This window comes from Hyaena hyaena, unplaced genomic scaffold, assembly GCF_003009895.1.
Source record: "Hyaena hyaena isolate Hyena2069 unplaced genomic scaffold, ASM300989v1 scaffold_632, whole genome shotgun sequence".
In the NCBI taxonomy this organism is placed as follows: domain Eukaryota; kingdom Metazoa; phylum Chordata; class Mammalia; order Carnivora; family Hyaenidae; genus Hyaena; species Hyaena hyaena.
The window spans coordinates 541,530-612,141 of NW_024081263.1; the positions used below are offsets into that span (position 1 = coordinate 541,530).

The following is a 70,612-nucleotide window of genomic DNA, read 5'->3' on the forward strand; positions in this document are numbered from 1 at the left end:
CAAAGTCAAGGGTAAAAAAACCAACAACTCAATCAAAACATGGAGAAAAGAGGGGCACTTGGCTGGCTCAGTCGGTGGAGCACGCGACTCTTGATTTCGGGGTTGTAGCTTTGGGCGCTACACTGGCTGTAAGGATTACTTAGAAAACAACAACAACATCAAAGGCGAGAACAGTCACCACACTAGAGAATACATGGATGGTAAACCAGCATATAAAAAAACTGCTCACCATCTTCAGCCATTAGTGAAATGCCAGTTAAAACCACATGGAGACCCCTCCCCACTCCCACACCGGTGAGGGTGGCTGAAATAAAAAACACTAGGGGCACCTGGGTGGCTCGGTCGGTTGAGCATCAGACTTCGGCTCAGGTCACGATCGCATAGTTTGTGAGTTCGAGCCCCGTATCGGGCTCTGTGCTGACAGCTCAGAGCCTGGAGCCTGCTTCGGATTCTGTGTCTCCCTCTCTCTCTGCCCCTTCCCTGATCCCACTCTCTGTGTCTCTCTCTCTCTCAAAAATAAATAAACATTAAAAAAATAAAAAACAAAAACACTGACAATAACAATTGCGAGGATGCAGGACCACTAGAAGTCTCCCACCTTGCTGATGGGAATGCAAAATGGCACAGCCACTTTGAAACAATTCTGGAAAACTGCTGGGCAGTTTCTTATAAGGTCAAAAATGCATTTATCATATGATCCAGAAATTGCACTACCAGGTACCTACCCTAGAAAAGTTAAAGCTCATTTCATCAAAGATTTGTACGCAATGGTTTTTAGTAGCTCTACTCTTGATTGCCAAAACTCAGAAACCACCCAAATCTTCTTCGATGGGTCAGCAGATAAACGAATTGTGGTCCAACTGAACACTACGGAATAACAGAGAAACGGTCCCTGATGCAAACAGCTACTTAGATTGATCTCAGAACGATGATGCACAGTGAAAGGAACCAGATCCAATAGGTCAGATACTGTAGGATTCCATTTATATGGCATTTTTGGAAAGGGAAAACGTAGGAGTGGAAAGCAGATCCTTGGGTTGCTGGGGTTACGGGAAGGGGTGGAGGTGGTATGATTACAAAGCAGTGACAAGAGAGTGTTTTGGAGCGATGGGGTCTTTACGCGTCCTGATTGGGGCAGTCGTGAGTACACAAACCTACATACATGTTAAAACTCAGAGTTTTACCCATTCCCAAAAGTCAATCTTATTAATAAAAATAAAAATAATAATGGGACGCCTGGTGGCTCAGTTGGTTGAGCATCTGACTCTTGATTTCAGGTGAGGTCACGATCTCACGGTCTGTGAGTTCGAATTCCGCATGGGGCTCTGTGCTGACAGTGTGGAGCGTGCTTGGGATTCTCTCTCCCCCTCTCTCTCTGCCCTTCCCCGGCTCTCTCTCTTTCTCTCTCTAAATAAATAAATAAACATTAAAAAAAAAGAAGAAGAAAAAGTAAGGAAAACCACTAGAAGTATAAATGCAGTTATAACTTCCAAACCGCTATAACAGACACAAGGTGAGGAGGCTGATAAAGATTTCATCAGTCCAATAGCAAGCAAGCAAGCTGAAAATACAAGGGAAAATGGCACCAGAAGTGGAAGACGCAAAATCGGATGGTATAAAGAGACATACCAGGAACACCGCAGATATACCAAGGCCACAGCAGTGGCCCCGTGGCCCCGTGACCGAGTCCTTGCGGATGAGATGTGAGTGCACACAGGGTGTGCCGATCCCAGGCCGGGGCTTCTGAAAGCCCCTGTGAAAGGCACACAGTTTATCGAAGGGAGGAAAGCGGATCCGCGTGGAGGGGTGCCGGGAGGGGGCTGGCCCTTCTCTTCCCTGGCGGTGGGGGGGTCGCCCTGGCTCCCTCCTCAGTAATGAACACAGTAGAGCTGGACGCTGCCACTGACCCGGAGCTCCCGCAGCCGCTCCAGGACCCGATGGTGCACACTGGTGGCCCCCAGGCCCTGCCCATTGAGCGCTAGCTTCAGCCCTCCCTCCTCGCATAGGAGCAGCACCTGGAAAAGGACGGGAAGGCTCTGCAGGCTCCCAGACAGACAGACGGACCGTGCACGGCCTGCCCGATGCCCCACCCAGCAAGCCCTCCCTTCAGAGGTCACAAAGACGGGAACCAGAGGGCACCTGGGGGTGGGAAAGAACAGGACTGGGTGTCGCGCTTGGCACCAGATCATTGTGACCTTCCCCAAGGATCATCTCTGCCCTGGTCCTTGGTTTCACCATCTGTGCCGGTGGCGTTCCCCTGAGCAGTGGGCTCAACCCCAGCTGCACTTCAGAGTCATTAGAGGGTTTGTTTGTTTGTTTGTTTGTTTGTTTTTTAAATAACACCAATGCCAGGGGCAGCCCTGATTAACTGCATCTGTGTTTGGGGAGTGGAGGGTTGAGTGCCTCGGCACAGACGTTTTCTCTGCCAGGCTCTGGTCCCAGCCGCGCACCCTCCACCCGTGACCCCAGGACGCACCCCTGTCTCCCCCCACCCCTTCTGGGAAGGCAGCTTTCTGCCCCCCAGGAGGGACGAGGCCACTTGGCTCTGACTGACCTCGAAGAATCGCCGGGGGTAGAACACGAAGGGGGCTGAGATCAGCTTCTTGCACCCCCAGGGCGAGATCCAGGCCAGAGTTCTGTCTGCGAAGGAAGCCCTGAGCGTCACGGGAACGTGAGCCGCCTCGTCCCGCAGGCTCAGCGTGAAGCTGCAAGAAGGGGTGAGAGAAGGGGCCGCCTCTGAGCTGTGGCTGCCAGACCCTGAGGGGAGGGATGGAGGTGGGCGAGCAGCTGGAAGGTTCGGCAGCCCGGAGGGGGTGGGAACACTAGAGCGAGTCTCAAGCACAACACCACGCATTGGCCAAGGTCCACGGGGGAGCACGTGACCTTGTCTGAGCCTCATTTCCCCTTCCTCAAAATGGGGATAATTATATTCGTAGTCGCTAATGTTCACGAAGTGTTATAGGGCAGGTATTGTCTTGCAGGGGTTAGAGCCAGGCTACCTGGCTGCCACCCTGCTCTGTTACTTTCTAGTCCTGCGAGCTTGGGCAGGTCACTTATTGTCTCTGTGCCTCAGTCTCCTCATCTGTAAAGTGGGGAGAAGAGTATTATACGTGCCTCATGAGTTGTGAGAACTGAGTTAACATATGTCAAGTGTGAGAACAGCACTTAGTAAGCACACAAATCATACCTATTGTTTAAAAAATATTACTATGTAGGGGCGCCTGGGTGGCTCAGTCGGTTAAGCGTCCGACTTTCGCTTAGGTCACGATCTCGCGGTTCGTGGGTTCGAGCCCCGCGTCGGGCTCTGTGCTGACTGCCAGCTCAGAGCCTGGAGCCTGTTTCAGAGTCTGTATCTCCCTCTCTCTCTGACCCTCCCCTGCTCACACTGTCTCTCTCTCTCTCTTCTAGAAATAAATAAGAAAAAAAGAAAAAAAATATTACTATGTAATACAATAGATAGGAACAAAGGAGAGAATGGACGTGAAATCCGGCAAGGCACACTGGAGGTGTTTTACTGGCTACTGTTTGCTTTTCTGGAGTCCTCACAGAAATCCTGTGCCTTGTGGATCATCAGCCCGTATAACTGATGGGGACAAGAAGTTCCGGGACCGGCTCTGGGACTAGTAAGAGTTGTAGGGCTTTGGGCTGGGATGCGAACACCGCAGGACTCCAGATCTGAGGGTCTTCCTGCTCTCTGGCGTCCACCTCTCACAGGGCAGCCGGATTCTGTCTCAGGTCCTGGGAGCTTCCAAAATCACTTTTGAAGCAAAACCCCTGAAGCTACTGATGACTGACTCCTGGGCAGGAAGCGGTTGATAGTTGGGAGGCCAGGATGCACGTGGTGGGACAAAGAGTGGAAAAGGGATCCCATTGGATCTGGGCCAGGAAGCCACCCCATACATTTCCAGCTTTGGGCGGGAGCCAGCAAGGGCTCATCCCTGGGAAGAAGCTTGGAAGGCAGGGACCCCGCCTCCAGCCCCAAACCCTTTCCCCCTGTGCTTCCCCAGAAAAGTCTTTGTCTTCCCATTGGCCTAAGAATTCTTAGAGGCCTCAGTGTCCCCACCCTGGCTCCGCTCCATCCAGCACAGCCCCCGGCTGGGTAACAGACTCCCTGTGGACACCTAGTGAAGTTCTGTGGAAGCTCTTAGCAGCTGCAGCATCCCCACACCCTCAGGGCTTGGGGGGAGGGCTGGAGAGGAAAGGACAGATGTTTGACGCAGACGAATTCCGAGCCCTCTAACTCTTACTCCCTCTGTCCAACTCAAGCCACAGTTGCCTCCAGAAAACAACAGTAACAGCCGCATTTATCTCAGACTGGCTAGATGCCAGGTACTGTGCTACATCTTAATGTCAGTGACCCACGGCTGAAGTGGCCTGGAGAAACGTCCAGGCTGGTCCCTCGTGTTCTTTAACTTCAAAGTACTACGGTGGTCAGAAATTGAGCAACTTTGTATGAAAGATGGCTTCCAGCTTCTCTTTTAAAATAATCAGAAGATCCAGCATGAGTGGGTCTATGGAAATATTCTTTCCACTTTGCCTTCCCAGCCTGGCACTTCCCAGCCCGGGACTTCGCTATTCCTGTGACCTGTCAGGCCTTTGAGGGCATGTGAATTCTATGTCCTTGAGAAAAGCAGCCAAACTACTTGTTGTGTCACTAATAATAACCATTAGACTTTTCATTGGTTGCATTCCTGTACACCCATTATGAAGCAGCAGAAAGAGAAATCGAGGAATCGATCCCATTCACAATTACACTAAAAAACATAAGATACCTGGGAATACACCTAACCAAAGAGGTGGAAAATCTACACACTGAAAACTACAGAAAGCTTATGAAGGAAAGTGAAGATGACACAAAGAAATGGAAAAACATTCCACGCTCACGGACTGGAAGAACAAATATTGTTAAAATGTTGATACTCCCCAAAGCAATCTACATATTCAATGCAATCCCTATCAAAATAGCACGAGCAGTCATCACAGAGCTAGCACAAACAATCCTAAAATTTGTACGGAACCAGAAAAGACTCCCGAATCGCCAAAGCAATCCTAAAAATGAAAACCAAAGCTGGAGGCATCACAATTCCGGACTTCAAGCTGTGTTACAAAGCTGTAATAATCAAGACAGTATGGTACTGGCATAAAAACAGACACTTAGATCCATGGAACGGAATAGAGAACCCACAAACCCATGACCAATTAATCTTTGACAAAGCAGGAAAGAATATCTAATGGAATAAAGACAGTCTCTTCAGCAAATGGTGTTGGGAAAACTTGACAGCAACATACAGAAGAATGAACCTGGACCACTTTCTTACACCATACACAAAAATAAACTCAAAATAGATGAAAGACCTAAACATAAGACAGGAAGACATCAAAATCCTAGAGGACAAAACAGGCAATAACCTCTTTGACCTTGGCTGCAAAAACTTCTTACTTGATATGCCTCCAGAGGCAAGGGAAACAAAAGCAAAAATGAACTATTGGGACCTCATGAAAATAAAAAGCTTCTGCACAGTGAAGGAAACAATCAGCAAAACTAAAAGGTAACTGTCAGAATGGGAGAAGATATTTGCAAACGACATATCAGATAAAGGGTTAGTCTCCAAAATCCTTAAAGAACTTGTCAAACTCAACACCCAAATAAAACAAATAATCCAGTGAAGAAATGAGCAAAAAACATGACTAGACACTTTTCCAAAGAAGTCATTCAGATGGCTAACAGACACATGAAAAAAATGCTCAGCATCATTTATCACCAAGGAAATACAAATCAAAACTACTATGAGATACTACCTCACACCTGTCAGAATAGCTAACATTAACAACTCAGGCAACAACAGAGGTTGGCGAGGATGTGGAGAAAAGGGAACACTTTTGCACTGGTGGTGGGAATGCAAACTGGTGCGGCCACTCTGGAAAACAGTATGCAGGTTCCTCAAAAATTTAAAAATAGAACTACCCTATGACCCAGCAATTGCACTACAAGGTATTTATCCAGGGGATACAGGGGTGCTGTTTCAAAGGGGCACATGCACTCCAATATTTATAGCAGCGCTATCGACAATAGTGAAAATATGGAAAGAGCTCAAATGTCCATCAACTGATGAATGGGTGAAGAAGATGTGGTGTGTATATTCAACGGAATATTACTTGGCAATGAAAAAGAATGAAATCTTGCCATTTGCAACAACGTGGATGGAACTAGAGGTATTATGCTAAGTGAAAGAAGTCATCAGAGAAAGAGAAATATCATGATCTCACTTATATGTGGAATTTAAGATACAAAACGGATGACCATAAGGGAAGGGAAGCAAAAATAAGATAAAAACAGAGAGGGAGGCAAACCATAAAAGACTCCTAAATACAGAGAAGAAACTGAGGGTTGCTGGCAGGGAGTTGGGTGGGGGGAAGCCCTAAAGGGGTGAGGGGCTTGGGACACTGGTTGGGATGAGCCCTGCGTGTTATATGTAAATGATATGTAAGTGATGAATCACTAAATTCTACTCCTGAACAAATATATAGTTGGATTAAAAAAATAAAATAGATCATTAAATCTAAAAAAAATGTATAATAACCATTAGACTTTGAGCTAGGACCTAAAGCTGATGTCATGTCTCCATGTTGTGTTGGGGCGGGTGTTCCTTCTATCACTGAGGACTTTTTCATTTTTCCTTTGCAACTGAGATGATCTTTCTCCTTTACTTCTGATGGGAGAAACTCAGGACTCCAGCCACAGAGAGGTGTGGTGCCTTCCCCAAGACCACATAGTTTATGGGAGGCAAAACCAGGATTCCAACCCAACTGTGCCTGGCTTTGGAGGTTGGTGCCGTCCAGGGCTGGGCTGCAAGTCTGCCCCAGAGCTCACAGGTCTGATCAAGAGCATGCAGGGGCAACAGTGTAATGAGGTCAGTGTTTTCAATTTTTTAAAAATGTTTTATTTATTTCTGAGGGAGAGAGAGAGAGAGAGAGAGCATGAGCAGGGGAGGGTCAGAGAGAGAGGGAGACACAGAGGCTCCAGGCTCTGAGCTGTCAGCACAGAGCCCAACGCGGGGCTCCAACCCACGAACGGTGAGATCATGACCTGAGCCGAAGTCGGACGCTTAACCGACTGAGCCCACCCGGGAGCCCTGAGGTCAGTGTTTTCAAAATCAAAACCAAAACCGAAACAGAAAGGGAGAATACAGGGCACCCTTCTTCCTCTCCTGCCCCCTCCGTGGAGATAATTCTGCTACTGTCACATTTGTGGAGCCCTTACTACGTGCCTGGCACAATTCTAAGCATGTACCCACCCCTGAGGCTGGCAGTATCATTACCTCTTTTTACGGACAAGGATATTGAAGCCCAGAAAGGAAAAGAAGCTGCCTTGAAGGTGCACAGGGAGGAAGTGTCCTCAGCAGAAGTCAAACCCAGGCGACCTGGCCCGGAAAAGTCATGAAATCCAGTGCGATTCCAGCAAGAAGGAAAGGAGACCGGGCAGAAGGCAAGGAGGGGAGAGAGGAAGAAAGAGACTCTAGTCTGGCTCAGAGCCACTAGGGTTTGAGAGATGGAGCAGGAGCGCCCCCTGTAGGAGAGGTCAGGCAGCATCCGCTTAGTTCGTGTGTGGCTCCAAGCTCCCAATGCCTCCTCTCTGGGGCGGCTCAAACCACCGCACTGCCCCCCCCCCCCCCCCCCCCCCCCCCCGCGGTGTCACCCTGGCAGGTGGAGTTCGCTCTTTGGGTCTCAGCTTGAGCCTTGAAAGGATCTTTCCCGGAGCCCCAGTTGGGACCTGCGACGAGAGGCTGGTTGGCCTGACTAGATGTACAGGCAGGGAAGATACTCCCAGAACTGGGGCTGTCCGGGGCCCTGGAGGCAGCCTGAGCACTGGTGGCCCCAACCACAGAGCGACGCTGTTGGAGATGAAAGAAGTGATGCATGTAAAGCGCATGCATGGCTCAGGGATGCTTCTCCCTCCCTCCCACCTGGAGACTTACTCCTTTGGCTCTGGCAAGACCAGCCCCCGCAGAACGATGACCTGTCCCGGCCAGAGACCCTTGGGAAGGGCCCGCGAGCAGGGCACCTCCTGTAGGGGGACGGAGATAAGTGAGGAGGGACACACGGAGGGGCTTGGGGAGGGCTGCCGCCCCCCAGGGGCCATGGAGCGCTCGAGCAGGGAAGTCTGGCTTCAGGCCTGCAGCCGGGAGAAGACTCGGCTTTGCTCATTTATTAGACACCTGTTGCAGGCCTGGTCTCCTATGCACGACTCTCCCTGGCCTTTCAGGCCCCCCCCCCCCATCCCAGTCCTGAGCGCCAAGTATATTCCGGATCGCTGTACCCTGAATTGTAATGGCCGGTTCACTGGTCTGTCTCCCCACCAGCCTGCTGAGACTGGCTAGTCCCTCTGTCCTAGAGCCTGGCACCGGGCCAGGCACAGAAGAGTATCAAGTAATTGTCTTCAGAATAAATGGAGAAAAGGCAAGAAGCGGGAGCTTTAGCCCAAAGCTGCCAGACCCACCGGCAGCCCGCAAGCTTCTTCTATAAAGGAAGGGGAAACCTTGGTGCTGAGGGCATTTCCCACTGGGGGTGGGGGTGGGGGCAGGGTGCCCACCCAGGACGACCCAGGAGGGAGGTCACTCACCAGGCTGGGGCTCTTCAGCAGGAAGGGCTGTCAAGGGAAGAAAAGGGACATGGAGGCCATGTGGTATTAGCTCGGTGGAAGAGAGCTTCTTAATATTATTACCAAGGATTGGGGGTGTTTGGGGTTTCTCTCTCTCAAAGACAATGCAGGTGCATGATTGGAGCTCAGGACACCAGCTCTGGGATAATGGGGAAGTGCCGGAGAGAGGGCCTGTCATTCACTTATTGGCATGGCCTTGGGCCTCCCCTCCCCTCTGCCCTGCAGGCCAAGCCCAGCTTCCTCGGGGGGTTTCTGGGAACAGAAATCACCCCCTGAGAGGGATCTCCTGATGGCCATACTGGGGCTCCGCCCATTCTGGGCAGCCAGCCTACCCCACCCATCTTCCCAAGCCCAAGGGGCTCAGGCTGGGAGAGGAAAATCCCGGCTGGCCAGGGACGGAAGTGGGGCCAGCGGTATCCGTGGCAACTGTGCAGGAGGGAAGGGGCAGCTGGCTCTTGTCAACCAGGTCAGGCTGGGGGAGGAAGGAGCTCAGTGGCTCAGCTCACGGGGCTGGACAAGGGCCGACCGTGCTCCCCAGAGACTCACATATCCAACTGGATACTCGCTACTGCCCTCTGGAAATGGCTGTCGGGAAAGAAAAAGCAACACGCGGGATTCAGGACCACTGCAGGCTCTGAGGACCATCTGGGGGGCTCCCGCCTGCCCTGCCTGCGCCCGGGAGGGGGCCAGAGGCTGGCTTTGGTAGGTCCTCATTCTCCCCCTTGGCCTCATTAGCAGTTCTCAAACCTGGCATTTGAACATGTTGATTCCTAGGCCCCACCTCAGGCTTACTGAGTCAGAATGTCTGGTGGTGGGGCTTAGGAATCTGCATTTTTATTTTTATTATTATTTTTAATGTTTATTTTTGAGAGAGAAACAGAGCGTGGGCAGGGGAGGGGGCAGAGAGACAGAGACAGAATGTGAAGCAGGCTCTAGGCTCCGAGCTGTCTGCACAGAGCCCGACATGGGGCTCGAACTCACAAACCGTGAGATCATGACCTGAGCCGAAGTGGGACACTTAACCTACGGAACCACCTAGGTGCCCCTAGGAATCTGCATTTTCTTTCTTTTCCTTTTTTTAAAATTTTTAATGTTTTATTTATTTCTGAGAGAGAGAGGCAGTGTGAGCAGGGAAGGGTCAGAGAGAGAGGGAGACATAGAATCCAAAGACAGTCTCCAGGCTCCAAGCTAGCTCTCAGCACAGAACCCAACGCAGGGCTCGAACCCATGAATGGTGAGATCATGACCTGAGCCGAAGTCGGACGTTTAACCGACTGAGCCACTCAAGCACCCCGGAATATGCATTTTTAATAAGCACCTCGGGTGGAAATGGCATAGCGAGTTACTGTTTGGGCCCCTGGCTCCAAGCGTCCAAGCGATTCACTTCCTGGCCATGGCTCTTGGGTCCCCTTCTGTGGTCCCCTTCTCATTCCACACCTTGATGGCCCCCTTCCACCTTGGTTGTCACTGGTATGACAAGGCCTGTCTGGGGCGGCAGGAGGTCCTGAGCCTGTCTAGGCATCAGGGGAAGTGGCCACTCAGAACGTACGATGGCCCCAAGGGAACTCACGTTGATGTTCAGGAATCCAACGGCCTCCACCAAGATGTCACCGAATATCCCCAGGGTGTCCACACGGGACAGTGGGAGCCGGTAGCGGTAGTGGAGAAAGTGCTGCCCATTCACGCTCACCTGGAGGGACGGACAGATACGTATGTGCCAGGCAACGGTGGGCACTCTCATCTGGAACGTCCCTCATTGAACTTGACACCAACTTGATGGGCACGATTTACAGACGAGGTGCCCAAGGGTTTGGGGAGCTTATGTGACTTTCCCAAGGTTGCCCAGCTGGCAGACGGCAGGGCTGGCCTTGGGACCAAAGCACCTCTCACTGTCCCTCTGTGTCCCTCTGCCTGGCACACAGCACTTTCCCCACGCTGTCCCTCATTTGTCTCTCAGCAGATCTAGTGGCCTCAGAGCCCCATCTACACACAGATGAGGAAGTGGAGGTCCAGGAGGCCATGTGACCCCTACACCATAGGGCCCTCCCTCCACTCCCCTTTCCCCTGGAGAGGTCAAGGTCCTGGCGTCTTTCTGGCGGGAGCCCACATCTGCGGTGAAAGCCTTGAGGTGGAGTTCTCTCTCCCTGCCCCCTGCCCACTCCGCTCCCTCCCTGGTGGGGAGGATGTGACGACCCACCTCATCCACAGTGTGGTGAGGATTCGGGGTGGCCCTGCACATCGCAGGCGCTCTCGAGGTCCTCGCCATGACCGTGGCAGTAGGGCCCTCCCCAGGGCCACGCATGACAGGGCTTTCTTGCCGCCACGCGAGCCCAGTGCAGCTTGGAACTGAGCTTGGCGGCTGCTTGGCCCTCCCGGCAATGCCCCTCAACACAGTGACATGGGGCATCCAGGCAAAGGAAGGAGGAGTGTCTAGCAGGCTCTAGACACCGAGGCCCGTCCCTTCCACCCACCTTCATTTCCTCATTTCCGAAGAGAAAGAGGAGGAAGAAGCTGGCTCCTCTCTGCAGGTCCACGTGGGGCCACCGGGCCTCGGTCTGCCAGCGTTCGAGGTACAGGGTGTTACAGATGACATGGGGCTTGGCGGTGTGCAAGCGGGGGTTGAAGTGGATGGCGATGTCTGGCCGGGGGTACAGGCTGCAGCCGCACTGGAAGTCTACCTGGAACCTGGTGGGCATCCCTGGTCAGAGACCCCCCCAAGACACCCCAAAGGCAGAGAGGGGCCCCCAGCTCCCCACTGGAGCACCCCCTTACCTGCGTGCATTGAGAGGGACCACTCCCTGGAGCATGACCATCTTGCCTGCCCGCAGGCCACCGAAAATTGTCGTGACATACGGAACAATCTGAACGAGGGGAGAAACCTCTCCATACGGGGCTGGAGAAAGGGCTTTACGAGGACCAGGTGGGTGGGAAGAGAAGGAGAACACGAGAACTTGACTCCCCTGCCCCCAACAGAAACTGCCCTTATGGGGAAAAGGAATCTTCTCTGAAATGTCTGTTCTCTTCCACCTTCTCCCCTTTCCTGGACCTTCACATGTCAAAGCCGTGTTGCCCTGGAGAGGCCAAGTTCAGTTCCATCGCCCCCTTGGAGCGCCAGCCTTGACCTCTCTTCAGCTCCTTGGGCACAATAGTATCCTCAGTGAGACCTGTTGTCCACTGGATGCCACCTCGGCCTCTAGGACCCTGGTATGAAGGTTTTCCGAGGACTGTTTATTGGCCCAGAGCCCAGAAAATGGGGGCGGTAGGGGGGTAGTTGGGTGGCCAGAAGGATGGACAAGTTGGAATCTTGATATAGACGCCTGGAGAGATACCCAATGGTGGCCCAGCCTACGGCCCCAGGCTTCGCTTTCCCCAATGAGAAGCTGTGCGCAATTCCTAAAACACGCACGGGGCTGCTTCCTCTGCTCTCCCTCCAGGCTGGGAAATCCAACTTGACCTTCAAGGTTCTCTGACACCTTCTCCAAGCACTGTCCACTATGGCGCCTGAGTTTTCCCTTCCCTCCCCTGTTGTTCCCAGAATGCTTCACTCGCATGGCTGCTTGGCAGTTGGCTGGCTTAAAAGGGAGACCAGGGGCCTGGCTGGTTCTGCTGGGTGGCCCAGGCCACTCAGAGCTGAAGCCCTATCTTTCCCTTCTGTGCTCAGCGCCCAGCCTGGCACAGCGTGGGCTCTGAACGGCTGTTTGCAGAATGAATGTGAACATGTAGCAGGTACGGGCTGGCATACATGTGTTCTCCAGCTCCCAGTGGCCTTTAGAAGCCAGAACCATCTAGAAGGAGCTGAGCCCCAACAGTGCTGCCCTCCAGGCAGGAGCTGGCAGCTTGCAAAGTGAGGAGTGGTAGTGATCTGGGCAGCTGTTGCACCCCATTACTCAGGCACCTGGGGAGACGCTGGAGCCCCACAGGCTCCAGAGGGCCCACAGCTGAGCTGGCCTCAGCACCCCAGTCCCCGCTCCCCCCTCCCCACTTCCCAGGCTCCAGGCCTGGCCTATAATTAGGTAGCTGGTGTAGCTCTCCTGGGGGGAGAGGGCCAAGTAAAGAGAAAGTGATCATTAGTGCTCATTGATGGGAGGGCGGAGAGTGCTGGGTGTTCAGCCTTCCGTAAAGCAAGGCTAGACTTCAGAAAATCTGCATGGGGGCCCCTGGGTGGCTCAGCTGGTTAAGGGCCCGACTCTTGGTTTCCACTTGGGTCACTTGGGTAGTTGGTTACTACCCCGTAGCCCAGAGCCTCCTAGCCACCCCTCACGCAGCAGGAGTACAGCACTGACTCCGGACAGGCTCTACTGCTTTTAAAATGTAGGGACCCTGTGAGCCCAACCATCGTTCCCACCTGAGTGGGAATGAGCTGGTCAGGAGGGCCTTTGCTAAGCTCAGGAGAGCCTTCCAGAGTCCCTGGGCAGGTGCAGGGCGAGCAGGGCCCAAGACTGAAGGCCTGTCCATTCACTGCCAGGAGTCTGGGCCCCGCTGGGGTAGGGGGAGCCCTAACACCTGGAGATTCCAGACCCCAGCGGCAGCTCACCGGGTGGAAGACAGGCGGCTGTAGGATGAAGGTGTCAGGAAGTGGGTCCAGTTTTTCTCCTGGTGACATGGGGGTGGAGCGCCTCCAGCTCGACCTGCTGATCCAGATCCCAGGAGCCCTGCCCCCACTCACTTGCCTTCCCCAGCCGGGATCGCAGGTGCCAGGATCGCTCTCCCAGCTGTTAGTGTCACCTGCGCCCAGCAGGGCCCCAGTGCCTCCTGCAGCAGGCCTGGGGGGCAGGTCTGGGCAGCGGTCCACCCCCGGTCCACACCCCAGTTCCCGTCCCGCCGGCTGGATTGGGGCCGGCGCAGAGATCCGAGTCCAGGAGCAGGAAGCTTAAACTCACTAAGCAGCCAGCTAAGCAGCCCCTGCCCCCACCACGTACACCGGGGTCTGAAGCACTGAGCTGTTGCAGAGGGAGGGCAGAAGCAGGCTCTTCTAGGGCCTCGGAGGGTTTGTGGTTTCTGGGGCTCTCATCTGAGCTCTCCCCAGTCAAAGGCAGGGGTGATGGTGCACGTGGGCGGGTCCCAGGAGAAGCCCCGCCCCAGCTTCTTGGCCTCCCTCCGGTGGCTTCCCATTCCCTACTCCGTTCCTGCTATGAGGTTTTTATCTCTTCCCTTCGTTCCCCTGTCCCTTCCTCCACTTTTCTCCCTTTTGCAAGATTTACAGTCCCTTGAGGCTCCTCCATTGCAGCTTCAGCTAAAAATGCCAAGGCGCAGCTGCGTTCACGGGAAAGGAGGGGGGGGATGGGGAGAAAGGGGCAGGAAGACAGGAGCGCCCCCTGAAGCTCAGAAAAGGCAGCTGCTTAACCGACTGAGCCACCCAGGCGCCCCTCTCAGGACCAGTTTTGAACCATCCCTGAACAGAAGCGGGGGATAATGAGCAGAAATCCTGGAGGAAGAATCCATAGAACCCGACAGCTGGCTAGAGAAGGAAGATGAGGAAAAGGAGCCAGAAAACAAAACAAAAGACTCCAGCATCTTGAACCAAAGGATTGGGGAGAGCCTGATGCACTGATGGAAAAAGAGGGAAGCTGTGGATACCACCTGGATGGGTGTGAGCCGGCAAACTCTGGGGGAGACCATTTTGGAGGATGTGGGGGTGCAAGGATTGGCCTGGATAGAGCCTGGGCAGGGGATGTTCAATCAGCATTTGTTGAAGGCACGAAGGTGCTATTGTCTGGACGCATGTTAATATACTCTGGAGAAAACCGTTGCAATTTATTCTGATGCTCTTTTGCCCTGTGAGTGAGTTTTCGTGGTTGCAGCCATTTCACATGACTAAGTGCCGTGGCCATCAAAGGGAGAGGCAATCACTCTTGCTCTCAGGGGGCTTCCAGTCTAATTGGAGAGATGACATACCCTTGGAGGGGAAGGAAAGTCAATAGGACAGAGCCAACTGCTTTTTATCTATCATTTTCCCCCAGAGAGACCGAACCATCTGGACAGAAATACTGTAAAACGGGGGAAAGAGCAAGCCTCACCGTCACCTCCATAGGCTAATACGACACTTCTCATTGCTTTGATGTATATCCTATGACCCTTCTTCCCTCCCCCATGGAACAGAAGTTTATTGCAGAATCTCAACCAAAAACTTGACATAGCTTGATTTTTATTCCCAACCACGGCTCTTGACCATGTATGTTGACTCTTTCTTTCCTGCGGAGTTGCAGACCCCATAATATCCCAGACAGTTCCTGTCACCTTCCAATTACTTTTGGCTACTGAAACTCAACACAGTTTAGCCCTGGTCATCCATGGTTGGTGACATCCCAGAAAGATACAGAAGCAGACATAGGTACTTCCCGATGGAAGAACGCATTGACGCTAATGGAATCCTCTCGAAGAAAAAGTCACCTAATTTGAATTTGATGGAGTCTCTATATTTAGTTACCAGTATCTAGGAATAGAGGGCACAAATGATTGTATTGAGCAACAGCAGCAAAAATTCAGACTGTCGGAGCCTTTACAAGACAACTCTGGTTCTCTCTTTTCTTCCTTCTAAATATGGAACGCTTCCTGAATGTGCGTGTCATCCTCGGGCAAAGGCCGTGCAAGGCCTCATCTCAGTATTGTTCCAACTTTAGCAGGTACACCGCCCACACCAGCGACCCTGTTTCTTCAATGAAAAAGTTTTGAGGAAGAAAAGAGGTGGAGAAGAAGCCTGTAAGATTGGAGGTTGGCAAATGTTTTCTGTAAAGAGCCAGTGAGTAAAAATATTTAAGCTTTGAAGGCCATAAAGTCTCAGATGCCACGGCAACTTCACATCCCTGACCTTGTAGTGCTGAAGTTGCCAAACACAATCTGAAAATAAGGGGCTTTAAAAGGTTGAATAAAGGGGGTTTAAAGGTTATGTTTCAATCAAACATAGATGCTGAAAGTTGGATTGCATATAGTTTTCACATGACACAAATACTCTTATTTTCTAAATGATTTAATAGGGGTGCCTGGGTGGCCCAGTCGGTTAAGTGTCTGACTCTTGATTTCAGCTCAGGTCATGATCTCGTGGTTCATGGGATTGAGCCCCACATCGGGCTCTGTGCTGACAGTGCAGAGCCTGCTTGGGATTCTCTCTCCTCCTGCCCCTCTTTCAAGATAAATAAATAAACTTAAAAATTTCTATAAATGATTCTTTTGTGTTTTTAAATTTTTTTAATGTTTATTAATTTTCGAGAGACAGAGTACAAGTTGACAAGGGACAGAGAGAGAGAGAGAGAGGGAGACATAGAATCCAAAGGAGGCTCCAGGCTCCGAGCTGTCAGCACAGAGCCTGATTTGGGGGTTGAACCCATGAACCATGAGATCATGACCTGAGCGAAAGTCGAACGTAAAACTACCAGAGCCACCCAGACATTCCTATAAATGATTTAACAGTGTATAACGCCAGTCATAGCTCTCAGGCCATACAAAAACAGCCAATGGGTGAGTGGTAGCTAGTGGGTAGTTGATGATTCCTACTTTAACAAAAAGAAATTAAGAAGCACATCAACTGATTATAATTATGGGTTCATTTGGATTTTGTTTCACACAAAAACCACTTCAAAACCATATAAGCAACATCAGGACGATGTAGACTTTGATTGGCTCTTTGATGATATTACGGAACTGCTAAAATGCATTTAAATGTGCTAACGGTATTGTGGTGATCTTCATTTTTAAAAGATTCCTTATCTTTTAGAGATATGTACAGAAATATTTACAGATGAAATGATAGGGCATCTGGCATTTGCTCCAAAATAATCTGGTTGTTGAGAGGAAATGGGTGGAAGGTATTGATGAAGCAAGACTTGCCATGCACTGCACACTAGAGCAGCTGGGTGAAAGGTAAATGGGAATCCATTATTCTGTTTCCTCTACTTTTATTTTTGTGTGAACATTTCCATAATGTTTGAGCACGCATGTTAAAATTTCAAGGGCAATAATAAAAGAGTAGAGGGTAAACTTCCAAATAAGGAGAGGGAAACATGTAATAAACCTAAGATCAAATCTTTATGAAGAATAATATAAAGTTTATTTATTTATTTTGAGGGAGATAGAGAGGAAGACTCCCAAGTAGGCTCCACGCTCCACGCTGACTGCGCAGAGCTTGATGCGAGGCTCAAACTTATGAACCGTGAGATCATGACCTGAGCAGGAATCAAGAGTTGCATGCTTACCCGACAGCCATCCAGGTGTCCCCGCCCCTACAAAAACAATATAAAACTTCACTGAAAGAGGTTAAAGGAGACTTAACAAATAGATGATATGTAATCGATTGGAAGACTCCATTTTGTAAAGATGTCAAAAATTGCCAAGCTGGTTTTATTGACACAGTGTAATTTCAATCAAGTTGTCAAGAGTATTTTGAGCAATTTAACAAGCTAATATTTATGGAAGGAGAAAAGCCCAAGAATGGTCAAAAAGCTCCTGTGGAAAATAAGAAGGGGGTCTGAAACCTCAAGATTTAAAGATATAATGATTAAAATCCCTTGATAGTAGCACAAAGACAGGCACATTTACCAGTGGTGTAGAAAAGAACCAGTAATATTCTTGCTCATTCACCAAAGCCTGAGGCATGATAGACGTGGTCTTGCTCATTACTGGGGGAAGAAGAAACTATCAATAAGTTAGGCTGAGATAAATCATATGGGAATTAACCATAGGGTGGAAATCAGTTCTGGTTAGAGTAAATGAAAAAGGCAAATTTTTGAAACTTTCACAAGAAAATATAGAATAGTTTTCAGACTTAGGGGCAAGGAAGGACTTCCTGGAAAGACATGGAACACCAGGGGCGCCTGGGTGGCTCAGTCGGTTAAGCGTCTGACTTTGGCTCAGGTCACGATCCCACGGTTCGTGGGTTCAAGCCCTGCATGACGTAGGGCTCTGTGCTGACAGCCAGCTCAGAGCCTGGAGCCTGTTTCAGATTCTGTATCTCCCTCTCTCTCTGACCCTCCCCTGCTCATGCTCTCTCTCTCTCTCTCTCTCTCTCTCAGAAATAAATTTTTAAAAAATTAATTTAAAAATTAAAAAAAAAAAGACATTGAACGCTAACCCCAAAGAAAGGACTGATAAGGTCTGCTTCATTAAAGTTAATAATTTCTCCTTATCAGGAGACTTCTGGAAAGAAAGTGGAAAGATAAGCCATCAACTGGAAGAAAATATGAAAAAAAAACCCAAATACAACTGACAAAGATGACTGTCAAGAACATATAAACAGCTTCTATATATTAATAAGCAGACAACTTCAAAGAAAACTGGGCAAAAGACACAAACAGGCACTTTGTAAAAGAGGCAATCTAAATGGCTATGCATATATGTAAAGGTTTCAATCTTAGTGATCAGTGAAATGTAAATTAAGACTTCCAGTAAAAAAAAAAAAAGTTTTTTATAGGACTAGAATCAAGCATCTCTTTAAGTTAATTTTTAAATATATATATATATATTTTTTTTTTTTTTTGAGAGAGAGAGAAAGAGAGCAAGCAGAGGAGAGGCAGAGAGAGGGGAACAGAGGATCTGAAGCAGGCTCTGTGCTGACAGCAGAGATCCTGACACGGGGCTCAAACTCACGAGCCATGAGATCATGACCTGAGCTGAAGTCAGATGCTTAACCGACTGAGCCACTCAGGCACCCCCCGCCAAAACACATCTTCTACTAAAACTCCTTAGTAAAAGACTATTTGACATCCACTCACCTGGAAAAGGTAACTAACTAAGAATTGGTGAAGATGTAAACCCACAAGAATTCTTACACACGCTCGTAGAAGTGAAATTGGTGCCTTCAGTGGGGAACACGTTTTAGTATTCTGTTGTAAGGTTAACTATGTGCATACCTTCCTGGGTGCTAAATTCTGTAGACTGTCTCACATGCGCACACCAGGACACGATTTGGGCTATTTTTAATAGTTTCGAATTCCAAATTAGGAAAAAAACACCAAGTGGCTTTGTCACAGGATTGATAAAGGGTGGTGTATTCACAGAACGGAATATTTTTTTTGAAGCGAATATGAATTAGAGATCTGCACGGTAGTATGTATGTATTGCAGAAACAGCTTTGAAAGAAGCCAGTTGTAGAAGATAACGCACAGCTTACCATTTTAAAAAAATATTTTTTATTTATTTCTGAGAGAGAGAGAGAGAGACAGCGTGAGCAGGGGAGGATCAGAGAGAGAGGGAGATACAGAATCTGAAGCAGGTTCTAGGCTCTGAGCTAGCTGTCAGCACAAAGCCGGACACGGGGCTTGAACCAACGAACTGTGAGATCATGACCTCAGCCGAAGTTGGACGCTTAACCAACTGAGCCACCCGGGCACCCCCAGCTTACCATTTTTTAAATGTTTATTTGTTTTTAAGGTAGAGGGACAGAACATGAGCAGGGAAGAGGCAGAGAGAGAGGGAGACACAGAATCCAAAGCAAGCTCCAGGCTTGGAGCTGTCAGCACAGAACCTGAAGCAGGGCTTGAACTCACCAGGCCGTGAGATCATGACCCCAGCCGAAGTCGGACACCCAACCCACCGAGCCACTGAGGCGCCCCCAGCTTACCATTTTTATAAAGCTGCAAGTATATGCCAAATCAAGCAGTGTATTAGGGATACAAAGAAGGGATTTTAAAAAGCTATTTTTAAAGGTTTGTTTTGTTTATTTTTAAAAGTTTATTTATTGAGGGGTGGATAGGGAGGGTCAGAGAGAGGGAGAGAGAGAATTCCAAGCAGGTTAGGCATAATCAGTCCCCAAGTAGGGCTCAATCTCACCAACCCAGAGATCATGACCTGAGCCAAAATCAAGAGTCCGGGGCTTAATCAACTGAGCCACCTAGGTGCCCCTAAACAGCTATATTTAAAAGCAAGGGTATAGAGGCACCTGGGTGGCTCAGTCGGATAGGCGTGCGACTTGGGCTCAGGTCATGATCTCATGGGTCCTGAGTTCGAGCCCCGCATTGGGCTCTGTGCTGACAGCTCAGAGCCTGGAGCCTGCTTTGGATTCTGTGTCTCCCTCTCTCTGCCCCTCCCCTGCTCGAGCTCTGTCTCTCTCTCAAAAATAAATAAACATTAAAAAAACTTTTAAACAAAGGGCATGATAGACACAAGTCAGCAGAGTTTACCTCTGGCGGAGGGAGGCGTGGAGCTGGGATAAGGGAGGAACACACAGGAAGCAGCCTCTGTGCGTTAGGTATATTCCCTTCTTAAGCAGACTTGTGTTTCCACGGGGAGTCATTTTATTGTCATGTTTCACAATTACATGCACTCCATACGTTTTGTACATATTACATGTAATTAATTACAAGGTATATAATTTAAGTTATGTAATTTAAATAAAAACTTTGGATCCCTCAATTTTAACCCCTGAGTGTGCCTCCCCCAGGCCCTCCTCAATGCATGTGTCGCTCCTTAATCTCTGGCTTCTCCAGCGACGTCGGATGGCACCACCGGCCTCCGCGCCTACTGTCCTGCGTGGCCTTCCACCCCATGAAGGACCTCCGCCGCCGCCCTTCTCAGGCCTCCAAGCGCCCCCGCTGGCGCCCTCTCTGTTCCCCTGGCGGTGCGCACGGCGCCCCGCGCGCCCCCGCCGTTTGCTGCGCGCCCCGCGTTCCGGGCTCGGCGCCCCTGCGTCCCCGCTGCGCCAGCGCCCTCCACGCCGCGGCTCTGCGGAGCAGGGGCAGAGCCGACTGGGCCGGGCGGGCGTGGAGCCGCCGCAGCGGGATGGGCCTGAGCCCGGGCGCCCCCGGGAAGAGCAGGCTCCGCCTCCCTCGCTTCCCCCCGCGCGGCCCCAAACCCGCGTCTGCAGCCGCCGGTACGGGGTCGGAGGACCGGCCCCCCGCTCCTGGCGGCCCAGCGATGCGCCCATCAGCCTGGCGGCCGCCGCAGAAACCGGGCCCCTCCCCGCCGAGCCGCCGCGCCCCGGCCTGGACGCCCCCTTGGGGGGTTCTCAGGTCCCAGCGCGCCGTCGGACCCCCAGAAAAGTCACCAGAGTGGCCTTCGAGGCTCCTTCTCGCAGCTACGTGTTGATTGCGCGAAATGCCGGTTAACCGGAATGAGCGCAGAGTCGGGGAGGAGCATTTGTTAATTTTAATCAGAGCGAGCCCTGCGACTATGCTCGCGGCGGGAGTGTGCCAGCAGGGGTGGCAGCCCCGGGCAGGCGGAGTTGAGGTCGCCTCTAGGCTCCTAGCTTCCTTAGGAGCTTCTGCCGCCGGGTTTAGTCCCAGGATTTCTGGGATCTCCCTCCACCTTCTTCCAGATTCTACCCCTGAGAATTCCAAAGCCTTTCCTAACCTGAGGAGCTGAGACCTCTCCAGCACCTAGTCCCGCAGTCGCCTTCATTTATGCAAAAAAATTGACGGCTAACCAGGCCAGGCTCAGTTGGAGCCTGGAGCTCCGAGCCACCTTCACAGATTTCACTCCCTGTAGGAGGCAACTGTGGTTTAAATAGTATTCTCCCCTCCCCCACCTTTAGAAATATCATCTCAAGTGTTGGCCCAGCTCTCTCCCAAGCACCTGCGGCAGGGAACCTCGGAACTGGACAGAAGCGTCCAGGAGGGGTAAGAGACTCCGTATGGAAGGACTGGGTTTTAGGGTGTGGGGGGGGGGAGCCTTTTGAAGAACCGACCTTGATGGCAGTTCTGTAAATCCAGAAGTGATTTCCGTAGGAACCAGCATACCATTAACCAGTAAACGGAAGGCTGGTGTGCTCCTGATAATAACAGATTATGACCAGTTTGCTTCTTTTTAAGATTTCGAGGGTCTGAAAGTTCCCAAGAGAGCTATGCTGAAAATGAGGGGTTCCCTCCACCCCGCATACACTATTCTTTGGTGAAGAAGTGAAGCATGGGGAAAGGTCAAGAAAATGGCATTTGGGGGGTTGGTAATGTTCCAGATGTGTATATATGGTCTCTCATTTAGCCGTCTTGAGAATTATGTGAGACAAATACTCTCACCTCCGTTTTATAGATAATCAAACTGATGTTCAGATTCATTTACTAGTTCAAGGTTAGACAGCAAGTGTCAGAGCCAGGATTCAAACCCAGGTCTTTTTTATTTAGTTTTTTAAAGATTTTATTTTTGGGGGGCACCTGGGTGGCTTAGTTGGTTGTGTCCAACTTTGGCCTCAGGTTATGATCTCATGGTTTGTGAGTTCCAGCCCCCTACCAGGCTTTGTGCTGGCAGCTCAGAGCCTGGAACCTGCTTGGGGTTCTGTCTCCCTCTCTTTCTGCCTCTCCCCTGCTCATACTGTCTCTCTTAAAAATAAACATTAAAACAATTTTTTAAAGATTTTATTTTATTTTTATTTAAAAAATTTAAGTATTGGGGCGCCTGGATGGCTCAGTCGGTTAAGTGTCCGACTTCAGCTCAGGTCATGATCTCATGGTTCATGGGTTCGAGCCCCGCATCAGGCTCTGTGCTGACAGCTAGCTCGGAGCCTGGAGCTTGTTTCGGATTCTGTGTCTCCCTCTCTCTCTGACCCTCCCCTGCGCATGCTGCTGGTCTCTCTCTCAGAAATAAATAAATACTTAAAAAAATTTTTTTTAAATAAAAAAATAAAAAGTTTAAGTATTTATTTATTTTGAGAGAGACAGAGACAACATGAGTCGGGGGGGAGCAGAGAGAGGAGAGAGAGAATCCCAAGCAGTCGCCTTCCGGTCAGTACAGAGCCCGATGCGAGGCTTGAACTCATGAAATCGTGAGATCATGACTTGAGCCGAAACCGAGAGTTAGATGTATAACCGAATGAGCTACCCAGGCTCCCCAAAGATTTTATTTTTTTAAAGTAATCTCCCCACCCGAAGTGGGGATTGAACTCACAACCCTGAAATTAGGAGTTGGATGCTCTAAGGCTCTACCGACTGAGCCAGCCAAGTGTCTTTTGCCCCCAATATATTTCACTACACTATCCCAAAGCATGTTCCCGTCTTTGGTTTCAGCCCTCTCCTGCAACATTTTGTTCAAAGGACAAAATATACTAATTTCTTTCATGATACTTGCAGTCACACTATTGTGGCCTGATGAAATGTCTCAGAAATATGGAGCTAGTGGTTGGAAGAAATAGCTCAAGAGTTCAAGGTGCTTGCCCCTCACAGTTGGACCAGAAGAGAGAAGGGAGCGACAGAGTTCTACTGCATTTCATTAGAAGCCATTATGTACTATTACCATCTTTTTAAGCTATGCGTGTCACTTTGATAAACATGTAAGAAAGATGATCAGCAATTTTAAAAAGTCCTGAAAGCTACTCATTGCTATCGTTAGCATTTTATTTTATAATTTTTTAAAATGTTTTATTTATTTCTGAGAGAGAGAGAGAAAATGTGAGCAGGGGAGGGTCAGAGAGAGAGGGAGACACAGAATCTGAAGCAGGCTCCAGGCTCTGAGCTGTCAGCACAGAGCCCAATGCGGGGCTCAAACCCACGAACCGTGAGATCATGACCTGAGCCGAAGTTGGTTGCTTAACCAACTGAGCCACCCAGGTGCCCCTCATTAGCATTTTAAACAATTCTCTGAAAAGCAGTAAAGGGCAGTGATTTTGTATGACAGCTAAATGCGTGATCACAGAAGCAAGCTTCCGGGAAAATGTTTCCTAGAATCTGAAAATTGAAAGATATCTTAAAATCACACAGCTGAAGTGATGCAGAATGTCCAAGAATTGTGAAATAGTGTGATTCGTTAACTGCATGATCCCAACATTGGTTTAGGGAGAAGCCCGTAGTTAACTTGGAGACCACACCCAACCAGAAAAGATCAGAGGCGCATTCAACCCCAAAGCCTGAGAGTGCAGACAAATTAACAAAGCAAGCTGCCGAGGTGGGTATCAGGAGAATTCTTAGCGCATATCTGTAACGTGCCTGCCACTTCTCTGCAGACTGGGCTTTACTTTCTTTAGACTGTGTTGCAGGTTCAACTGCCTAGTGATTTGGGATGTTGGATATGCCTTCAAAAATGTTTTAAACACAGCTTTGTTGAACTCTTTATTGAGCTTTATTGAGGTATAACTGACATACAATAAACTGCCCATATTTAGAACATACAGTTGGATATGTTATGACATATGGGCACGCCCACGAAACCATCACCGCAATCAAGGTAATGAACATCTCCGTGACTTACAAAACTTGGTTTCCCTTTATAAATCCCCCCTTTTCTTGTACCAAGGAAGCACCTGATCTGCTTTTGTCCCTGTACATGAATCTGCATTTTCTAGAAATTTATGTAAATGAAATCAGATCCTATGTGCCCTTTTTGTCCATCTCCTTTCACCTAATTTCATGTAGTTATTTAAAGTTGTATCCAGGGGCGCCTGGGTGGCTCAGCTAGTTAAGCATCCGACTTCAGCTCACATCGTGATCTCGAGGCTAGTAAGTTCAAGCCCCGCGTTGGGCTCTGTGCTGACAACTCTTTGATTCTGTCTTTGTCTCTCTTTTCCCCTTCCCCCGCTCACTCACTGTCTCTCTCTCAAATATAAATAGACATAAAAAAAAAATAAAGTTGGGGAGCCTGGGTGGCTCAGTCAGTGGAGCGTCCGACTTCAGCTCAGGTCACCATCTCACAGCTTGTGGGTTCGAGCCCCACATCGGACTCTGCTGACAGCTCCAAGCCTGGAGCCTGCTTCGGATTCTGTCTCCCTCTCTCTCTGCCCCTCCCCTGCTCAAGCTGTCTCTCTCTCTCTCAAGAATAAATATTGAAATTTTTTAAAAAATTTTAAAAATTCAAGTTGTATCCATACTATTGGATGTCATTAATACTGGATTCCTTTTTATTACTGAGTAGTATTCCATTGTATGGATACACCGTTGTTTATCCATTTACCTGTTGATGGGCCTTTGAGCTGTTCCCAGATTTTGGCTATTAGAAATAAAGCTGGTATGGACATTTGCGCCCAAGTCATTGTACAGATATATGCTGTCTTTTCTCTTGGGTAAACACGTAGGGATGAAATGGCTAGATCATATGGTAGATGTGTGTGCTTAACCTACTATTTTCCAAACTGGTGGGACATTCCCACCAGAAGTGTGTGAAAATCCTAGTTACTCCATGTCCTCATTAGTATTTAGTAGAGTAAGTCTCTAATTTTAGCTATCCTAAAAGGTATGTAGGGATTTCATTGTGGTTTTAATTTGCATTTCCCTAATGACTAGTAATGTTGCACATCTTTTCATGTGCCCATTTGTCATCCATATATATCCTATTGGGTGAAATGTCCAAATCTTTTGCCCATTTTTTTCCTTGGTTTGTATGTTTGGGAGTTCTTCAGAGAGCCTGTGTGCAAGCCCTTCATCAGATACATGCTTTGCAGTCTTCTCTCTCAGTCTGTGGCTTGTATTTTCATTCTCTTAACAATACCTTCTGAAGAACTTTTTTTTTTTCAATTCGATGAAGTCCAATTTATAACTTTTTTCTTTGATGAATTGTGCCTTTGATGTAGTATCTAAGAAATCTTTGCCTAACCCAAGATCACAAAGGTTTTCTCCTGTTTTCTTTTAGATATTTTCATTTTTTAAAATTTATTTTAGAGAGAGTGAGAGAGAGAGCAGGAGAGTGGAGCAGAGGAAGAAAGGGAGAATATCAACACAGGGCTCGATCCCACCACTCCAGAATCACCGTCTGAGCTGAAATCAAGAGTTGGACACTCAGCCAACTGAGCTACCCAGCCACCCTTAGATATTTTAAAGTTTTAGTGTTTTGTTTTTTACATTTACACTTAGATCTTTGATACATATCGAGTTAAGTTTTGTATATGGCGTGAGGTACAGATTGAAGTTTTGTTTTGTTTTCCTTGTGGATGTCTGTCGTAGACTCTGGGTCTGGAGTTCTCTCTTGTCCAGCAAGAGAGCAGGACGCAGGATTAAAACTCGAGAGAGGCTAATGTCCAGAAGGAGATAAGAGCCCCAAGTAAGGGTCCTTGGTCTGTATTTATTAAGATCAGAAGGCTTACAAGCGTGATGGACGTGCACAAAGAGATAATGAAACCGTGAACATTAACTCATGAGGGAAAGGGGGTTTTGAAGATATGCGGTGTTAGGGGTTTGGGTCAATACCAAACAAAATCCTGGCGCTGGGCGGAAGGTTGTTTACAGCAGACATGAGGCGCCACCTCTGTTTACCTAAACCGGTCTAGAGGACAAGAAAGACAGAGCTTGCTACCTCAGGGTCAACAAGGCCCCCCTCTTTTGCTAATTAACTCCACTCTGGGCAACTTCACCTGCTGTGGTCTAAAGTCCTGTTTACCTGTTTACCTATATTGGTCCTTCCTTCCTGTGAAAGCAGCTTTCTGCTACGGTACTAAGTTGCGGGGCGTTTCCACCCTCAACACCTAATCTTGTTTACCTCATTTTTGATGCTTTCATCCTAAGACGTTTCTATTCCTATATCTTTGTCCTACACCGGGGTCCTTTGCCCCATTTACTTCATCCCGTTTACCCAGACTTGTGTGTGTTCATCCTGGAGCTTTCTAACTCTTTATGCCTTGTACACCCATCCGTGTAGGCTCAGGGAATTCCTAAGTTTATTCCCCACAGATATGCATTTGTCTTGGCACCATTTGTTGAAAAGACCGTTCTTTCTCCATTGAGTTGTCTTTGTACCTTCATAAAAACCAGTTATCTATGTACCGTAAGTCTCTTTCTGAGCTCTCTGTTTTGTTCTCTTGACCCTACTTGTCTATGGTGAGGCCAGGACCATACTATTTTGATTACTAGAGCTTTATAATAATCAAGTAATGCTAACCCTCCAACTTTGGCCTTCTTTTTCAAAGTTGTTTTGGCCATCCAAGGCTCTACAAAAAGCCTTCTGGGACTTTGATGGGAATCACATCAAATCTTTAAGACAACTGATATCTTAACAATATGGAGTCTCATAGCCCATGAGCAAGATGTGCTACTTATTTCTGTCATTTCTCTCAGCAATGTTTTATAAATTTCAGCATGCAGATCTTGCACATCTTTTGAAAGATTTTCAGATCTTTGGTCAGTATTTCATCTTTTTTGATACCACTGAAATAAAAATTTTTTTCAGATTTCAATTTTGAAAAATTTAAATGAAAAAAATTTAATTTCTGAACGTTTGCTGCTAGTAATTGGAACTACAGTGGACTTTTTTTAAAAAGTTTATCTATTTCGAGACTACACATATGTGAGAAAGAATGTGAGCTGGGGAGGGCAGAGACAGAGGGAGAGAGAGAATTCCAAGCAGGCTCCATGCTGACAGTGTGAGGCTCAATGGAGCCCAGCATGGGGCTCAATCCTATGAACCAGAGATCATGACCTGAGCGGAAATCAAGAGTCAGACACCTACCCAACTGAGCCACCCCCTATAGTTGACTTTTGTAGATTTACCTTCAACCTTGTTAGACTGACTTATTTGCTTTAGTATCTTTTGGGGGGTAGATTCTAGCAGACTTTTTACATAGATGATCATGTCATCTGCAAATGAAGACAGTTTTGCCTTTTCCTTTCTAATCTGGGTGCCTTTATTTATTTTTGTCTTAAATTGCACTAGCTGGGAACTTCAGTACAACTTGAACTCCCACTTGATAGCAGTGATGGGAGCAGATACGCTCGTCTCATTCTTTAACTTAAAGGGAAAACATCCAGTCTTTACCATTTAACATGATGTAAGCTGTAGGTTTTTCATAGATGCCATTTTATCAGAGCCTTTTATCCCTTTTTAAATGTGTTGAGAGCTCTTTTTTTAAAAAAAATCAGGAATAGACATTGAACTTTAACAAATGCTTTTTCTGTACCCATTGAGATCATAGCTTTTCTTTTTTAGTTTTAATTACACTGAGGGGTGTTCAAATGTTATAACAACCCTGAAATCCTGGGGTGGGGGACCCACACATGGCCATAATGTATTCTCTTTATACATTGTTTGATTCGATTTATAGAATTTTGCTTAGGATTTTTGTATTTATATTCATAAAGGGTATTGATCTGTAATTTTATTTTCTTGTAATTGTCTGGCTCTGTATTAAGGTAATGCTGGTCTTACGGGTTGAGTTTAGAAGTACTCCTACTTCGCGATATTCTTGTGTAGAATTCATATAATTTCTTCCTTTCATGTTTGGTAGAATTTACCAGCGAAGTCATTTGGACTTAGAGTTTTCTTTGTGGGAAGAATTTTAGTTGTAACTATAAATCCTTAATAGATATGGGATAGTCACATGATCTGTTTCTTCATGAATGAACTTTATTTTTTTAAAATATTTTATTGTCAAGTTGGTTTCCATATAACACCCAGTTCTCATCCTCACAAATGCCTTCTTCTATGCCCATCACCCCCTTCCCCTCCCCCCCACCCCCATCAGCCCTCAGTTTGTTCTCGGCGTTCAAGAGTCTCTCATGGTTTGCCTCCCTCCCACTCCCCCCCATTTCTCCCCTTCTTCTCCCCCACAGTCCTCCATTACGTTCCTCCTAATCCTCCTATATGCGCAAACATATGGTATCTGTCCTTCCCTGCCTGACTTATTTCGCTCAGCATAACACCCTCAAGGTCCATCCGTGTTACTACTCATGGCCAGATTTCATTGTTTCTCATTACCATGGAGTATTCCATGGTATAGATAAACCACTTCTTCTTGATCCATTCATCCGTTGATGGACACTTAGGCTCTTTCCATGTTTTAGCTATTGTAGAGAGTGCTGCTATGAACATTGGGGTACATGTGCCCCTATGCATCAGCACTCCTGTATCCCTTGGGTAAATTCCTAGCAGTGCTATTGCTGGGTCCTAGGGGAGTTCTCTTGTTAATTTTTTGAGGAACCTCCACACTGTTTTCCAGAGGCGCTGCACCCATTTACATTCCCACCAACAGTGTAGGAGGGTGCCCGTTTCTCCACATCCTCACCAGCATCTAGAGTCTTCTGATTTGCTCATTTTAGCCACTCTGACTGGCGTGAGGTGGTATCTCAGTGTGGTTTTGATTTGTATTTCCCTGATGAGGAGGGATGCTGATCATCGTTTCATGTGTCTGTTGGCTATCTGGACGTCCTCTTTGGAGAAGTGTCTGTTCATATCTTCTGCCTATTTCTTCACTGGATTGTTTGTTTATCGGGTGTGGAGTTTGGTGACTTCCTTATAGATTTTGGATACTAGCCCTTTATCTGGTATGTCATTTGCAACTTCTTCGTAAGTGAACTTTAATGGCTTGTATCTTCAAGGAATTTCCCCAGTTCCTATAATTTGTCAAATTTATTGGCATAAAGTTATTTTTAATATTCCCTTACTATCTGCAGAATGTGTAATAATGTCATCTCTCTCAGCCCTGATATTGGTAACTTTTGTCTTCTCCTTATTTTTCTAATCCATTTGGTTAGCATTTTATCAATTTTATTGGTTTTCTCAAAGAACTAGCTTATGATTTCATTGATTTTCCTGTATTGTTTTTCTATTTTCTTTATCTCCGCTTCTGCCCCAGTTGTTATTATTTTCCTTCCTTCTCCTTACTTTGGTATTATTTCACATTTCTTATTTATTTATTTGTTTGTTTTTAGTTCTTGAGAAAGAGAGAGACTTTGTGTGGGTAGGGGAGTGGTAGAGGGAGAGAGAGAGAATCTTAAGCAGGTTCCACGCCCAGTGCAGAGCCTGACATGGGGTTCAAACTCTTGGCCATGTGGTCATGACCTGGGCTGAAATCAGGAGTCGGTGGCTTAATTGACTGAGCCATCCAGGTGCCCCCCCACGTTTCTTTGTTAATGTCTTAAGGTGGAAGTGGAGGTCATTGATTTCAGACCTTTCTTCCTTTCTATTATGACTTTCAGTTGTGACTGTAAACTTCCCCGTTTAACACACTTCATATGATTTGAACCCATTTGAAATTTATTGAGACTTGTTTCATGGCCCCAAATGTGGTCCGTCTTGGTAAATGTTCTATTAGCTCTTGAGAAGAATGTGTATTCTGCTATTATTGGATGGAGTATTCTATAAATACCAGTTAGGTCAAGTTGGTTCATAGTGTTATTCAGGTCTTATGCTGGTATTTTTCTGTTAATTACATTGAGGAGCATAAAATTTCTGAATATAACTGTGGATTTGTTTCTTTCTCCTTGTAGTTTTATCAGTTCATTCTTAATGAATCACAGGGCTTGTTGGTAGACATGAAAACATTTAGGATGATTATTCTCGGTAAACAGATTCCCTTATTATTATGAAATCACTTTATCTTTAGTAATATTCTTTGCTTTGAAATACCCACTTTGTCAGATAGTATAGCCACTCTAACTTTTTTCAATTAGTTGCTAGCATGGGGTAAAATTTTTTGGCTTTTGTTTGTAACCTATTTATGCATTTGTATTAAAAATATGTTTCTTGTAAACAGCATGGAGTTGGGTTTTGCTTTTTAATCCAATGGTCTCTACCTTTTAAAAAAAATGTTTATTTATTTTTGAGAGAGAGAGAGCATGAGCAGGGGAGGGTTGAGGGGGGAGACAGAGGATCTGAAGTGGACTCTGCACTGACAGCAAAGAGCCCAACGTGAGGCTAGAACTCACAATCCATGAGATCGTGACCTGAGCCAAAGTTGGATGCTTAACTGACTGAGCCACCCAGGCACCCCGTATGTTTTCAATTCTCTTGGATGTAAGTTACCTTATTTTAATTAAAAAAAAATTTTAATGTTTATTTATTTTTGAAGGAGAGAGAAAGAGTGACAGAGTGCAAGTGGGAGAGGGACATAGAGAGAGGGAGACACAGAATCCAAAACAGGCTGTCATAACAGAGCCTGATGTGGGGCTCGAACCCACAAACCTCAAGATCATGACCTGAGCCAAAGTTGGACGCTCAACCGACTGAGCCACCCAGGCACCCCCAGTCAGTTACTATTTAAAAGAATTTAAGTAGTAAGAAGAAAAATGAAGAGATTGCACCTAGTGTTTTTGAAGGTATCTTCTTTTTTTTTTTTTTTAATTTTTAATGTTTATATTTATTTTTGACAGAGAGAGAGAGAGAGGGAGGGAGAGAGAGAGACAGCGTGAGCAGGGGAGGGTCAGAGAGAGAGAGGGAGACAGAATCTGAAACAAGCTCCAGGCTCTGAGTTGGCTGTCAGCACAGAGCCTGATGCGGGGCTCAAACCCACGAACCATGAAATCATGACCTGAGCCGAAGTCGGACGCTCAACTGACTGAGCCACACAGGCGCCCCTGAAGGTGTCTTCTAGCAGTGGTTTTAGCATGATATGATTCTACATGCTGAGTTTACTGCAGAAGTTGACGATCACAATTACTGTGGGTTCCCTTGGACCCTCTGCCTTGTACTCGCTCAAATGAGGGGAGACTTTTGATCTCTTTCATAAAATAATAATCCTGACAGTCAAAGGTTTTTATTTCTCATTATGTGATAGAAGATAGAGCCAACTGATTCTATGAGAGAAGAGGAAAGTGCCCATCGAGTTAGTCTTAGTTATATTGTTCAGAAATGTAGAATTGTCAACGATTAGAACATTATTACTAGGCCAATGAATGATCAAGTCCAACTACCAATGAGAATTTCAGTTTTTCCTTGAAGGATATTTTCACGGGACACTACGCCAGCTTCCAGATGGTTCAAGACCATTTGTTTCAAATGATACTCTATGGACTGACTTATCCTAGCAGAGAACAGAGCACGTTGGTAGCAGTTATAAACGTTCATGAAGCCCCCGTATGGCCCAATATAACAAGGTTGATAGTTTTGTAAATGTTTCCAATTTAGTACGTAAGCAAGTCAGATTCTTTAGCAAGCTTTATGATGCCGAAAGCTGCTGTTGCCCTTCTAGCTGCGGGGTGGGCATCACCTTCAACATTTTAGAAGATTCTTTAAAAAGAATTTTTTTAATCTTTATTTATTTTTGAGAGAGAGAGACACAGAGCGCTAGCAGGGGAGGAACAGAGAGAGAGGAAGACACAGAATCCGAAGCAGCCTTCAGGCTCTGAGTTGTCAGCACAGAGCCCAACGTGGGGCTTGAACCCACAAACCGTGAGATCACGACCTGAGCTGAAGTCAGACACTCAACCAACTGAGCCACCCATGCACACCACCCACGCGCCCCAGAAGATTCTTTTTAAACAGAAATTTATACAGACTTGCATTTTTAAGGCTAGGCTCTAGAATCTCAATTGATAACACTGTAAGCAAAAAGCAGGTCTGTAGGACTCAATATTACTGGGAAAAATGTAATAAAAGGTGAAGAAGATTTTACTTGATAGCAGTGAAATAAAGGCTATCGAGCTTTCCTTTGGTATATTTTTTTTATTTAGCAGTGATCTGGAAGGATATTCTTATCCTTGCCCTCAAGGTTCTCACAGACTTGTGGGGAATCAGGAAGAAGATAAGACTTACATTACAATGTGATAAGCAATATTATCACTGGGTCCCTGCAGGGAACTTTTATACCATTGATAATGGTTTCCATTCACTTGCCCTGTTTTAGAGAGTCAGGCTCTGGATTTTATTTCTGAGATGTTGTCTGGGTTAGGGTCAGAGCCATATGTGGAGCTCCTAGTATTTGTGTCTTGATGATTTTCTTCTACTGCTGGCTTTCCCCATCTACTCCAATACCTGGTCAGGAGGTTGACCCCAGAGTCCGTGTGTTCTAGAAACAGTCTCGAGGCTTCATCTTTTTACTCCCAGGAGTTCCAATTAATGTTCTTACATTGTGATTTTGCTCTTGCTTCCCTACCACAGGCCATAGGCAGGAATAAACCCGCGGCCCACTTCCCTACATCATGTCTGTCAGATTGATAAGACTTTCAGAACCATTATCCAGGGGCTTACAAAATCCAGGTTTTCTAAGCAGGTGACTATTTTTGGGAGGAAGGTCAGAGCTGGGTTGCCAGTCTCTGCAAAGGGAATAAAAGGCAGACGGATGGAAGGTTTTGAAGTAGCATCTTACTCCAAAGAGAGAAAATGGGCACGGAGACGCTAATCTGGAATTAGAGATTGGAACGTCACTTGGGAGCAGAGGCTGTCCTGGAGGATATAGATAGTTCTAGGAGGTCCATGAAATGCTGGGGAGGGTAAAGTGTAGGGAAAAGGAAGGAGAAGACCTTGGAAAAGCCTCCAGGGCTATAACCCTGGCTGCTACTAGAGTCACTTGGAGAGTGCTTAAAACTCTAGTCCCCAGGCCGCACTCTGGAGCATCTTAGTTTTTTAAAGTTCCCCAGGTCATTTTCATGTGCAACCAAGGTGGAGGCCCAAAGCTCAATAAATGAATTCATAGTGAAAGAAAACCTAGCAAGGGAGTGGTCATTCTTGGTGACTATTAAGTCCGGTGTGAATCCCATTCAGGTTTTTACCTTACTGCCTCCATCCAGTGGGAATACTGAAGGTGTTTCGAGAGAAAATTCCTGAAAACTCTAAAATTCCCTTCTCTTCCCCAAAGGAAAGAACTACTGACTAATATCTCTTGGGAATGTAGATGTAAAATTCCTCCACAAAATACTAGCAAACTGAATTCGGCAACATACCAAGAAGATAGACACCATAACTGAGATTATGCAAGTTTGGTAGAACACCCTCAAATAAATTAAGGTAATATTCTGTATTAATAAAGGACAGAAATAATGTGATCTTATCCTTGTACCCAGAAAAGGCAGTTAGCAAAATCTAACAGCTGCCGATGATAAAAAGTCTCTTAAAAAAACTGGCAACCAAGGGCGCCTGGGTGGCTCAGTCGGTTGAGCGTCCAACTTCGGCTTAGGTCACGATCTCACGGTTCGTGAGTTCGAGCCCCACGTCGGGCTCTGTGCTGACAGCCAGCTCAGAGCCTGGAGACTGCTTAGGATTCTGTGTCTCCCTCTCTCCCTGCCCCTCCCCTGCTTATGCTCTGTTTCCCTCTGTCTCAATAATAAATAAAACATAAAAAAATAATTAACAACCAAAGAGAACTTCTTCACCCTGAAAAAGTGCACCTGCAAACACCCTACAACTGACAGCATGTTTGATGAAGAAATACTAGATAAGGAGCAAGGCACGGATGTCCACTCTCATCACATCTATACGTATATGCAGAAAAATCAAAGGAATCCACAAACACACACTTTCAAAAACTATCAAAATAGGGACACCTGGGTGGTTCAGTCGGCTAAGCGTCCAACTTCAGCTCAGGTCATTGATCTCATGGTTCATGGGTTTGAGCCCTTTGTTGGGCTCTGTGCTGACAGCTCAGAGCCTGGGGCCTGCTTCCCATTCTGTGCGTCCCTCTCTCTCTGCCCCTCTCCCACACACGCTCTGTCTCTCTCTCTCTCTCTTTCTCTCTCTCTCTTTCAGAAATAAAACATTAAAAAATTTTTTTAAGTGAAAAAACTATCAGAATTAGTAAATACATCCAGCAAGGTTGCAGGATACAAGTCAAATGTACAAAAAAAAAATCAACTGTATTTTTATATGTTAGAAATAAGCTATTGGGAAATGAAAACCAAGAAAGCAATTCCATTCCTAATAGCATAAAAATACTTGAAACTAAAATTAATGAAAAAGGAAGACTACAAAACATTGCAAAAGTATATTCAAGGTTAAGCAAATGAGAGGCGCCTGGGTGGCTCAGTCAGTTAAGTGGTTAAGTGCGGGACTTCGCTTCAGGTCATGATCTCTTGGCTTGCCTGTGAATTTGAGCCCCCCTCAATCTCTGTGCTGACAGCTTGGAGCCTGGAGCCTGTTTCAAATTCCTTGTCTCTCTCTCTTTCTCTGCCCTTCTCCCACTCACACTCTGTTCCTCTCTGCCTCTCGAAAATTAATAACATTAAAAAATTGTTAAATATGCATGCAAATGAAAAGACATTCTCTGTCTTTGGAATGGAAAATTCTAGTATTAAGGTGACAGTCTTTGCCAAATTGATCTATACATTAAACAAAATCCTTCTTGAAATGCTAGGAGGCATTTTGTATACATTGATAAGGTGATCCTAAAATGTATATGGAATAGCAAAAGATCCAGAATAGCCAAAATAGCATTGAAAACGATCAGAACTGGTTAAACAGAATGCTGTGTGCCCATTTAATGGAGCACTGATCCATGCTACGTCCTGGATGAATCTCAAAAACATTATGCTAACTGAAAGAAGCCAGACATAGAGACCACATGTTATGATTCCATTAATATGAAATGTCCAGAAAAGACAAATCTATAGAGAGAGAAAGTAGCCTAGTGGTAACTTGGGACTGGGGGTGGTGGGAGAGGTGGGGGTGTGAGTGGGGGAAAGGTAGAAGAAAAAAGCTGAATGACAGCTAAGGGGGACAGGGTGGCCTGGGGTTAGGAGATGGAAAAGGCTGCACAGATGTGAGGACCCTCTTTGGATGTTTAGACCAATCCATGTTCTCACTTGATGGCGGTGATGGTTAAACACACTTTGTGAATCTGTATATCAGAAAAGAAACCGGTGAAAAATCCCCTTTTACTTCTGTTGAGTTTTTTGCCCAAGCAAATGTCTATCCTCTACCAGGGAAGCGGAGCTAGGACCTGGGAATGAGATACAGCCTCGAGGAAGTTAGACTTCGTGGGCAAATTGTCACAAAGTTCGCATCCGTGACAAAGCCACTGTGAGGTTGATGGGTCAGTGGGGTGGTTTGATCGTCTAAAGTGGCTCTGACCTTCCTTTCTCAGGGAGGAATCAGGGAGCAGAACTTCTTGCCAGGACCCCTCTCGGACAAACAGGGATAGATCTACCCTCTTAATAAATTTTTAAGTGCACAATACCGAACTGGGTACACACAGGCACACACACACGGTCTCCTCCCCAGGCCTCTTTGAAGAGAAAGAATATCAATCAGCATTCTGGGTCCAATCAAGAGATGGAAACACACAGTAGGTTAAATGGGGACATTTACTATAGAATTATTAAACTATGTAAGAGTAACTACAATATATGAAGAAACTCCGGGCGCCTGGGTGACTCAGTCAGTTAAGTGTCTGACTTGATCTCATGGTTCATGGGTTTGAGCCCTCCATCAAGCTCTCTGTTGTCAGCACGAAGCCTGCCTCGGATCCTCTGTCCCTCTCATCCTCTGCCTCTCTCGCTCTCTTTCCCTCTTCTCTCTCTAAAAACTAAATAAACATTAAAAAAAAAAAACGATATGAAGAGGGGCACAGAACTTATCTAGACGGTGCATTTGGAGCCAAGTGACAATACATTGATTGCTGGCGCAGTTAGCCCCTATGGCGTTAATAATGAGGGTGGCAATTAGCCTCCGTGGCTTTATTTTTTTTTTAATGTCTTATTTATTTTTGAGAGAGAGAGAGAGAGAGACAGCATGAGCAAGGGAGGGTCAGAGAGAGAGGGAGACACAGAATCCGAAGCAGGCTCCAGGCTCTGAGCTAGCTGTCAGCACAGAGCCCGACACGGGGCTCGAACCCATGAACCATGAGATCATGACCTGAGCCGAAGTCGGACGCTTAACCGACTGAGCCACCCAGGCGCCCCAACCTCTGTGGCTTTAATAACGAGGGTGACAGCAGGAGGGGGGGCAAGTCCTTTGGTCTCGTGAGTGGAGAGGGCTTCTTGTGGCCCCGATTTCTGTAAAGTGATGAAATCCAGTGTCTTTAGGCTGAGCCGCAGCCCATCTCCAAACAGGCCCCTTGGACACATGCAGTTTCTTTATTTGATCTTATTTCTTCCGTCATAGAGCAAACCAAGACCCAGGCCTGGAGACCTGATTGAGATTTTTCGCATCGGCTATGAGCACTGGGCCATCTATGTGGAAGACGACTGTGTGGTCCACCTGGCCCCCCCGAGTAAGAGCGGGTACTCTCTTGGAATATTGATTTTGATATTGAAGTTAGCGGAGTGAAAAGTGCAGTTAGTTATTATGTTCCTTAGCTGCCGCCTTTCATGAGCGGTAGAACTCTTTTTTTTTTTTAATGTTTTATTTATTTCTAGGAGAGACAGAGAGACAGCAGGGGAGGGTCAGAGAGAGAGGGAGTCACAGACTGAAACAGGCTCCAGGCTCTGAGCTGGCAGTCAGCACAGAGCCCGACGCGGGGCTCGAACCCACCAACCGCGAGATCATGACCTAAGCGAAAGTCGGACGCTTAACCGACTAAGCCACCCAGGCGCCCCATGAGCGATAGAACTCTTAAAGCTTTTCGGGGCCTTAACTGAACTGGGTGATGGCGCCTGATCTCTGTCTACCAAAACCCACTGAGTGTTCAGCCCAAAGGGAGACGGAAGGTCAGAAAGTGTTCCTGTTCCCTGAACCTCAGTGGCCTTCCTCATATTTCTGAGGGCTCCCCGGGAGGGGTGCAGAGGCTTACACGTTCCGACCGTCCCTCGTTGCCTGCTGTCCCCAGAGGCTGCTTCCGGCTCCCCCATCACTGGGGCACCTCCGCCCGCCCTTGTCTCCTGCTCTTTCCCCCTGTCCTGGGCCGCTCGGCCACATTGTGGACTTAGCCCTTCTTTCTTTACTCAACATCGCCTGACACAAAGGCTGGGATTAAATTGGCAGCTAAATTAAAAGTTAGTGGAGATCTGATGGGAGGAAGTGGTGATAGAAGATTACCGCAGAGAACAGGAAATTGACTCGGTTAACCGGGGGCGCCTCGGGCGAAGGGACCTGGGGGAGCCGGGAGAATGGGCGTATTCTTTGATGCCTTTGGAGTTTTGGATCTTGTGCAAGGTCTGCCCGTTCAGGATGAAATTACAGAAGGGCACTGGGATCTTGCTCACGGCTCTCACTGCCCGGGGCTCCAGCCTCCTCCTTGGGTCCAGCCTCTCATCTGCCCGGAACTTTCTGCCCGGACATTCCAGCAGGGCAGAGACCCTCTCCCCTGCCCTGCCTACACCCTGACAAGGTAAAAAGTGCTCCACATCACATTTACCCCCTCCACCTCTCCTTTCCACACTGAGTCCGAGAGCCTCCCTGTTGTATCAGCAGAGAGATCGCTAACCATTATGTCCCTCCCCTCCCCATCGGATCATCTTCTAAAAATGACTTCTGTTCCTCAGAGCTGAACTCCCTGCTGCCAGCTCTTGTAACATCAACAGATACTCTTCGAATACGTAAGAACAGAACAGGGACACTTCTCGTTCTCAGACAGCTTTCAGACGGGGAGGGTACCCACCTTGGCTTATCCATATGGGCGTGGTAGAAAAAACAGTCTTAGGGTGTTTAGCACACGTTTGCGAAGATGCTCAAGTCTAGTTAGGAAAGCAAGACTCAAACTCTAGGACTCGGTCAGGTCAATACAACACCGAATGGAGTCCGGGGCCGTGACATAAGGTTCGTCTAGAGTTTTATAAGAGAGAGATTGCTGGGGGGGCTGACAGTGGGGAGTGCAGTACAGAGTAGAAGTCGTCAAGGGCGAGTTGGTTCTGGGTGGCTCATTTCATCTCCCATCCTCTGCCAGGCCTTTTTATTTTTATTCTTTTTGAAGTGTATTTATTTATTTTGAGAGACAGACAGAGCATGAGTGAGGGAGGGGGAGAGAGAGAGAGGGGGAGAGAGAGAGAGGGAGAGAGAGAATCCCAAGCAGGCTCTGCCCTGTCAGTGCAGAGCCCCAGGCAGGGCTCGAACTCACCAACTGTGAGATCCAAGAGTCGATGCCTAACCAACCGAGCTACCCAGGTGCCACCGCCATGCCTTTTATAGATGGTGAAGCCGAGGCCTCGCAGAGGGCAGCAGCTTGACCAACATCTTGGACTGAGCCAGTGCTCTGCGCCCCGCACCCCCGCGCCCCCCAATGGCTGTCCTTTGCAGCTTTCCAGCTTCCGTTCATCTTGGTCTGTAGGTGAGGAATTTGAGGCCGGCAGCATCACCTCAGTCTTCAGCAATCGGGCCCTCGTGAAATATAGTCGCCTGGAGGACGTGCTTCACGGCTGCTCCTGGAAGGTCAACAATAAGCTGGACGGGACGTACCTGCCCCTGCCCGTGGACAGGATCATCCAGCGCACGAAGAAGATGATCAACAAGATAGTGCAGTACAGCCTGATTGACGGGAACTGCGAGCACTTTGTCAATGACCTCAGATACGGTGTGTCCAGAAGCCAGCAGGTAGGGTACCTTTGGCTCTGCCGGGGGGCTTCTCGCTCAGCTCTCCTGGGGCCTTGTCACCCCAGTCACCGGTCAGAATGGTCGACAGTGGTTTTATATTTGTTGTCTGACGGGGCTTCTACTTCTACGGGACCTTACGGTCCGGGAGGTATTTTCACCTCTGTTAACACACGGAGGTCTGCAGAGCCAGGACCCTGGGCCAAGTCCCATGTTGGCCGTCCGTGAGTCTCCTTGGGCAAACCATTTTAATTTCTTTTTATTTTTTTAATGTTTATTTATTTTTGAGGCAGGCAGAGACAGAGCATGAGCAGGGGAGGGGCGGAGAGAGAGCAGGAGACACAGAATGGGAAGCAGGCTCCAGGCTCTGAGCTGTCAGCACAGAGCCTGATGCGGGACTCGAACTCATGATCCGTGAGATCATGACCTGAGCCGAAGTCAGACGCTTAACTGACTGAGCCACCCAGGTGCCCCAACCAACATTGAAACATGTAGAGATTTTATATAAAACAATTTGGTTTCACAACATCTCTGGAACAACTAATTGATCAGGCCATCAGGCCCCATGTCCCTACTTGCCGACGCCCTGTGGGGCCAAGTAGGGGCTGCCTCTTTAGATGGGGGGTGGGGGTGGGTAGGTAGGCCACTTCCGGTCTCACTAGCATTATCAGCCTGGCCGGTGGTGCTGTGTTTGGGTTTGTGACTCCCCACCACATGGGGTGGTAGAAATCTCAAGAGCCACAGCTCGTGTCTTCAAGAGCTTTGAAAATCTATCTGTGACAACTTGAGTGCCCCTTGTTCATATTTGATCCTTACGAACACCCCATGAGATGAGCAGAGGATGTGTTTATTATCCCCTTTTTCATAGATTACTCAATAAATAAAAATAAAGGTGAACTGTGATAAAAACAACAAAAAGAACTCAAGAATTAAAGGCAGGACATCATTTTTTCCGCCTTTGTCCTATATATTTTTTTGTTCTCTCTGGCCCCTGGGCTCCAATCCCAGGCTCTCGACTATTGCTGGGTGTGAGCAGGTCCCCCCGCGCCCCGGCCCCCGCCCCCCTCTGCTCTTCCCACCTTCCTCCTTTGTACTCTGTTCACTCCCAGCCTGTACGCCATTCTTGGGAGGCCTCCCTCCAGGGCCGAGGGCTTGGGGGTTCTGGTGTGAGGGACCTCCTGTCCCGTGAGCCTTTGTATATGAAAAGAAGACCCCAAGGATCACATGGATTACAAGGGGCCTTCTATGGAGTAAGGGCCAAGCTTAGACGCTAAGTCACTTCGTGACTTTCTCCAAGTGAGTTTCGTCCAAGCGGGTCCCCTTCCTTGGCTCTCAGATTCCTGTGGTCCCGCCACGCTGACATCCTTTGCCTCTGAGCCTTACACTAGAGGCAGACCCTGAGCTGAATGGGCTCTCAGGGAAGAAGGGAGTCAGGAGCCGTGGATGCCCGTGGGGAAAAGGGAGAGCGTCCGCCTCGGACATCCGTCTCTGGCCAGCCTGACTTCTCTCGGTCCTAAGGAAATGTAGGCTAGCCGGGCTGCTTCCTTCTCTAGGAAAAGACTCCAGGCAGGCCGGTTCCTGAAGGGGAGGGGTGAGGTGTAGGGGTGGGACAGGCCAGAAGCTCTGAGTGTCCTGTGAAACCCTCTGCTGTGCAGGTAGAGCACGCCCTGATGGAAGGAGCCAAGGCTGCTGGCGTCGTTATTTCGGCTGTGGTGGAGAGCATAAGTCCCAAGCCTGTAACCGCCTGAAGGCGCTGGAAAATTCCAGGCAGAGGAAGAGCGGCCGCCCCCAGCAAGGACAACGTGCCCCCTTCTCTCCCCTCGCCTTCTCTCTCCATAGCCCCACACGAGAAAATTGTGAGCTTCTGGAAAAATCTAGAATGTACCCCATTACCTCTCCAGAAATACATCCAATATATGTGATCATAGATCCATGGACTCTCGGGGTGAGAAGACACCTAATAACTTATTATGCCTCCCCTAGGCGCCAGGCACCATGCTAGGCATTTCATACACTCGTTTCATTTTAGTCTCTGTGGGAAGGGTCTTGCTTGTTTCTGAGGCCGACTGATCTGTGATGCTTGAATACCACCTAACGCGTCCTGGAAACCCCTCTTTGAACATTCCCAGTAACAAAGAACTCTTTGGAAGTTCTTTTTCTTGAGCTGAAATCACTCCGGATTTTGCATTCATGCAAATCCTGCTCTTTCTGATCCGAAATGCTGTGCTTTAAGGAAGCTCGTGACTTACTATTCAGGGTCCTCTGTGCCTTAATCCCAGAAAATCTTTCCTGGATTTTTAAAAACCGTGCATCAGCCTTATTCTCTGTTGTTTAAACCCCCTACTTTATTTTATTTGCTTTAAAGTTTTTATTTATTTTTATTTTTGAGAGAGAGAGCACGCGGGGGAGGGGCAGAGAGAGAAGGGGAGAGAGGCAGAGAACCCCATGTGGGGCTTGAACTCATGAAGTGTGAGATCACCACCTGAGCTGAAGGCAGACGCTTAACCGAGCGAGCCCCCCAGGCGCCCTCAACCCCCCATACTTTAATCAACATGACCGTTTACTTTCCTTTTTTGCCACCTTATTGTTACCAGGATATATGAAATCATTATTTTCACTGATTTCAGATGAATATTTAAAATGATTTACTCAGTGGACTTCTGCGTGAACAAGGGAGGGAAGCAGTGATTTTTGTGTGCTGTTGTTGCTGTGATAGAAAATCTAAAATTAGGACCAGGGTGGTCGGTGCCCGTTGAGAGCAGAAGCCATCCAGTCTAGAAAAGGGCTCCGGGAAAGGCTAGGAGCTCCGAACTGTGTGGGGGAGGGCAGGGCGGAGCCCCCAAAGCATTTCACGGAAGATCTGTCAGGATCTCCCATGAGCCCTTCTCCTGTTTGGAGAAAGTAGACCTTCAGTGAAGCTCTTCCATTCCGTTTGCTTCCGTTCTTTTCTTGGCGATCCAAACTTGACTGCACCCTCCTATTTCCTAGATGCTGGAGTCTGGGTGTGCATCTCTGTCTTCCATCCGCACTGCCCGCTGGCCTCTCTTTACTTTGTATGTCATTTCCAGGTGTCGGTGGAAAGAGCATATGCCTTCACTTCTGTGAATCCTGAGGAGCATGAAGCCATTGCCTCTCATCCCTCCGATCATCTCCCTTTTACCCCCTCCCCCAAAATCCGCTGAGCTCCTGATACCTCTCCCTTCAGTCTCCTTATTCAATATTTTGGTCTAGGTTGAGACTTCCTTTGAAGTAGAGCCCAACCACCCGGAATTTATATTTTAGAGTATATTCCTTTTAGTCTTTGATTAATTTGGTCATCTATTAGTGAACCTTTTGATTCTGAAGATGACTTTGAACTCCCTGGCCATTTCCATCATGACTCAAATAAATGAGATCTTGTTTGGTCATCAGACAAACAACAACTCCCCCCCTCCCCCAACCAGGGAGTGTTTTAGTAACTTCTAAACCAAGGGCTCATCCATCTAGTGCTTATGCGGGGACAGAAAGACACGTTCTGGTTTCTTTCTGGTTCCACCCAATGGGGCAGAGGGCCTTAAGTGCATATCGGGGCTTATGTTCATTCATTCATCCAACAAATGTTTCTGAGTGTCTACCACGTTCCATGCCCTGGCTCCCCCCATCCCTGCTTGAACCCGTGAGCACCAGTCGGGGACGGCAACGAGAAGCTGAGTCAGTCGGAAGGACATCAGGCACGGTGGAGCATGGGACAGACACCCTCTGCCGGACGGCCATCTTCTCCTGCTTCCCAGCTGTCTGTAAAGCCGGGGGGTCTCAAATGCACACCCCACACCCTGCAGATGTGGGGGCAGAGCTTCTTGAAGTGCCGTTCAAAACCCTGGAGCAGTGTCTGCGTTCTCGGGTAAAAACTGAAATCTCTGCTTTGAGTGGAGACCCCGGGGTGAGCCTTCTTACCTGGTAGGTATGAGGCACATCCCCACCATTGTGGGAAATCCAAAGGGAAAGTAACGGAAATGGAAATGTTTCTGAGATGTTACACCCGGAGCTCTCATTTGTGTGCTTATTTTTTCGTGTTTATTCCTTTTCACTTTGGGGGGATGGGCGAGTGGGCTCAGTGGTGGTCTTGGTTCACTGGGCGAATCACAGGGAAAGTCGGAGAACTTGAATGTGCTGTGTTCCTTCATGGCCGGGACGGGGGGGGGGGGGGGGGGGGGGGGGGGGGGGGGGGGGGGGCGGTGCTCAGTGGCAGAACGCATGAGTTGACAGGTGCTGCACACCATCCAGGTGTGTGGCTTACTGCTTGAGAGGCTAAATTCAGGAAAATTTCAGAAATACGTCCTGCCCAGATTAAGTAGGGTTGGTAAAGGGATCTGGTTTCGCTGATTCGCTGACCGGGAGCGGGACATAGGGAGTAGAAAACACATGAGCCAGGGATGCCAGTTGAATAAAGAGAAGGAAGTCCTCTGCTCAGGCAGCAGGCCAGGGGCTGAGGGGGGAAATGGACAGAGGGGAGTCCCCTGGGACGCCAGGAGTAGAGATAAGCTGCCCCCCAGTTCCTGGTTTGAAGTGTTTGTCTAAGGCTTATAATCCCCTTTCGTTATTCTCAAGTCTTGTCTGGAGAAGGGGAATGAAGGAGCCAGCACACGCGCTGTCGTACCCAAGAGAGCTGCGAGGAAAGAGAGCACTGCTCAGGGGTTCCCTGTCCATGTCCTCTGGACAACCTTGGGAGAGAACTGGATGTCCTGAGCTCATGCAGGAGAGGGGCGCTTGGTCAAAAGAGTAGCATTTGGGGGCGCCTGGGTGGCTCAGTCAATTGAGCATCTGACTCTTGATTTTCGCTCGGGTCATGACCCTAGGATCGTGAGACTGAGCCCCGCATCGGGCTCCGTGGTGGGTATGGAGCCTGTTTGATTCTCTCCATCTCAAAAAGCCTAACATTTTTTATGGAAATGTATATATTTTTGATTTTTAAAAAATTTATATTTTTAGGGGCACCTGGGTGGCTCAGTCAGTTAAGCGTCCAACTTTGACTCAGGTCATGATCTCATGGTTCGTGGGTTCGAGCCCCGCGTTGGGCTCTGCAGACAGCTCAGAGCCTGGAGCCTGTCTTCGGATTCTGTATCTCCCTGTCTCCCTGACCCTCCTCTGCTCAACATGTCCTTCTCTGTCTCTAAAAAAAAAAAAAAAAAGATTAAAAAAGTTTATATTTTTAGTTCAAATATAATTATACAGCGTTATATTAGTTTCAGGTGTACAGTATAGTGAGTCGACAATTGTACACGTTAGTCAGTGCTGATCATGAGATGTGTACTCTTAATCCCCGTCACCTATTTCACCTACTCCTCACCCGCCTCCCTGCCGGGAACCACCAGTTTGTTCTCTACGCTTGGTTTCTCTCTCTTTCTCTCTTCCCTTTGCTCGCTTATTTTGCTTCTTAAATTCCACACACAAGTGAAATCATATGGTATGTGTCTTTCTCTGACTGACTCTTTTTACTTAACATTATAGCTCCATCCATGTTGTGGCAAATGGCAAGATTTCGTTCTTTTTTATGGATTATTTTTAATTTTTTGTGGAAGCTCCAAACTGTTTCCCACAGTGGCTGCTTCGGCTTGTATTCCCACCAACAGTGCATGAGGCTTCCAAAAACAGTAAGATTTTTTTTTTGAGTGTTTATTCATTTTTGAGAGAGAGAGAGACAGAGTGTGAGCAGGTGGGGGCAGAGAGAGACAGAGACGCAGAATAAGAAGCAGGCCCCAGGCTCTGAGGTGTCAGCACAGAGCCCGACGTGGGGCTTGAACCCCCCAACCGTGAGATCATGACCTGAGCTGATGTCGGACGCTCATCCGACTGAGCCACCCAGGCGCCCCTAAAAATAGTAAGATTTTAAAGGGAAGGATGACGTCTGAATATGTAGGACTTGAATGCGTATAATCACACATGGTCCAGCACAGTGTAGGGGGAGTGGGGATTGAACACTGCTTTCTGATGGTCATAGAGCCTTTTGACCTCCATACTGTTCCTACCAGAACTTCTTTTGTCCCTTTAGCAGAACAAATAAATGGTTATACAAATTCCGAGAAGGCTATTTGAGCCGCCTAAGGTTCCATTCTCTCAAAGTTTCTGTTCCCAGTGCTGTCGAAGCCAATTGTTGGCTAAGCCGACTCTTTATTTTTTAATTTTTTAAAAATATAATTTATTGGGGGTGGGGGCGCCTGAGTGGCTCAGTCGGTTAAGTGGCTGACTTCGGCTCAGGTCATAATCTCGCAGTCTGTGAGTTCGAGCACCATGTCGGGCTCTGGGCTGACAGCTTGGAGCCTGGAGCTTGCTTCAGATTCTGTGTCTCCCTCTCTCTCTGCTCCTCCCTGACTCACTCTGTCTCTCTCTCAAAATTAAATAAATGTTAAAAGATAATAATAAAAGTAATAATTTATTATCAAATTGGTTTCCATATAACACACAGTGCTCATCCCAACAAGTGCTCTCCCCAATGCCCATCACCCACTTTCGCCTCTCCGCCGCCCCCATCAACCCTCAGTGTGCTCTCTGTATTTAAGAGTCTCTTATGGTTTGCCTCCCTCCCTCTCAGTAACCTTTTTTCCCCCTCCTCCACCCCCGTGGTCCTCTAAGCAGAATCTTTAAAGAGAAGGCAACTTATTTTTGAACCCTGTGCTGCTTCCTGACACAGAGGAAGTGGTTTGGGCTTTTTTGCTTGATTCTGGTGGTTTTTGTTTTTTAAGAAATATTTTGGTAACTCAGATTATCCCGTTTGCCAGGTTAAAAATAAAAGATCAGCTTTTATATTTGTTTTCAGACAGATGGCTTCAGGTTCAGCTCCAGAGTTGAAGCTTATTTGAGTTTATAGCGGTGGGGGTGATGCTTTGTCAAGGAATCATTTGGAGGTGCTCCTGCTTCCAAAGAAGGGCTTTTGAAAAAAGCAACTGAGCCCACAGCTCCCCTGTCTTTTCCTCTTGACGAATGATGGCGTCCTTCACCTTTGCCGGAACCCACGAGCAGTGACCAGGGCGGCAGTGAGAAGTCCTGAGTCAGAAAGACGAGGCCACTGTGGCTTCCACCGATTTTCCAGAACAGCGGCTTCCACGTTACATTAGCAGCAAAGCCCTCTCCTCAAGCATAACGTCATCGAGCCGCCTGATGTATAAAAGGGATAAGAATGGAGCTCAGTAAATCAAGCATCAGACTTTGGCTCAGATCATGATCTTGCAGTTCGTGGGTTCCAGCCCCATGTCGGGCTCTGTGCTGACTGACAGCTCGGAGCCTGGAGCCTGCTTCGGATTCTGTGTCTCCGCGTCTCTCTTTGTCCCCCCATCCCCCCCACACTGTTTTTCTCTCTCTCTCTTTCAGAAATAAACATTAAAAAATAATAATAGTGACATTCACAGAGTGCTCATGCTTTCTCGGCACTGTTTTAAACAGTTTACGACCTTCATCTAGAAACTTCATCCTGTTCCATTGGTTTATCACCTTCATTACAGGCTCTGGGGCCCCTTAGACAGCTGCCCCACTCAGCCTGCTCTATCCAGTACTTTAAGTGGGTAAATGATTATCGCAGTGATGTCTCCACTTAGCAGAATAAGGAAACTGAGACCAAGACCTGCTTTATGATGAACCCAGAAAAACCAGGGGAAGAGAGTACTTAAGGGCCAAAGATGCATAACCACGGCAATGTGGGCAGGGGTCGAAGACACCATCAGCCCCGGGCTCACCAGCAGAGGCAGAGTCTGCCTGTGACCCTAACCGTGGGCCTGGCTCGGAGGTGGGTAGCAGTAGGTATTAGCAGGTAGGATAAACTTTGGAAGCTGATCTGTAGCACGTTTGGGATCGAAGTGCTCGGCAGTCTTCAGATGCTGAGCTGTGTCCACCCACACGCAGTGTCTACTCAGAACGGAAGGCACAGTTGTGTCCTCCTGCCAGGAGGTGGGGGGAAAACTCAGTCTGGGGAGGGGTTAGGGAGCCTCAGAACATCAGAATCTCTTTGGCACGAATCAGCCTTTCAGGACAGACGTGGCAGAGGCCACCCTGTCGTGGGTGCAGCCGAGCTGGCCCAGACACTCACACCTGCGAGGAGGGCAGCTGTGGGGGCCCAGTCTGGGGTGCTTTCACCACCATCTCAGCCCAAGGGGGACAGAGTGCGAAGTGTCAGTATGTTGCACTCACATGCGGAAGCCGAGGGGTCCTTCTTCCACACCCCCCAGGGCCGCCCCAAGGCACCTCTCCCAGAGCCATGGGACTTCACCGTGCACTAGGAAAACCGCTCATAAGGCATTCATGAAAGGGGGCTCACACTCACGACTACTACTCAGCAAGGCTGGGCCCAGGAAGGATGGGGTAGCAGAGACTCGAGGGCCCTGGCAGATATAATATTAAGAAAAGCGTGGAAAGATGCATATGTACCGTGACTGATCTGTCATCCTCCAGCGATGGAGAAATAACCCTTTAGAAGCTTCTCGGAGTCTCTTTCTTTAGATATTTCCAGAGCCTCCAGAGTCTTAGGACTCTCTTAGTTGCAAGGGATGGAAAACTCAACAGTAAGCAAAGTGAGGGATTTACTGGTTTAAGCGACTGTCCGATCCTGGAGTAGATGAGTACAGATGGATTTGGGGCTTCATTACATCAGCTTTTTTTCTTTAAAAAAATTTTTTTTTGATGTTTATTTATCATTGAGAGACAGAGAGAGACAGAGCATGATCATGGGAGGGGCAGAGAGAGGGGGGGAGACACAGAATCTGAAGCAGGCTCCAGGCTCTGAGCTTGTCAGCAAAGAGCTCGATGAGGGGGTCAAACTCACGAACCATGAGATCATGACTTGAGCCAAACTCGGGACACTCAACCGACTAAGCCACCCAGGCACCCCCCCCTCTTTTTTTAATGAGACTTAATTGCAGTTTCAATCTCCCCCAGAAATGTCTTTTTTTTTTTTTTAAAGTTTATTTTTGAGAGAGATGGAGTTTACATGAGAGAGAGGCAGACAGAGGGAGACACAGAATCCGAAGCAGGCTCCAGGCTACAAGCTGTCAGCACAGAGCCGAACGCGGGGCTCCGACTCATGAACGCGAGATCATGACCTGAGCCGAAGTTGGACGCTTAACCGACTGAGCCCCCCAGGCGCCCCAACATCAGCTTTAAAATAACATGACAGGCCAGTTCTCCAGAAGCATATGATTCTTGCAGGTCAGGAGGTGAAGAAGTCGGGTAGACAAAACAGCAAATGGCTGCAGTATACCTTATGGTCTTGGATCCTTGCTTGTATTCTTCCAGAAGGCCCCAGAACATGCTCTACTGTTGGAGAGCAGGCCAGAAGGCTCCAACTCTGAGATGGAGGTTTTCAGGCAGGAAGTTCACTGGGGGAAGATGAGGAAGCAGAACCTGGCAGAGAGAATTGAGCAGCGATGCTGTCACTGCGAAGGCCTGAGCCAGCCTATGGGGAGCTCGGAAACTGCAATAGCCCTTACAGGGTTGTCCTGCAGTGAGGACAGAAGGCCAGTCATTTAATAGAGGGTTTCTGTATTTATTGGCTGGTGGCCACAGGCTGCCGAAGACAAGGGGTGACCCTACCAGAGAGGGTCTCAGTTGGTAGCTACCAGCCGTGAACACTCCTAGCAGGTGGAAAATTCATCCTTCGGTCCTGAAGAGAGTGGGGAGTGGGCAGCACACCACACATGTAGGCAATACACAGCAGTTTCCACTGCGCTCACCATTTTCCGGCCGCCATGATAGTTTCTGGGGAGTCAACAATAGAAAGAGTCCCTGAGCAGCTCGGCCTCTAGGCGACGCCCACAGCACAGAAAACCACAGCGTCGCCGGCCCACATATGGCTGGGCTGTCGTAGCGATTCTGTTGGCAGATAGGAAAATGACTTCTGTTGGGGGCGGGGGGGGGCGCGCACGGGTGTTATTTGGATTTTGCTCAACACGAATGCGAGAATTGCAGAAGAGATTTCCTTCAAAGCCAAGTAACTAGGCCGTGCGAGAACATAACTTCGAAAAAATATAACTTTCCGTCTGTTTAGAGAGTCCCAGTTCTGCCTGATGGCAGACAGAATCGGTGCTCAGTTATTTCAGTTGTAAGGCGAGTCATTTCAGAGGATTTTCTTTTCTTTCTTTTGCTCCTGGGTGATACCGTGAGTGACACGGAAGAGGGTGGAGTCGGACCTATTTCCTCTGCTCCATTGCTCGCCTCCACCTCTGGTGAAGGCCCCGTTCCGCCTGTCGCGAGCACCTTGTGGAGGAAGAGGTGCAGTTCACACCACTGTCCAGCTGGGGGCACCCTCCTCAAGACTCTGAAACTCCTTCCAACCATTAGCTCTTTTTTTTTTTTTTTACAAATAGTTTATTGTCAAGTTGGTTTCCATATAATACCCAGTGCTCATCCCCACAAGTGCCCTTCTCCATGCCATCGGTTCTTAGCTCTTGCTGTCCTCTCGAGAGGCTTGGGTCGGCCTTCACACCCTTCCTGTCGTTTAGCCATCCATACTTCGCCTCTTCCCCACCTTTGTGGTAGGGGACATCTAGAGTGCTGTCAAGTGACAAAGTTCCCCGTTGGGAGTCTTGCACAAATTCGTTTCTACCTTCAGTTCCCCAATTTTAGGGGGGCAGAACTTAGCATATATGTCACCCGGAATAGATCATATTTTAAGCCCTTCATCTTGTATATGGCAAAACTATTTTCGGTAATAATCACGGAATAAGCAAATAATAATCATAGCCAGAATTAATAGACAATGAAAAACTATTTTTAATTGAATTTCAAATACGTGAAACGGCTAATACATGGGACGCCTGGGTGGCCCAGTTGGTTAAGTGTCCCACTCTTGATTTTGACTCAGGTCATGATCTCACCGTCGTGAGACTGAGCCCGAGGTCGGGCTCTGTGCAAGGGGTGGCACCTGCTTGGAATTCTCTCTCTCTCCCTCTCTCTGTCCTTCCCCGACGTGTGCCCTCTCTTTCTCTCAAAAATAAATAAACTTTAAAAAAATTTTAAAAAACCAAAAAGCAACTAATACAAAGTGCTACTAGTTGCTCAATAGTTTTTATCCTACCTTGCAGTTTGAGCTTTGATCCATTGGTTGCAGCCTGAAATGATATTTTATTTATTGTCCAGTAGGTAAAACAAACAAAAACAAAACAAACAACCAGCCCCCAAAAGCCCAGACAGGACAAAATGGAAACATCAGCAAAAGTTCAATAGAAGCAATCACTATTGTCCCACTGACATAACATATTGTGTTTCTTAATGTAGTCTTTGGTTTTAAAAGAGCTTAGTGCTTAAAAAAATGTACGTTCCAGTTGAAAAATATTATTCAAGTTCAGTAAAATATTTCATCACATGAAATGAAATGTTCACTTGCCAGACAAAAATGTTATGTCTCAGGTGGCATTGTTTCATTGTTTTAAATTTTAAACACAGATAAGACGCCAAGTGGCCACACAAAATGACATAATTTAAGTAATTCAAGTTCAAGTTCTTTATCGTTCCAATCACTATGCTTTCATCATTTGTTTGAACCCGCTGCGGAAAGGCAGGAATAGGTCGTGACACAGGGACGGAAGGCACAATGGTGCCCGGAGGGAGCTGGTATGATTGTAAATCTTCATGAACTTCTTGGAAGGAATGATTGTAGCTGGGTCCACAGATCTCTGGGGCCACCGGATGTCAGGCAGTCCTCCAAATCAATGTCTATGTGGACACAATATCTATTTTTTTAAATTTGTTAATGTTTTTATTTTATTTTTGAGAGAGAGAGAGAGACAGAGTGCAAGTGGGGGAGGGGCAGAGAGAGACGGAGACACAGAATCTGAAGCAGGCTCCAGGCTCTGAGCTGTCAGCACAGAGCCCGATCCGGGGCTCGAACTCACGGACCGTGAGATCATGACGTGAGCCCAAGTCGCACGCCTATCCGACTGAGCCACCCTGGATACAATCAATATCTATGAAGAGACAACAAAACTGTGCTAACTTAAGGCCTACAGATATATTTCCCAAACTTAACAATAATCACATCTATTGTCTAGAACTTGGACTGAAAAAGTTGTGGTTTGTTGTTTTTTTTTCCGGTTGGGAAGGAAGAGTTTATCACTTACATTATTAAAAATTGCTGATACAGGGGGCCCCTGGGTGGCTTAGTCGGTTACATGTCTGACTTTGGCTCAGGTCATGATCTCACAGTTCGTTGAGTTCGAGCCCCGCATCGGACTCTGTGCTGACAGCTCAGAGCCTGGAGCCTGCTTTGGATTCTGTGTCTCCTTCTCTCTCTCTGCCCCTCCCCTACTTGCGCTCTGTCTCTAAAAAATGAATAAATGTTAAAAAAAAAAAAGTAAAAAATAATAAAAATAATAAAATTGCTGATGCATGGTGATAATAGAACAGAGGCTGACTTATAAGTTGTATTATTGTTTTCAGATTCTTTAGATGAATGAACTTCCTTAAACCTTTGACTTCCAGCTACATGGGAGAGTTCATCTCCCCATTTTGGAGGGTGGGGCATGGACCCTGATCAGTTCTTGATCAGCTCCTACTCCCTTGCTGCTTCTTCTCAGACGCTCCTTCAGCAGCTCAGAAGATATTTAGTTGGTGTTTGGGTTGAGGGGGTGGTGTGGAGGACAGGACTGCTCAAGAAGCTGTCTTCATAATTCTTTCTGATACTGGATTTCTGAGCCCACAGTGAAAATTGTGCTGGTGTATCTTCCGGGTTTCCTCCCATGTTGTGAGAGCTCATATCTAATTCAATGACTCACTTCTAGTGCTTGACCTGAAAAGAAAGGCCTTAGGTAGGATGATCATAAAAGCAAAACTGAGGCACTTTTGGTAATAAGAAGGGACTGAATAATTATGCCAAGATAACAGGGGGGCACCTGGGTGGCTCAGTTGGTTGAGCATTCAACCAACGCTCTTGGTTTTTGGCTCAGGTCATGATCCCAGGGTCATGGGATTGAGCCCCATGTTGGGCTCTTCACTGAGCATGGAGCCTGCTTGGGATTCTCTCTCTCTCTCTTGCTCTCTCTCTCTCTCTCTCCCCCCCCCCACTCACATTGTCTCTCTCTCTCTCGAAAATAAATAAACATTAAAAAAATTTTTATAAAGAAAAAAGAAAATGTTTTAGAAGTATTCAATGCCGCAGGCACGTGCTTGCCATGCTTAATGATTAAATTGGCTTTGGCACAGATACTAACGGGCTATCAAAAGGTTTTCAAAAGAGGAGTGTCATAGTCTCGTGTGTTTTATAAAAAAAAAAATCACTGACAGGTGAGTGGAAAAAGAAAGAGGAAGTCAAGGAGAGTCAAGGAGTCAAGGAGACCTAGCTGGAAAAATACTGCAATAGTCTGTGTGAGGTATGAAGGTCTTAAAGTTGTGTCACTATACGGGGCGCCTGGGTGGCTTAGTCGGTTAAGCGTCCGACTTTCGCTTAGGTCATGATCTCGCGGTTCGTGGGTTCAAGCCCCACGTCGGGCCCTGTGCTGACTGCCAGCTCAGAGCCTGGAGCCTGTTTCAGTCTGTGACTCCCTCTCTCTCTGACCCTCCCCTGCTCACGCTGTCTCTCTTTCCTAGAAATAAATAAAACATTAAAAAATTAAAAAAAAATAAATAAAGTTGTGTCACTATGGGTGGATGTAAAGAAATGATTTCAAGAGATATCTTATGGCGGTATTATATGGTGATTATTTTTATCACCAGATTTTTTTTTGTATCATTGAATATTGAATTTAGGAATATTAAATCAGATTGAGTCCTAATTGTTTTTATTGTGCATCTGTGTGGACATTCCCTAAAACCAGAATATAAGAGGAGCAAATGTATGCTTTCTTTCCATCATTTGTTGGGGTTATCTAGGTAGGGTTTTCCAGCTGGCATTTGAAATCTTTGTCTAGACTAAACAGAAAGTCTGCGCTGGAAACATTGCAGGTACGGGTGCATGTAAAGTCCCTATTAATGTCAAGAGCACCAACGATGGTTAAGTCAAAGGAGGAGAGAAGAGGGCTAAGGATGAGCTCTTTTGACTCTGATTTTATTTTGTTATATTTTTTAAAGCTTATTTATTTATTTTGAGAGGGGTGGAAAGAGAGAGAAAGCGTACACAGGAGTTGGGGAGAGGCAGACAGAGAGGGAGAGGGAGAATCCTACGCAGGCTCTGTGCTGTTCGTGTGGGGTCTGATGTGGGGCTCAATCTCATGAACCATTTGACTCTGATCTTAAATAGAGCATTGAGAAGATGGAGCCAGCAGAGTGGAGATTAGGAATGGCTAGCAGAGAACTGCAAGAGAGGAGAAATGTATCACTGCTGCTTTCTCCTTCAAACACTTGCCCCTCTCGTCTGTCTCTGTAAATGGTACTCCCACCCACCCACTTACCCAAGTGAAAGCCTTTACGATCCCCTTTCACTCTCCCTTTACCTTCACTCCGTTCCAAATCTAGTCATTTCTACCTATTAAATCTCTTTCCATCATCATGATAAGTCCAGAGAGAAAATTGTAGCTGTCTCTGATTTATTATGGTTCCAGCCAAAACCAAAGAAGCGAAATTCATGCTAACCCTTTTTTTAATGTTTACTTATTTTTGAGAGAGCACACAAGAGTTGAGGGGGGGCCAGAGAGAGAGGGAAACACAGAATCTGAAGCAGGCTCCAGGCTCTAAGCTGTCAGCACAGAGCCTGATGCGAGGCTCAAACACACCAAGTGGGATATCATGACCCAAGCCGAGGTTGGCCGCTTAACTGACTGAGCCACCCAGGCGCCCCGGAGATCGGGACTTAAATTAAAATTATGGTGACTTATGGAAAATAAAAATATGAGCCTACACATGTGCATATGCACAAAGATATATATCATTACCTCTGTTTATGCCTGTGTTTTCATTTCATCTCTGCATGTGGAGTGCTTTTTGTATGCATGGTAGTTACTACATGCTCAACAAATGATGACTGAATTAGTGAAGACTTACTTCAAGCTCTTGATATGATGCCAAATTGTGTTTTTAGCAGCCTTCTAGCATGAACCATTTTATTATTCTGCTATTGAATAATGAATTTCTATTTAACTACACTCTCACCGACTTTAACAATGAGCACACTTTAAGTTTTGATCTTTGGAAAATAAAAGCTGATATTCCATTTTGTTTGTATGACTTTAATTTCTAGTGGGTTTTATATGGCTTTCCATAAGTTTATTAGCCCTGTGGCTTTTTTCTTTTGAAAATTTAATGTTCTGCCTTTTACCCATTTTCTGTTGAATTATTTATTCTTTTTCTTGGCAGATATTAAAAGTGTATTTTGAAAATTGTTCATTTTGTCGTTTGCTCTTTTTTTTATTAAAACATTTGTGGGGGGGGGTCGCCTGGGTGGCTCAGTTGGCTAGGTGGCCGACTTCAGCTCAAGTCATGATCTCACAGTTCGTGGGTTCGAGCCTTGCATCAGGCTCTGTGCTGACAGCTCAGAGCCTGAAGCCTGCTTCGGATTCTGTTGTCTCCTGTCTCTCTGACCCTCCCCCACTCACACTCTGTGTCTCTCTCTCTCTCAAAAATAAATAAATTATTTACTTAAATAATTTATTTTTGAGAAAGAGAGAAAGCAGGGGAAGGGCAGAGAGAAAGGGAGACAGGATCTCACTCAGGCTCCACACTGTCAGCACAGAGCCTGCTGTGGGGTTCAAACCCACAACCTGTGAGATCATGACCTGAGCCAAAACCAAGAGTCGGATGCTTAACTGACGAGCCACCCAGGCGCCCTGCTCTTTTATTTTTGACACAATATTTTGAAATTTTATATACTTTTTGTTTAAACCTTGAATACTTTGAAAATTATAATGAGGAAAGTAACAAAAGTCCACCAATAAAAGTCAATCATTTTTATCATTTTCCTGAATATTTTTCTTGTTTTCGCTTTTAAGTTGTTAAGGTTTTGCCCAACAGTGGTTTTAAATGGGCATTACTCAAATTGACCTCTCTTTAAATTTCTGGCATTTGTGTTTTACTGTTCATAACATTTTTTATTCCAAGATTTTGTAGCCAAGTTTTCTATTGAAAATTATGGTTTATTTATTCCATTTGACTTTTCATTAATTAGAATATTTTTTGGTTTAGGCTATGACATCACACTAGTCATTTATTTAAAGATAGTTATGTGATGTTTGGGTGCTTTGGATAAAGCACATTTCCCTCCATAATGTGGTAGGTGGGGCAGGGATGGGAGGGGGAGCTCATCTAATCAGTTGAAGGCCTTAAAGGAAAAAGACAGACCTTCCTCCCCACTGACCCCCTAGGAAAAAGGAAGTCTGCCTCCACATTGCCTTCAGGCTGGGGAAATTGTCTCTTCTTTAGAACCTTCCCTGGGTCTCCAGGCTGTTGCCTGTTCACAGGTTTTGAATGTGCCAGCCTCCACAGTCTTGTGAGCCAGTTCCTTAAAATAGATCTCTCTCTGTATAGGTACATATCCTACTAGTACTGTTTCTCTGGAGAATCGGATTAATGCAGGCCTACAAGAATCAGCAGTCCTAGAGAGCTGACGGCACTCCCTGGGCCGGGCACTGTCAGGGTTTGAGGGATGAGAGCCTGGTGTTAGAATCTGTGTGTGTGTTTGTGTGTGTGTGTTTGTGTGTGTGTGTGTGTGTGTGTGTGTGTGTGTGTGTGTGTGTGAAATACCTTAGGGGTGTGTTGGTCACGCGAAGGCACCTAATTTTGGCCTCTTCACCACGAAACCTACTGTTGTGGGCTGGGAAGAGCTAGTCTGTGCCATCGAGGAAGCTGTGGGGGAGTCAGAAGTCCAGGGAGTCTGGAAAATGTAAGACTGGAGCTAAACCAAAGGCACAGGCCACATGGAATAGTCTAGGTCTAAGGCTGGGGGACAGTGGGCTCAGCTCATGTTTTGCCTTCCTCACCACAGACCTAGGACTCCCCTAAGGGACAGCCAGGGTGTTCACTCCCTCCTCTTCTACGTCCTGGATGGAGTCAGGCAGCGGCTGACTCCTGGCTTCAGGAAGGAGTTGGGCAACAAGACCAGTGAGGATGGAGAAGATTCCATACACGATCGAGGGTACGCGGGGCGAAGACACGGTTAGGATCATCAATACGGGAGCCAGGGCTGCCCTGATATTGACCGCAATTCCCAGGATTCCTGGAGCTGTTTCCGTTGGGGTGCAGACAACAATACAAAAAAATATAGCAAATGTCTACACACGTAATTTGTGATTTATTATTTTGTTTTGGTTTTATGGGAGACAGCACATCAGCGTGTTTAGGCACCTGGGAGGTTGATGAGACCCTCTTGCTTTGGAAATTTACTCTCTTATTTGCTAACAATTTTTTTTCAAGTGTAATTGTGCGTTAAGACCCAATGTGATCATTAACAAAGTACTGTTACCCATGGCATCTACCTGTGTGATTCAGAAAATCGCATGAGATATTATATTAAATGACTTCATCCTGGGGCGGTTGGGTGGCTTAGTCGGTTAAGCGTCCGACTTTCGCTTAGGTCATGATCTCGCGGTTCATGGGTTTGAGCCCTGCGTCGGGCTCTGTGCTGACTGCCAGCTCAGAGCCTGGAGCCTGTTTCGGAGTCTGTGACTCCCTCTCTTTCTGACCCTCCCCTGCTCACATTGTCTCTCTCTCTCTCCTAGAAATAAATAAAAACATTAAAAAAAATTTAAAGAACTTAGTAACTAAAAAAAAATAAATTACTTCATCCAGTGCCTGACAAAAACTTAGATTTCAGCAAAATTTAGGTATAACTTTTGTTATTATTATTATTAAAATTGATGCTTTTGATAATCAACTAATTTTGGTTCTCCTCTCCCAATAAGTGTCAACTCATTAGGAAATTTCTGTGGGTTTTTAAAAATATTTATTTATTTTTGAAAAAGAGAGACAGACTGTGAGTGGGGAAGGGGCAAAGAGACAGGGAGACACAGAGTCTGAGGCAGGCTCCAGGCTCCCAGCTGTCAGCACAGAGCCCAACGCGGGGCTTGAACTCGTGAACTGAGAGATCATGACCCAAGCTGAAGTCGGATGCCCAACAGACTAAGTGACCCAGGTGCCCCTGGAAAATTTCTATTTTGGTCCGGAAAGAGCATCATGAGATATACCTGATCATGGTGGGGGTTAGTTCACATCCCTGAGTGGAAGAACTAGTGATGGTGGCAGAAGACACTCCTCCTTCCAAAGCTACCAAGTATGCGTTTCTGGAGAGAGGAAGCCCAGGGATGATGAAAACATCTGAGCTGAGGGGCGCCTGGGTGGCTCAGTTGTGAAGCGTCTGACTCTTGATTTCAATTCAGGTCAGGATCTCACGATTCATGGGATCGAGCCCCACATCAGGCTCTGTGCTGACAGCATGGAGTCTGCTTGGGATTCTCTCTCTCTCCCTCTCTCTCTGCCCCTCCCCTGCTCACACTCTCTTTCTCAAACTAAATAAACATTAAAAAAACCTGAGCTGTAAGAATCAGAATCCACTAAATTATAAGTGAAAAAGACACTTTTGGAGATGTTTTTTGCATTCGTAAAATGAGTGCAGTGGCTAACCTGCTAACAAGTGTGACTTCCCTACATAGTTACGGTGAATGAAAGGGTTGGAAAAGGTATTTCATCAACTCTTCTTGTATATCTGAGATTTGCCAGAAAAGGCGAGGGTAAGGTGGATCCAAGAGGAGCTGCTTTAATTTATTCTGTCCGGTGTATTAATTTATTCTGCCCATCATGTAGGATGGAGGACTGTCATGGAGCAATTATTGAAGGTGTAAGACTCTTCCATGTCTTCCAGAGTTTAAAACCTGGGACCTTACACAACGTTGACATGGGGCTAGTATCATAGACGAGAATGATAAAATAACAGCTCCTTTGTTAACGGATAACTGGGTAGCGGCTCGATCTAGAAGCACGTTTCAATGATTGAGTCTAAAGGCCTCTCTTTTTCAATGATTGAGTCTAAAGGCCTCTCTTAGGAGAACGTCTGACTTTGAAAGCCACAGAAGGGACGTTTCAGGGAGTCAATTTGCTACTTCTTCCCCGCCCCCCCCCCCAATCTTTTATTAAGAATGTTACAACATCGGAGTGGGCTCTGTCGTAAGACAGCAAACTTGCGTCATTGCTGACATTCAGCATGAGGAGTGGAGCCACCAATCTGGAATCTGGTAGAATACACAACAGCACTGGCGGTTAGGTGAAGCATGTACCCCATTGGTTGTCCCATTCATTACATATAATTGTTCCCGTTAGTAAAAAGGATCTAAGAGAGCCTCTTCACTGCTTAATGCCTTGTTCCTGCTGTGCACTCCTTCCCTTGAAGACAAGGCATTTTTATTTTCTTTTTTTTAATGTTTATTTATTTTTGAGAGATAGGAAGAGCGAGAGAGCAAGCATGAGCAGGGTAAGGGCAGAGAGAGAGAATCTGAGCTGTCAGCACAGAGCCTGACGCAGGGCTCGAACCCACAAGCTGTGAGATCATGACCTGAGCCAAAGTGGGATGTGTAACCAACTGAGCCACCCAAGCGCCCTGGAATTTTTATTTTCTTGAGGTCAGGATGACCTCCCTAAAGTCTCCGGTGAACAAAAGAGGAAAGACAGATGTCCTAAAGTTTAGATTCGCTGTCCTAAAAATGGCAATTTGAGCTAGGAAGCCAGGGGTTGGTGATAAAATACAAAGGCCTCATCTGATTTGTAGAATATTTCTGTTGATTGTATTTTCTTCTTTTCTGTAGTTTTGACACTCTGGTATTTGGGGCCTCGATCCCAGAGATGCTGACTCTCCCAGAGTTAGCTAATTAATAGCAATAGTAAATGACTCTCTTGTAAGTGCACCTTTGATATACAAACCACCAACCCTGAGCCCACACCCCAATCATCTGTATCAAACTCACATACCATGTCAATACTCCACCCCCCCCACCCCCCCCACCAAATCATCCCAGGGCCAGCCACTGGACGACTAGGGGCCACCGCTCTCATCCAGAGCCCACCAGAATTATTCAAACCATCAATCCGAACCTTACTCAGGGACCTACTCTCTTCTGTTTCCACCCAAACGGCAATAAAGGTTCTAGGCCATGCTCTCACCTCTCTGCCTCCCAAACGACCCTGATGCTGCTCCACATGGCCCTGTCTGAGGTGTCATCCCTTCTCTTTCTAGGGATCTGGGAGTATAAACTTCCTTCATGACAATCATTTCCACATCTGCATGTCTTACCATACCTGATTAAAATGAATCTCTGGGTCATCTTAAACACAATTTCTTTGCAAGGTAATAATTTACAAGTCATCATAAAGGGGCACCTGAGTGGCTCAGTTCATTGAACATCCGACTTTGGCTCAAGTCGTGGTCTCACAGTTCATGAGTTCGAGCCCCCCATCAGGCTCTTTGCTGTCAGCATGGAGCTTGCTTCAGATCTTCTGTTTTCCTCTCTCTCTCTGTTCCTACCCCCGCTCATGCTCTGTCTCTCAAAAATATATTTAAAAAAATGTTTTTAAGTTATCATAAAATAATGGTATCGTGATGGAGGTTATAATCGTTAAGTTTTTTGGTGGGGAGTGGAGTTTTGTGGTGGAGGATACATAATGGGGCCTTCTAGAGTCTTAGAGTTTTTCCCTTATATCTTCATCTAGGTGATGGTTATATATTCGCATATGGAAGTATTGAGTTGCATATATTTTAGCACCTTATTGTTTATAATTTTACCTCAATGAAAATGAAAACAAACACATGAAGGAACTTAAAGCAAAGTCTGTCCATGATTGAAGAGCTCAGCATCAACCCCACTGATGGGCCTGGTGGGACCATGGGATAAAACTCCTCACTGAACAAGTTGTTTTGTGTTGGTCTTTTCATAACCCGTGTGCTACTCCCCAAAGGCAATTATCTTTGTGGCTTCCTTATGTTTTATTTCAAACCTGCCTCTAGAGCATGTATCCTCTGAAATGCCTCCGTTATTTTAGCATTCCTCACGTACTGTGCAGAGCCCACTTCACAAAGGACAGGGCTCGGTTTCTTTTATGCAGGTTGGGTGTGCGGAACAAGTCACTCACAGAAGGTTTTCCTGGGCTGCCTCCAGCTCCTTCTACGTACTGGGCTTCACAACTTTCAACAACAACAGCAAGAAATTGCTCACTGTCACAAAATGTAGGCAATGTGAGGTCCGTAATGGAGGACAAGATAGGTGGCTTGCTTTTCTGTGCGCGGGAAAAGACAGCCATTAAAGATGCATTGATAGGTGTAAAAGTGTTATGAAAGGTGAACTGGGGAGTTTAAGGGGACTGAGGGAAATCATACAGTGACAATGATGCTTTTTTTAAAAATAAATGTTTATTTATTTTTGAGAGAGAGAGAATGCACAAGCAGGGGAGGGGAAGAGAGAAAGGAGACAGAGGATTCCAAGCGGGCTCCATGCTGACAGCAGAGAGCCTGATGTGGGGCTAGAACTCACGAACCTCGAGATCATAACCTGAGCTGAAGATCACAACCGACCGGAGCCAAAGTCGGATGCTTAAGTGACAGAGTCATCCCGGCGCTCTGGGAATGACATTTTAACATGAGACTCAATTGGGCTGCAGGACCTCAGAAGAGGTGTGTAGGTTAGAGGTTTAGATCAGGCTGGGGACTAAATGAGAAGTTTCTAGGATTATGGTCCAAAGCTTCATTTACACCAGATGGGCATGAAAGCTCTGACAACTGAACTTGGTTCTCAGTTGGCACCTCTTAGTAAAAAACAAACAACCCCCCCCGCCCAAAAAAAAAACCAGTTTATTTCAGGAAAGAGGATAATTTCCTGAGAGCCTATGTTTTAGTTCTTGGGTTTACCTCTTTTGGAGAAATCTTGGCGTGTTCTGCTCCATGAGTGAGATGCCTAGAATTAAATTTGAGAATGAGATCAGGGAAGAGCTCAGTGTAGTATAATTCACACCCAGATTTTATAACCTGGCCTTATATGATGGCCCTACAACATACTATGTTTATACCTTGAGGAAAGTAACAGGACATCTCTAAGCCCCGATTTCCTTGTCGTAAAAAACATGAATAAGAAGGGACACAAGAATGGTTTCATATCCCCAAGTCAGTCAGTGTGATGCCTCACGTTAATAAAGTGAAGGATAAAAACCATATGATCATCTCAGTAGATGCACAAAAGGCATTTGACAAAATTCAACATTCATCATGATGAAAACACTCGGCAAACAAATCCACAGCTAATCTCCATTGCATTTCTGTACACTAATAATGAAGTAGCAGAAAGAGATGTTTAAAAAACAATCCATTTACAGTTGCACCAAAAAGAATAAAATATCTTGGAATAAAGGAAGTGTAACAAAGGAAGTGAAAAGCCTGTACTCTGAAATCTATAGGACATTGATGAGAGAAATTAAAGAAAACACAAACAAATGGAAAGATGTACCATCCTCATGGACTAGAAGGACCAATATTATTAAATTGTTCACATTACCCAAAGCAATGTACAGATTTCAATGCAATCCCTATCGAAATACTGACAGTATTTTTCACAGAACTAGAACAAATAATCTTAAAATTTGTATGGAACCACAAAAGACCCCAAACAGCCAAAGCAATCTTAAGAAAGAAGAACAAAGCTAAGGGTATCACAATCTCAGATTTCTAGATATATTACAAAGATATAGTAACCCAAATTGTATGGCCCAAAAATAGACACATAGACCAATAGAGAAGAGTAGAAAGCTGGAAATAAACCCATGCTTATATGGTGAAGTAACCTATGACAGATAAGGCAAAAATATACAGTGGGGGAAAGGCAGTCTTTTCAATAAATGGTGTTGGGAAAATATATAAAGAACTTATATAACTCAACATCAACCCAAATAATCCAATTAAAAGTGGGCAGAAGACATGAACAGACAGTTCTCCAAAGAAGACATCCAGATGGCCAACAGACACATGAATAGATGCTCAACATCACTCATCAACAGGGAAATGCAAATCAAAACCACAATGAGATATCACCTCACACCTGTCAGTATGGCTAGAATAAAAAATAAAAAACAAAAACAAAAACAAAAACAAGAGACAACGAGTGTTGGTGAGGATGTGGAGAAAAAAGAACCCTCATGCACTGTTGGTGGGAATGCAAACTGGTGGTGCAGCTACTGTGGAAAACAGTATGGAAGTTCCTCAGGAAACTAAAAATAGAACTACCACATTATCCGATAATTCCACTACTGGGTATTTATTTACCCAAAGAAAATGAAAACACTAATTTGAAAAGATGTATGTGCTCCTATGCTCACCGAAGCATTATTTACAACAGGTAAGACATGGAAGAAACCTAAGTGTCCATCAATAGATGAATGGATGAAGATGTGGTATGTATGTATAATGGAATAGTACAAAATTTCCAGAGATAGAACAAAGCCTGCCACAGGCAGAAACTCACTACATATACCATAAACGTGTCGGAGGCCGAGCCAGCTCCGGCGGGTCCAGGGGTCCCTGAAGGATGGACGGTGTCGGCGAAAGAGAATGAGAGAGCCCCGAGATTCTTTCTGATCACCAGGCAGGCATCTTTGTCCTGTCGGTTTTGGTGTCTTTATTTAAAGGTTCAGCAACAACATGAAGTCAGAGAAAGGAATTTCTACAACGGGAAGCCTTTTGCAATAACAAGTTTTTGATATTCTGCAGAATTATCCCAGTCATAGTGAATTTACAACTAAGTAATTAACAGGATGCTCTTAGTGAAAACAGGATAACATATAGGTTAAGTTAGGAATCATTGTGTCTGACTCTCAACAGGATGAATATCCCGGTCATAGTGAATTTATGACCAAGGAAATAACGGATGCTCTTAGTGGAGAACAGGATAACATATAGGTTAAGTTGTATATAGATAAGCGAGGAGTCATTCTGTCTGGCTCTCAAGAGGATGAATGTCTCTGAATTGGTTTGTTTGTAGAAACCATCATGGGGGTCCTAAATGTGTCCGTCTTTGCACCTGGGTTTATGTTTTAGCTACTCTTATCTATCCTCATCCCAGTTGCCAGTATAAGGGAGGGTGTCTGTGGAATGTAGGCCTTGAGGAAGAGACTGCGATGCTTCACCAATTAGTAAGTTATGTTTTGCCCTATTTGTACCTTAACTATAAATTAGGTTCTTCTGACATGGGACCAGACTCAATTGTAACTCATATATTCTTAACCCAATTTATTATCTAAGTCTTGGATAAGCAAGACACATAGAAAAAGCCTTTTGAAAATAAACCACAGAGCTTAAATCTAAAATCTCTTTTGTAAAGGCAGGAATATGCTTTTCCTTATGAGGTATTGTTGCAGGATTCTCGCTCAGAGAGTCGTGACACCGAGACTTTTCTTTCCAGGAAGCAACTTTATTATGCCGGCACCGCTCAGTTGGGTTTGTACCCAAAAGAACTGAGTGGCCTACATCATATGCATAGGGTTTTTTTATGCATTTTCTATTCCTTTTTCTCCCATATATGGTAATACACATAAACATGCAGTCTGATTAAGTTGTTTCAGTTTACAGGAACATGGGGGATGTAGGCAGCTGGACTCATATCTAGGTGACCTTGAAGTCTTCTCTTCTCTCTTCTTCATTTTTTTCTTTCTCCTTAGGGAGGGGTTCCTACCACAGTATCTGTATTCAGAATATGGGTCTGATATGGAATATTGTGAGGCCTGGTCAATACCAGCAGGCTTATATCCAACATGAGCCAGTAGTAGCAGAAGAAGATACCAGTTTTCATTTCTCATGGCAGGAGCTGCAAACACTGCCACTTCCTTGCTGTGACTGCCATCCAGAGAGGCTGGTGCGGCTCCCGGCATAAACGAAAGTGTGTGGGTGAACTAACATACAGGACACCCTCCTTATACTCTGTTCTGTGTGGTCACTAACTCTTTCTTCTACTGGCCTTACTGATCTGAAAAATGGCTGCCATAACATTCGTTGGAAAGGCAGATTAGTCATATTACTTTTTCTTACAGGGAGTGAGACCAGTACAATTTTTAGAATTGCTAACACTCAGTGCTTTCTGCCTCCCTTGAGCAAACTGTGTTCAATACTTTCAGCAACAGTACTATTGCTTTCTGATGCTAACCAAAACGGTGTTGACACCCACGGAAACCCAAGAAAGTGAGGCCAGAAGACCCAGAACCACGCTTGTGATTTTACTTTCCATTCCTCTTTTGGGTACTAACTAATAGAGGTGTCAGGTCATGTCTTCCCCGTTTCCCAAGCCCAGCTCCCTTCCTACTCATGTCCCTGGTTAGGGTGTGTCCAAGCATTCTTTCTTCCATTCCTGAGTGTAACTACTATTTTAAGTGCCTTTAAGCCCTTCTCGAGTTTGTTGGTAATAATCGACCACCAAACAGACTCTGTCACCCACCTGATCAAAGAAGACAGAGGTGCAGCCAATTCTCATGTGCCCATTTTTTTTCACATATTATTTGTCCTGAGATGGGGAAGGGCTTCCAACATGCTACCCAAAATCTGCTTCTTTGGCCTTTTGATTATTTTGTGCTGAAGGCCCTTGAGAAATAGCAGACTCAGGAGGAGCTCTTACCTCCCTCTTTCTACCTCCACGTAAGTCATGAAATTTCCCGTGACAAAGATATTCTTCCTGGGCCAGAAAAAGAAGAATATTCTAATCGATAGAGACTGGGCATTGATACCAAAAGGGACTTGTACAAACTTAATACAATAACTTGTGACGAAAGATCTTTTTCCCTTAGTTTTCCCATGTATTTCCTACTCCCTGTCTCACAAAGCACTGCCCTCAGTCCCAGCCCCTTTGTTGTGTCTCATTCCCACAATTTACTGTGTGTGTGTGTGTGTGTGTGTATGGTAAAAAGCTATATAAACTTTTAGGGCCAATGGCTTCTTTGAATCCTCATTTTCTTTCTGAACACTCTCATGCGCCTGTAAAAATATTAAATACGCTTTATGTATTTCTCCTGCTAATCTGTTTTATGTCAGTTTGATTCTTTTATCTTTAGTGGTTTTAAATTTATTTTTGAGAGAGCGAGCACAAGCGAGGGAGGGGCAGAGAGAGAGGAGGACACAGAATCTGAAACAGGCTCTAGGCTCTGAGCTTTCAGCACAGAGCCTGACGTGGGGCTCAAATCCATGAACCGTAAGATGATGACCTGAATGAAAATCCCAAGTTTATCCCACTGAGCCACCCAGGCATCCCACGTCAGTTTAATTCTCAGGTCATCCACAAAAACTAAGAGGGTAGAAAAAAGCTTTCTTCCCCTGAAGACAGATGCCTTCTGTCTTCCCCTCCCATCTAATACCCACCTCTGTTCAGTTATACCAGAAAATATTTAATCTACTTCCTCATAACTAGGAAAATTTCATGCAATGTACCTTCACTGCTTGGAATGCACACTCGGAACCACATTGCCTCCCCTTTTATTCATGTAAGTACAGTGTATTTGTATTTGTATTCAAATAAACAGGGAATAACTTCAGTATAACTATGTTCTATGCAATATTTTGGACATACTTCTACTAAAATATTATTTGTTATGTACCAGAATTTTGAATCTAATGGGACATCCTGTATTTTTTTCCCAAGCGGGGAAAAGGTAGCACATAAAAATACAGAACCTCCAATAGGTAGAAATGTCACCCAAATGAAGAACCATTTTCAAACTAGCAATGTGCCATGCAACATTTGGCACATGCTGTTGTTTGTCTGAAATTCAAGGTTAACTTAGCATCCAAGATATTATCTGGCAACCCTGTCTGTTTGGCTTCTCGAATTATACCGGCTAGGAGCGCACATGTACAAGGATTGACCAAGGACCACACAGAGTTCATGTATCCGGATTCCATGCATCGTGAATCCCAGGATCCTCTAAGACTAAGAGCTCACACCTTAAAGACAGTAAGATGACAAAAATGCACAGAAACCACCAGCTGGAGAGGATGCAGTCCTGAATGGGAAAACCAGACCTCCTAAGATGAAATGTCTGAAGTCGTGACACAGGTGACCTGAGTCGTTCCCATGGCGCCGTCCGCTCTGCAGCTGAAACAATACACAAACAGGATTTGGAGTTCAAACAAAGGTGGGATGTCAATTTCAGAGTCAAGGCTTGGAAAAGATACAAGGCCAAACGTGTTGACTAACGGAGCATAACACTATTTGCAAAGATGTTCAGGATAGCAAGTCCAGCCAAGAACCCAGCGGGCAGGAAATGAGGGGGTGCAGCGTACGTGTCGGCAAGGGCGAGCTGGCGGGAACAGCATCTGGGGGGTAACCTCCCTCCCAAACTTGAAGAAAATGTATACCGGTTAGGTGATGAGAGTAACAGCAGCTTATGGTAAAAATACGTGTAAAGAAAAGGACAGTTAGGTAATGTTTTACCAAATGAAACTTGACACTTGAAACGTTAAAGAATCAACAGAGATCATTAGCAACAGATCTTTCCAGAAGCAACCGTCCTGTCTGCAAAGAGGTGCTGAGTGTAACAAAGTTTCCTCCCCAGTCTGTTACCAACTTGGACACCTGTTGAAAGCAAACAAGATTTCAAGAGAAATCGACACAGAGCCTCAGAGTGCTTTACCCCAAGAGCCAGCAAGTATTTCCTGCAAAGGACCAGCTAGTTCTTATTTTATGTTTGGTCAGCCACATACCATATTTATAAATGTTCTTATTTGTTCTTTTTCTTTTAATATTAATTTTTGTGTTTCTTTTTTACTACAGGAAAATATCCATAAATAAAATTTGCTATTTTAATCACGTTTAAATATGCAAACCACGTCACTGGTTTTTCCTGTCGTAAAATTTTCTGTACATTCTCAGTGTTGTGCAACCACCATGATTCTCTACTTCTAAAACTATCATTCCCAACAAAAGTCTGTGCTCATGAAGCAGTAGCTCCCCATTTCTCTTCTCTCCCTGGCTTCTTATCTATTCTTTTTCTCTATGAATTTGCCTCTTTTGTATATTTCATGTAAGTGACATCTCACATTATTTGTCCTCTTGTGTTTGTTTTATTTCACTTGAGATTTGTTTGTAGTCTAAATGTGAATATTCACATGGAATATCTTTTCCCATCCTTTCTCTTTCCATTTATATGTGTCTTTAGAACCCAAATGTATCTCTCAGGGGCGCCTGGATGGCTCAGTTAGTTAAGCATCCAACTCTTGATCTTGGCTCAGGTCATGATCTCACGGTTCATGAGACCGAGCCCCGTATAGGACTCCGCACTGCGTGAGGAGCCTGCTTGGGATTCTCTCTCTCTCTTTCTCTCTGCCCCTCCCCCGCTCACACTTTTTCTCTCTCAAAATAAATACAAAAATGTTAAAAACACATACAAAAACCAAAATGTGTTTCTTGTAGACAGTATGCACAGTTTTCAGCATTCGAGTCTTAACACTCTTTTTATTAAGTACATTAAACACATTTTTTTTGATGCAATCGCAAATGTTATTGTTGATTCTCTTTCATTTTGGGTCCATCTATCGCTAGCGTATAGAAACACAATGAATTTTTGTACTTGTCTGGCACCCTGCAATGTTGAAAAATTCGTTTATTTGTTCCCCTCAAGTTTAGTGGATTCTTACTGTGCGGCTCTCAGCCAGTTAATGGTAATGGTATTATCTTGGAACACCAGGGCACTTGCCTGGTTCCACATTACTTGGGGCAAGCCCCCCTCCCCCAACATTTCCTTGACAAGACCCAATGTTCTGGCCAGACCGGACCTTGTGATTGTTAGTACGATTGCAAGGGGCACTAGGGCTTCTGTGGGAACCAATGCTATTCTCATCAGAAGAAAAATTTTACAAAGGAAAGGTTATTTGAAGACCATTCTTACGAAAAAGGTTTAGAACCTTCCCCACAAATATTAGTGAAAAGTTTAAGCCATCTGAGCAGGTGACCTTAACTTATTCCGTCTGTCAGAAACATAATTCGGATCCAATGTGTCTTTTATAAACCAGTGGGTTTTACATTATCATACCTGGATCATGGCTAAAATTTTAAAATGAAAGCTGTGGATCTCTCTGCATCTGGGTGTATGTCTGTAGATGTCTATGTATGTGTGTTATAAATGTGGGATTTTTTCCCCATTTCCAGATGTATCAGCAAAATTAATTTGTAAAGTGCATGACTTAATTGGCTGAAGGACAAGCATAAATCGGGTATATTCTTAGATATGCAGACACTAACCTAAATGTTTTTCAAATTCACATGATCTAGAATAATCTTCAGTAGATAGATGGTAGTTCACATTTGTAGGTTTAATTAAAACAGGTCTTTCTTTAGAGCTATCAGCATTCAGCATGATGCAGACGAACAATTCTTGTTCCACCAAGGTTTGTAAAGCTCCCATAAGCTCTTGTTATCTGTTACAGGATTTGTTAGCAAGAAAGTAACTTAAGACCACAGCAGTTTAATGTCTCATGAAATCTTCAGGAATGACCGAAACATAATTGTTGAAACAAATAGTGAGTTCAAAAGGTGTGAGATGAAAGCTTATAAGTGACGTTTGCAGCAATAATTATGCATTATAGTACGTCTACTTAAAAATAGTTTCCAGGGGCGCCTGGGTGGCTCAGTCGGTTGAGCGTCTGACTTCGGCTCAGGTCATGATCTCACAGTTCGTGGGTTCGAGCCCCGCGTTGGGCTCTGTGCTGACAGCTCAGAGCCTGGAGCCTGTTTCAGATTCTGTATCTCCCTCCCTCTCTGACCCTCCCCTGCTCACTCTCTCTCTCTCTCAGAAATAAATAAAACATTAAAAAAAATAGTTTCCAAAATTTTTTTTGTAACTTGTAATCTTGAAGTTATACCGAGACTAGTTAAATGATGGTTATTCATTGAATATATAAATCATTTCCAAATAATATAAAATACAGAAACATTACCGAACATAGGTTTATCCTTTTTTTTTTGGCTTCCTTTTACAGAAGAGCTAAAGATAGGGGGGTCGATTGTTAAACATGTTTTGTGCCACATTAAAAAATTTCCTGTGAGGAAAAATAAACTGCTAGAAATTAGGAAATGTTTTTCTAAATCTGCCAACCCACAGAATGCCAGTGTAACAGACATTCCACAATTGCTTGCTTATTTTCACTAGGAATTAAAGATTATAGGTGTGCTTGGCCAAAAAGCCAGAGTTTGGACCACGGTGGCCTCGGCCCGTGTGTGTCCAATGAGGTTTGCTGCTCTTTACTCAGGAGCTCCCCCTGGTGTTTGCTTTGGTATTGTGGCCTAGTAGGCTCTGTAGTAAATCACCACCCTGCGTCTCCACCTAGTGTCTATCTGTGGTACTGCATATTCTGGTGACTTCTCAGAACGCCTCCCCCCACTAAAATTGGGCATACAATTTTCTGATTTTCCTCCCCAGAAAGAATATGAGAGTTCGTGGTTTCCTATCAAATGCGCCCCAGTGTTAAGTGTGGGGAGGCACCTGACCAGCCAGAGTGGAGACTGTGAAGAATTCCCTACTGGTTGATGGAGTTGGCTTCATGGTCACGTGGGGGCGCAAGAATCTTTTAACTGGCTTCTGAATTCTCACGGAGGAATTTTGTCATTTGGTCGTTGTTAACTCTGTGAGGAAGGAAGGAAGGTCTAGGGCTTATTCTCCCATCTAGTTGATGTTACTCCCAGGATTAATAGAATTTTCACTTTGAGTTGGCTGCCAGTGAGTTCCTAAAGAAAAGTGAGAAGAATCTTATCGGAAACTGAAAGAATGAGGCTTCTTATGATCTAGGGCAGAAAGCTTAGCGACACTGTCCCTACTGGTAGGTGGAAAGTAGACAATGGGCTTAATGAGCTGAGTGATACAGCTAAGATCATTTTCAAGCAAAACATTGAAGATGCCATTTGCTTTCTTCTTGCTGATTTTAGGGAAAAGTGAAGGGAGAGAAATAAATTGAGTCAAGAACTAACGTAAGAAGAGCGAAGACATGAAGGTGTTGAGGGTTCTTTCTAGATAGCAAGTGAGCTAAAATTTAGCACTGGATTCTGAGGAACTACCAAATCCAGGAGATTACTGGAAAAACGTTTTTATACACCAACTGGGCATGTAAGTATGAAGCCATCTGATACGACCTCAGAAAGATCCAGATGCGGCCAGAGAGGATTCAGCCACACAAAGTCCCTTTAAAGAGACTGAATTGTCTCTTGATAAAAATAAAAGTATTTTATGAAGCCTATATATGTTGAATCCGGCTGATGATGCAAACATGGAGAAAGAACATATACACAACAGGGGTTGTTTCAGGAGTCTTTAAATCTATAATAAAACACTTCCCTTCCTGAGACAAATTTATGTCATCTGCTAAGCAGCTATGGATAGAAATATGGGAAGCTATCACTTCTGTGAAGGTAGTACCTTCCACCTGGATTTAGCATCGAAATAAGAGAATGAGACACTCACCCGGTTCAAATAGACCGGTTTGTACAACCTGCAGGGTCTCAGGACTATTTTCTCCTGCCCCCCAGACAGTTACATATTCGCTTGTGTTTGTGGACAGAGATTCAGTTCTTGGGCAACAAAACTCACAGAAGCAGAGACGCAAGCTAAGGTCAATGTTCTTCAAGTTATGGGACAGTTAACCAGGCCAATTAAAGATCCATTCCGTAGGACCGTGTGTATCTGATCATTCCATTAGGGGTCACCCATGGGAGCAATTGATAGTTTTCTCATTAGGGACGTTCTCCATGGCCATCAGTCCAGAAGATGGCAATGCAATTTTAAGAGCCAGAATCTCACATTTACAGTACACGATCTAGGTCCCCTCAGTAAGGTCAATGCTGTGTGGACTAGTATTGATCCAGTGACTTTGATGTGATGTCTCTGGTCAAACTTTATTCCCTTCAACAACAAACAGAACTGGGGAAAAGTCCAAAATCCATCAGCTCCTAAGGAGCACCAGACACATTATGCACCAAGCAAGGTATATTGGGGAATTTACGGCAAGCAAGGAATTTTGTTCCTATTTTTGGGATATTGAGGAATCATTCCCTGTGCTACCAGGAGATATTACATTGGAAACTGACGTTACTGCGATTGAGAAATGACTTTCGGATTGGACAATGGACT

At 46.1% G+C, this 70,612-nt stretch overlaps 2 protein-coding genes and 1 non-coding gene across 5 annotated transcripts; 1 reads left to right on the forward strand and 2 right to left on the reverse strand.

Annotated features, from left to right (window-relative positions):
- Positions 1-1,868: 1,868 nt before the first annotated feature.
- Positions 1,869-13,262, reverse strand: LGALS12 (galectin 12). Of its 2 annotated transcripts, XM_039257734.1 has the most exons (9): positions 13,194-13,262; positions 11,432-11,520; positions 11,131-11,344; positions 10,230-10,349; positions 9,206-9,244; positions 8,621-8,647; positions 7,977-8,065; positions 2,555-2,705; positions 1,869-2,015 (listed from the first exon to the last, which is right to left on the reverse strand). In XM_039257734.1, exons 1-9 carry the CDS (start codon positions 13,260-13,262, stop codon positions 1,869-1,871), a joined length of 945 nt encoding a protein of 314 aa, XP_039113665.1. The 2 variants fall into 2 exon arrangements, with proteins under 2 accessions (XP_039113665.1, XP_039113666.1); XM_039257735.1 differs by lacking the exon at positions 8,621-8,647.
- A 1,931-nt stretch (positions 13,263-15,193) lies between these two features.
- LOC120249230 lies at positions 15,194-15,303 on the reverse strand. Its single transcript, XR_005532809.1, has one exon. It is a non-coding gene; the product is annotated as a U6 spliceosomal RNA (small nuclear RNA).
- Positions 15,304-20,308: 5,005 nt separating this feature from the next.
- On the forward strand, positions 20,309-40,547 carry PLAAT5 (phospholipase A and acyltransferase 5). Of its 2 annotated transcripts, XM_039257702.1 has the most exons (6): positions 20,309-20,459; positions 21,120-21,204; positions 23,350-23,458; positions 36,245-36,353; positions 38,346-38,608; positions 40,261-40,547. In XM_039257702.1, the coding sequence occupies exons 1-6, from the start codon at positions 20,369-20,371 to the stop codon at positions 40,351-40,353; spliced, it is 750 nt and encodes a 249-aa protein (XP_039113633.1). In that variant the 5' UTR covers positions 20,309-20,368; the 3' UTR covers positions 40,354-40,547. The 2 variants fall into 2 exon arrangements, with proteins under 2 accessions (XP_039113633.1, XP_039113634.1); XM_039257703.1 differs by lacking the exons at positions 20,309-20,459; positions 23,350-23,458 and adding an exon at positions 20,498-20,598.
- The last annotated feature ends 30,065 nt before the right edge of the window (positions 40,548-70,612 follow it).

Bases quoted from the DNA above. Each gene is read 5' to 3' on its own strand.
- PLAAT5 (XM_039257702.1), top strand. From the start codon at position 20,369: ATGGGCCTGAGCCCGGGCGCCCCCGGGAAGAGCAGGCTCCGCCTCCCT. The intron at 21,205-23,349 runs GTAAGAGACTCC...ACATTGGTTTAG, and splicing joins GACAGAAGCGTCCAGGAGGG to GGAGAAGCCCGTAGTTAACT. The intron at 38,609-40,260 runs GTAGGGTACCTT...TCTGCTGTGCAG, and splicing joins GTGTGTCCAGAAGCCAGCAG to GTAGAGCACGCCCTGATGGA.
- LGALS12 (XM_039257734.1), bottom strand. From the start codon at position 13,262: ATGTCACCAGGAGAAAAACTGGACCCACTTCCTGACACCTTCATCCTA. The intron at 2,706-7,976 runs GTAAGTCTCCAG...CCCTTCTTGCAG, and splicing joins GTCTTGCCAGAGCCAAAGGA to CTTCACGCTGAGCCTGCGGG. The intron at 2,016-2,554 runs GTCAGTCAGAGC...GTCCTTTTCCAG, and splicing joins ACCCCCGGCGATTCTTCGAG to GTGCTGCTCCTATGCGAGGA.